This window comes from Urocampus carinirostris, chromosome 2 (genome assembly GCF_059441175.1).
Source record: "Urocampus carinirostris isolate Australia breed hairy pipefish chromosome 2, RoL_Ucar_1.0, whole genome shotgun sequence".
In the NCBI taxonomy this organism is placed as follows: domain Eukaryota; kingdom Metazoa; phylum Chordata; class Actinopteri; order Syngnathiformes; family Syngnathidae; genus Urocampus; species Urocampus carinirostris.
The window spans coordinates 59,791,129-59,862,333 of record NC_142350.1 but is presented as its reverse complement, the minus strand read 5'-3'; the positions used below and the strand labels follow the sequence as shown (position 1 = coordinate 59,862,333).

Below are 71,205 nucleotides of genomic sequence, written 5' to 3'. Positions count from 1 at the left end.
CTACCGAGTAATAACTTTCTGCTTGGCGTGGAACAAGCGGTCAAGTCAAGAATTTGGATGTGTCAGGCCGACCCCAACGAGTTTCTTGGAAATTGTGTAACTTTGGAGAATCGAAAGAGGACGAAAACATTCTATAAAAACATTGTCAATTCTCAGAAAGCATGCACATTGAGGAAAATACAAGTGTGTCATCGCGAGGGGACGAGCTAAGTAACATCAGATATTGTCTGAGGGTATAAAAAAGCTGATTGTCTCTTAGACGAATGAGAACTCTGTTTCAGACTCTGACGAAGATAGATAAACGTCTCTCCCTCTCCCGCCAAGATCTCCCTGCATCTTGTTTTTATGTTTTGGGGCGAGGCAATAAGGTCTGCTCCGAAACCAATTTGATCCCCGCTGTAACCAATGTTATGCATCAGTGAATCATTTTCGAGTGATCAATCCATGCGCGATTATGGTACTTTTTCTATTGTTTTTGGCAAACCTAGCCCTTACTGTAGTTTTAATTCAATGTACCATATAGTCTGGCGCACGTTATAAATGAAAAGAATAACCCAAAGGACTGATTTTGCCTTATCGCAACTTATTTGTGCCTTATCGTGCGCAAAATACAGTAGACATGGGCATTTAGAATAGGGTCAAACTTTTTAGAACACCCTGTAGTTCTTATTTAAGGCACGTATGTGAAAGTCTACTCACATCCTAGGTGGGTTTCCCCGTGTTCTTTGCATTGATGAAAGCCATGCCGTGAGTCCGGAGGTGCGTGTTGAGGTCCGAGGCCTTGTCGAAGCGTTTGCCGCACACTTTGCAGTTCAGGGCGTCTTCGTCTTCCTGAGACGAGGGTGACGCCGGGCAGCCGAAAGAATTGTCTTCTAGCTTCTTGCCGTTCACAGGGGAGATTTCCTCGCTTTGGGTTTGGTTAGTGAGGGCATCACGGACCTTGTGTGTGATGAAGAGGTGTCTTGTAAGCGCCTTTGTGGATTTGAAGCAGGCTCCGCACTGTGTGCACTGCTGCCCTCCGTTATCTGCGGCTCCTCGGTGCTGGCTAATGTGAGCCTGGAAAGCGTCGTGCTCTTCTGTGGTGAACCCGCAGGGGGCGCACCGGAATCCAGACTCAGGGGGAGAATAAGGAGCGGGCGCTGAAGACGATTTGGACTTTTTGGTTGGAACGTGCTCGTCGTTGGGTTCGGTCTTGATGGCTGGTCGGCACCTTCGACGAGTTGGTGGAGCACCGTCACGTTCCGAGGAGCTATCGGCCTCGTCTGTGACTCCCTGTCGAAAACAAATTCATTTACCAAGAAGAAAAACTGACAGCTACCTTAAAGGTGAATTGAAAAAGTTGCCACTTTTTTTCTTCCTTTTTACCCCCCACTGCCTCCTCTGGACAGAACCATGACTGCAGTCTCTTTTGGCAGTTACCTTCGTTTTAATTCTTCATAGCACGATTTGCTGTTGGTAAATAGGTGCCGCGTTGCGTTTGTAGGTGTATTATTGCTTAAAAAGGGGAATAACAACCAAGGGTGTAGTTTTGGCATGGATCCTCGCCAATATCAAGCAATTATACTTTTGTCTCCACCAATATCATGTGATCATTTAAAAAGAGCTATGTACCCACCAATGCCAAAATTGGAGCTACACCCTTGATAACAATTATAAATAAAGGGAGTAATTGACTAAGGTTGACAGAAATGGCATTCAAAATAGAGATTTTCAAATTTGTTTTAGTTTACGAAGATGAGCACAAATTTACCACTGCGCCGAAATAAAACGTGAATGAGGGCTGGTTCGCGCAAAATGCGAGGCCTGTTTGACAGTGCCGGTGCTGTTGTCATTGGTGGTTGCCACGGTAACAGATCAAATTGCCTTCTCTTGACATCGTTGCTCAAGAATGAAATGAAATGATCTGCATTTATATAGCGCTTTTCAAGTCAACGACTTCCCAAAGCGCTTTACATTGTGCTTCACATTTCCCAATAGCGGCCGTGATCTGTGCAGCCATGTAAGGCACTAACCTGCTTATTGGGGGTATTGGGGATTCAGTGTCTTACCCAAGGACACTTCGACATGTAACACGGACAAGCCGGGATTCGAACTGGGATCCCTTAATCCTAAAACGATCGCTCTACCTTCTGAGCTACTGCCGCCCCAGAATGAAAGAAAACTCCGCACAAAGACGTCAGCGCCATGTGGTATATTATATATATCAAAGAGCATAATCAGTGTCTGAAATTCATGCCAAAAAGTTAGCGGACTACAGGGCAGACAACTCTGAAAAGTTGCCTGCCCAGCCATAAAGTTGCCTTCCCCATTTTTCACAACTTGAAACACAATGAGACAACTTATCGCAAAAAAAACATTGTTGCAAAGTATTAGGGATTGATAATCAGAATATATAACAGAACAACTTTTTAAATTTAAGTTTATTATATATCTACTTATAACATTCATTGCATGTATATGACCGCTGTTATCCATCTGCCATCAGTATGTACCTGTATTTATCTTCAGTCAAGCAATGTTTGCGTTGCGTCGTCTGCTAAAAGCCACGTGAACTCCTCTTTCCACGCTTTTAATGTACGTTTACGTTTTGTAGCGTCAAAAATTTTGCTAACTTCTTTTGAATCTTTCTCTGGGGCTGAGGTTTTGGCTTGATTCCTCACCACGTATCCATTTTTATTGTGTTCTCTGTGCGTCTACTTTGGAAAATCATATACAAATGAGCGACCTTATAAAGTTTGGGAAAGTCCGGAAGCACAGTTATTCGATGCAGGCTTCTGATTGGCTGCCGAGTATGCAAATCGTCAAACAAACCGAAATCCTGAAATTTCCAAACCGGACGAACATTTCGAAATCGGAATTAAGCAAACGTTTGTTTTGAAAACAAATCTTTCTGGGGTTTTTTTTTTTTTGTTTCCTTGAAAAAGTTGTCAGCCACCCGGGCGGAGACATCTTGTAAGTTGTACCCCGGACGTAAAAGATGCACGCTCTGGGCGTCCGGGCAGACGTTATTTCAAACACTGGCATAATTTCTGGAAAAAGAAAGCGCACATGATCAAATGTGATTAAAACTCGACGCCAGTTCAAACGCTACTCAGGTGGTTGTAGGGTGTCAGCCGGCGCCATGTTGGAGACCCCTGTTCTAAAGTTAAATACTTTTTAAAAAAAATGTTTTTGGGAGATCTCAAACAAACCAAGATATATCTGGAATTCATTTAGTCAGCAGTGTCCTGGCCTACCTCCTGGCTAACAACCTCTGTGCTGTGTAGAAGGTGGATGTGTTTGTCCAACATTGCCCTGCTGCTAAATGTCTTCTTGCTGCCCGTACAGAACCTAAATGCCAGAAAAATATTGGATTAATAGTGGCAACATGAATAGCTCATTATAATATGAAATGTGCTCTTAGAATATTTGAATGAAAGTGTGGAAAATTCATATAGAGATGTGAGCACACATTGACTTATAAAATTAAGCTTTTGCATTGGCATGAGTGTAGCACCACTCACTGGCAGCAGAAGCGACTGGCGACTTTGTGTTTGTCGCGGCTGTGCCGTCTCAGACTGGATGCCGAGGAGAAGGAGCTCTCACATTTGTTACATGGGAAGTTCTTCAGAATCTAAAACACAAGAGGTTATTGCGCTGTCTAACTGCAGCGCACAAAAAAAGCCCAATAGTCGCCTTAGCTTGACAACCTTGCGATGCTGCTTCGCCATATGGCTGATGAATCCTTCCGAGTCCGTGTAGCTTTCGTGGCAGTGAACGCACTTCCACCCCGCGGTGGTGGTGCTCGTTGTCTCTGCGTCGTCCTCGTTTTCTTCTCCGTCTGAACTCTCTAACTTGACCGCAGGCTGGGTTAACAAAGAAGCGGAATCTTGCTTGGATGACTTGTGGCTCTGCAGAATGAGAAGAAATGGTTCAGAGTGAAAGATTTTATACATTAAACAAAAAAGGATTTTATATGATTGAATACAAGTTACATTTATTGAGTTTAATGCTGTAGTCATTTACTGACTGTGCCTTTATTCAATGAACAGTGAAAGTTCAGGGCAGGCATGAGTGGTAGAAGATGTTGTTTACAGAATGGGACGTACTGCTGATAAGATAATCAGCACATTCAGATGGAGGACGGCAGGTGTTGTTTTGAGAACAAGGCCCTGATGACGTAGAAACGCTGTGTTGTTTTGAGTGTTCCAGACATCTCGGCGCTCTTCTTTGAGATGGTGAAGCCCAGAGGGCTTCATTGGCACGCCCATGGGAGGAGCCATTGTGTGGGGGGGGGAGAAGAGAGCTAAAGGACTTCAGACGAGGGCTTCTCACGGACTCTGGCGTCACTAATTCGTCCGTTTTCGATGGAGTACACTTAGTTTAATTGTTAAAAAAATTAGATCTGCCCCCGTGTGAAAATGTCGGCTTTCTTGTTCATCTTTTCCATCAAGAAACGAGCGCGCATAAATTGTTGGGTGAATGTAGGTTGTGTTTGGTTAATGGAGTCAGATAACTAATTCGAACAATTTAGTAAACGGTACATTTTGATATTTAATTCCCAACAAGAGTTAAAGTAAGGACTTACTACAGAAAACAGCATCAACAGACCTTGAAATGTTCCAGTAGGACACGTCTCTGGGAAAACATCTTGGTGCAGTCTGGACATTTATACACGTGAACCTTTTGACTGCCTAAATGAGTGTCAAAGTGAACGTACAGCAAGGACTTGTGTGTGAATACGGTATCGCACATCACACATTTGTAGATCAGCCTGTGAGAAACGAGAAGTGGTGAAAATGGAGGCGAACCCCGTCTGTAAACCGTGCGAGTCATACATGGCCTGGCCGTTGGTGGTTGAGGGATGTTGTGTGCTGACGTGGCTTTGCACGCCTGCTGCCGATTTGAACGCCATGGGACAGGTGGCGCACTTATGGAAAACGTCACAGTGGGCTTGTTGGATATGAGCCTTCACCGAATTCAGCCCTCCAAACACCACCTGGCAACTGGAGCACCTGCAGAGAAAAAAGCAAAATGTCTTAATCCATTTAGGATCCACCAATAGGGGCGGCATTAGCTCAGGAGGTAGAGCGCTCGTCTTGGGATCAAGAGATCGCAAGTTCGAAGTGTCCTTGGGCAAGACACTGAATCCCTAATTCCCCCGATAAGCAGGTCGGCGCCTTGCATGGCTGCATGGCCGCTATTGGTGTGTGAGTGTGTGTGTGAATGGGTAAGTGCGAAGCACATTGTAAAGCGCTTTGGGAGGTCTTCATTGACTTGAAAAGTGCTATATAAATGCAGACCGTTCAATAGCCTCGGGGGCACAAAGGGGCATTACTATTTAGGCTGAACCAAAATGGAAAATAATTGATGATATTTTTCACAATATATTGAATTTTAATATTATAAATGATTTTTTTTCAATCAAGCTGTTCATTCCAATAAAGTATACCAGATGTATTTACTACAGAATATAAGAGCAGCAGAAGGAAAAATTCATACATAGAATAATCAACCAACCCCAGAAAATCACAGGCCACCTTTGCCCAGTCTAGAGGACATTGCTGGCTTGCAATACGCAGTAGAGAAATTAGGACCAAGTAGAGGTATGATCGTGCCTTAATAATCCAGCCCGACTCGACCCGTGGGTGTTAAAGCCAAGCCCGACTAATTTGAGGGGCAGAGCATGAGGCAAACCGGAATTGTTTTATTTGTGAGAAACCATAAGGAGTAGCGATGTTTTTGGCTGACTCCATCCTACCCTACTCAAATTTCGGGTCGGGCTAGGGCCTAAGATCTAAGACTATGGCTAGGTTCACATTGCATAGCTCAATGCTCGATCTTTTGGGGCAAAATAAGATGTTTTTGTGAGATCGTTCACATTTCCAACTAAATGCGACTTGTATACGACCTGATCTACTGTGTGAACACAAGTGTCCTGCATGCGCAGAAGAGGACACGTGACGTCCCAAGCAATGCATCCATTGTTATTCTGACACCGTAGCGTATCTAACAAGTTATTATGCTTTCAGAAGCTCAACAGAGTTGTCACGCCAAATGTCACTCGAATCTGAAAGCTCACTTTCCCTCTATCGAATGCTTTGCCTGTTTTCATCCACCATGGTGTGTTGATTTCTACGCTTTATGGGCGAACATGAAAACTGAGCAGCCGCAAGAGAACAGAATATTAATTAATAGTTTGCAAGTGGAGGAAGCTGAGAAACGAACTCAAACAAGTTTTTATCTGTGTTTCACTTTGTAATCAATACTTAAATAAACCTCAACCAAACTCAGTTTTACTCCTGCAATATTTCCGAATATGCATACTTGTATGCTTGTCTGTGTTGTTTCAAGGCAGCTGCAGCAGAGTGTGCACTGTTTATGTTTTAAATACAGAAAGAAAACCAGCTGACTGCGCCTTTTAACACAGTGCGCCCTATGGTCATGAAATACAGTAAGCCTACCTGTCCTTCACCACATTCACCATGAAAGGCTTTGTGCACAACGCTAAATGCAATGTACACTGATGACCAGGGTTGGGTAAGGTTACTTCAACTTGATTACTTTCAATTACTCTTGGATTACTCAAATACCAAATACAGTGGAACCTCGGTTCTCTACCATAATCCGTTCCGGAACCCTGTTCGAAAACCGATTTGGTCGATCACGGAGAATCGTTTTTCCCATTAAAAGTAATGTAAAATCGTTTTAATCCGTTCCAACACCCTGAATGTTTACAATGAACATAAACATGAAGCTAACCCAGGCCAATCGTACGTTCGCGTTAGCGTAATCTTCCGTACGAAAGATTACGCTAACATGAACGTGTATAAACAAAAAAAATGATTATGAATAGGATTTCTTACCTTTGTGGTGGACGGTGGGGAAAGAAAAATCATCAAAAGTTTTTCAACCTCTTCCAAAACTTGCGGCAGTTGCTCGCTTATGGCGCTAACTTCCTTAGCCGCATCACTTTATTTTCACAGCCTCCTTATTCTTTACTATCGTACTGATAGTAGATTTAGCCATGCTGTATTCACTAGCAAGATCGGAAATTGGTACACCTCTTACATATTTAGCTATTATGTCTTGGACGAACAACTTTTTTTTTTTTTTCACCTGTCCTGCGTGCACCGACCTTCTTCGGAGGCATAATTAGGGGCTAAAACACACGTACGCCGCTCAGCATCGCACCCTAGGGTACGCACTCACGCATTACCGGCGTTCGAACTCCGATTTTTTGACCCAACAGCGAAGCAAGAATTTTTGGTCGAACACCGATTTGTCGGAACTGAGAGGCGTTCGAAAACCGAGGTTCCACTGTATGAATAAAATGATGACTCACAACACGTGGTAAGCTATCTCTCCTGGCTTTGATCTCTTTGATCTCCGGCAAAACGAATATAAAATGCGACAGAAACAAAATGAAAATAAATCCAAACAGCTTGCCGACATCATTTTTGCCATTCCATGTATTCCGTTACTCCCCAAGCCTGCACAAAATATTGTCATTTTATTCATATTTAGTTTCTTTTGTCTTTTATTCATATTTGGTATTGGAGTAATCCAAAAGTAATTGAAAGTAATCAAGTTAAAGTAACCCTACCCAACCCTGCTGATGACGTACCTGTACCCGATACGTCGTGAAAAATGCAAACAAGTGTGATCAAGATGAGACCGGAGGACATCTTGCTTGGCTGTTCCGCCGCACTCGGGGCAAACATAAGGCGCGCTCCCTTGATGGATGCGCAGGTGAGCCGCCACGCAGCAGGTATTAGACAGGAGCATTGGAGGGGAGCATTCCGTGCAAGGCTGGAGAGAATATTAACAATGTCAGAATATAGAATAGAATAGAATAGAATAGAATAGAATATACCTTTATTGTCATTGTTACAAAATGGGTTAACATATTGTGACAACCGAATTGGGCATGACACTCCAGTTTTACACATTCACAGTGAGGTAAAGAAACCAAGAAGAAGGAACAGAGAAGATAAGGTTATAAAACAAGAGGGATAAGGTTATAGTTATAATTTACACAATATTTACACAAAAAAATGACGGCAAGTAGGATGTTACATACAGTTGGTATCGTAAGGGTTTTTACAATATGCATTTGGTGCAAAAATAGTCAACATAGTGCAAAAAAATAGTCAACATTGTGCAAGGTGAGCAGTAAACATAGTGCAGTCAACATTGTGCAAGAAACATAGACATGAGTACCATTTTACATTCGTATATGTAAAGATTTAGGAGGAAACTAATACACAAATGACTTACAGTGTTTTCAGGTGGATTGATTTCTTGGAAATGCTGAATCAGCTCATTTTTGCTGCTGAACTGAGTTTGACATTCGGGACATTTATTTCCAACATGCTGCACTGCATCCGATTTGTTGTTTGGGGACGCTTGATGAGGCTGCACAATAGCCTGAACTGTAGACTGCCCTGAAAAGATGACATGAAAGATAAATCAATTCAGAAATGTGAAATCTTAACAGCATTTAAAGTCACATGTCCCGGGACTAGGGGTGGGCGACACTGGGAGTTTTGATATCCATCCGATCGAAGTAAATACAGAATAGTATCGATGATACTAATGATCATTAAATAATACAACCCTTCTTCCTTGAGTTTGTTATTACAATAAACACAGAACAAACACTGTAGGAAATAAAAATATTAATATTTATTTATTAACTAAAACTAATATTAAAATAATTATTTCTATTACCGGTACAGAATAAAAGCAGAGAGTTAAATTAAAAAAACAGCACAGTAACAAAAATGCCAACTAAAATATCTTTCATTGACCAATATTTTTCGAAAATTAATTCGTAAGAAGCCCTTTTGGTTCTGTTGCCGTGTTTTTGTTCCAAAACCAAGCAAGGTGGCAGGAAGGAGGGCGCAGTTATCTAGCCCAGATTAAAGACATTTCAACAAAATTTCACAGTCTCGGAATTTGTGGAAAAGAATGACCCGGAAAAAGTGTTGAAAATGGGGCTATTGCTTATGATGATGTCTGCCTTGCGCATTTCCAACAGATTGTCAAAAGCCTCCAGAAGCAGACGTCATTGGATCAGTTTTTCGAGAAACGCCAGACAAAAAAGGTAAATGAAGATTTTTATGATTTCCTTTATTATTTGTTTTTTATGTTTATTGTGCAGTTATCAAATTTTAACATGTATATGTCTAATATTTTCATGCTCTTTTATGATGTATACAAAAATATATACCACAACGTACTTTTGCAAGGCTTGGAACAGATTACCACCAAATATTTGCTTTCTACCTAAAAAATACCTGCCAACAAATGAGTTTTTTGTGTTATTTTCCTTTTTTGAAGTCGTTGTTGCATGTTTTACTCTGGAGTGTCATGCCTAATCTTGTTGCATACAATGTTTCGCAACGTTGATATCAATGGCGATAAAGATAATTCTAACTCTAATATCGATATTCGGATGGATCCACCCACGCTTACCCAAAACATCGTGAAAAATCAAACATGAGGCTCTTTAACTCCACCCGGGGGAGTAAAAGCCCACATTAAACCACACCCCCACATTGCATATTACCCTATTTTTATTACAGTGTGTATTTTATATAGCACTATAGTGGAACCTCAGTTTTCGAACGCCACTCAGTTCGGACAAATCGGTGTTCGACCCAAAATTTTGAGAAATTCTTGCTTCGCTGTTGGGTCAAAAAATTGTAGTTCCAACGCCGGTACGCTAGGGTGCGATGCTGAGCGGCGTACGGGTGTTTTAGCCCCTAATTATGCCTCCGAAGAAGGTCGGTGCACGCAGGACAGGTGAAAAAAAAAACCAAGTTGTTCGTCCAACTATTGCCTTTAAGAAAGACATAATAGCTAAATATGAAAGAGGTGTACGAATTTCTGATCTTGCTAGTGAATACAGCATGGCTAAATCTACTATCAGTACGATAGTAAAGAATAAGGAGGCTGTGAAATCGAGTGATGCGGCTAAGGAAGTTAGCGCTATAAGCGAGCAACTGCTGCAAGTTTTGGAAGAGGTTGAAAAACTTTTGATGATTTTCCTCTCCCCACCGTCCACCACAAAGGTAAGAAATCCTATTCATAATCCTTTTTTTATTTTTACACGTTCATGTTAGCGTAATCTTTCGTACGGAAGATTACGATAACGCGAACGTACGATTAGCCTGGGTTAGCTTTGTTTACGTAAAACATTCAGGGTGTTGGAACGGATTAAAATGATTTTACATTACTTTTAATGGGAAAAACGATTTTCGGTGATTGACCAAATCGGTTTTCGAACAGGGTTCTGGAACGGATTATGGTCGAGAACCGAGGTTCCACTGTATTTGAATACTCTATATCAACACGTTACATTGGGTATTCATGTATTCTATTCCTTTATTATTGTTTTATTTTCAACACAAGGATACTGCTGGAAGTGTGAATTTCCCTTCAGGGATGAATAAAGTATCTATCTATCTATGTCACGAAAACAAACAGTTGAAGAATGCAAGCCACTGACCGTTGAGCTTACTCTGGCTTATCATCTGCTCCAAGGACACAGGTTTCATGACCAAGTGCGAGCACTGCATGATCAGGCCTCGCTCTTTGTGCTCTCTGGCATGTAAAAGAAGGCTGCACTTGTTGTAGAAGGCCAGCCGCTTGGCGCAGTGGTTGCAAGTCACCTCGATGCGCAGCGAGCGCCGGTCGTAATGACGGGCAAGACTCTGCTCCAGGGCAAAGGCGTCGCCGCACTCCAAACAGCGGTAACCCTGGAAAACCAACATGTTGCAACATCAGAGGTGCGGTTCATATTAGGTCAGGGAAAATATGGGATCCATTTTTAATCGTGCTTGTGCATTTATCAAGACATGATTTTTGTATCTTGAGTAAATCGCGAGTATATTTGTAGATCTTAACAATACCTGTGTAAATAAAAGTGAAACAAATCCCTCCCTATTTAGGTGTGTAAAATGACATTAAAATGTGGCTTCTAATGTCAGTCGCAGGTAGTTCTTATAATAATTTTCCACTAGGAAACAGGACCATAATTTCTGGCATACACCGAAATAAATGACCATAATTGAGAAATAATCATTACACGAATACACATTTGATAGTGCCCTGTTTAAGCGTAGCATGCACCTATTAGGAGCAAACATGTCTGCTAAGACAATGCCTTACAAACTAATGCCAGCTGCTGTTAATCACGAGGGAAGAAGAAAGTGTCGGAGTCATTTTAAGCAGACTTGTTGTGAAACATGGTGGCAAGTTCAAGCATTTACAATCACCCAAAATTCAAGCACTTTTAAATTATTAAACATTAAAATTCAAGCATTTTCAAGGATTTCAAGCACGCGTACAAACCCTGAATGTTATAAAAGGTCAAAGAAGACCTAGGGTGTCATCAAGGTGGTTTTGTTTTTTGGGATTCCCTCCATATCTTATATTCAGAAAATGTTTTCATTTAAAGCCCCATGTAACAATAAAATTATACTTAAACCTAAGATATTGTGGTTAGTCACATTGCACTGCTAGTATTTTGAACAGCACTGTATATAATACAGAAAGTGGAAGCAAGGACTTGCTCCTTCAAATCTTTCGGATTTAATTTCCCCCTATGTTCCGGTCCGGATCCTTTGCTCTGAAAACCCTGGTCTACTAGTGATCCCAAGAGCCAACAAGAGATCCGCAGGTTCGAGAGCCTTCTCCATTCAAGCCCTGGTGCTGTGGAATGATCTTCCCCCTGAGATTCGATCTGCAACCTCAGTGGAAATGTTTAAATCTAAGCTTAAAACACACTTCTATTCCATAGCATATGAATAACCTATAATTTGAAATTAGTGTATTATTTGCCCTCATGTAGGTTTAAGATGAGGGGATGGTGTCATAATAGTCTGTAGTTTGCAATAGTCTGCGATCTGTGCAGCCCTATAAGACTCTTTGTGATTAAGGGCTGTACAAATAAACATGACTTGACTTGAAAATTGAGCATTCACACACACGTCTCTGGCTATTATGAACTCCAGATATGTTAAGGTAACAAGAAGACGAATAAAAAACACAATTATCAAAATGAGAAGTAAATACAATATAAACAGAATGCATTGATGCATTAGTTACCTGAGCAGGCAAAGGTAGCCCCCACTCTGCTGGAGGTGGGGTGCTCAGGTCAGGCTTATAGCTAGGTAACAAGTTCTTATTTGTGAGAATCCTGTTGAAGCTTTCCACCAGGTTGGTCTGGCTCTTGGATATGATGGCTCCGCTACTGTTGACAATAGAAGCGGGCCGGCTACTGCCCTGAGGGGAACTCTGAAGTGTTTTCTGACCCAAACAGCGCAGGTTGACGCCACCGGATGCAGTCGACGCGGTGATGGAAGGCAGAGGCGTGGTTTTTCCGCCGCTGACGACAGCGGTTGAAGATTTTGCTTTGATGGCTGCTGAATGTTTTTCTTTGGAGGTCATTTCTGGAAGCCCTGCACGAGACCGCTGAGAAGACCCCTTTTTAGGTCTAGGATTGCGAGCTTTTGCTGAAGATTTGGAAGGATTTGTACTTTTGGAATTGGCTCGTGGACCTCTTTTAAGTGGCTTTTTGGTTAAACTCGCCGCAGGCACTTTGATTTTAACTTTGAGTGGCAACAATTCAGACGGTGCTGTTTTGGCAGACAGAGTGTCAGAAGATGACTCCTCATTTTCAGTTTGCGCATCTCCTGTGGTTTTTACGCTATCGATTGATGGCTCCTCTAGCCTTGGTTCACTGTCCATAAGCTCCTTTTGGTTATCCAACTCTGAGCTTCCATTTGGAAACGGGAGGCCCGTCTCACTGGGCGGCGGACTCTCAGGCGATTCCCTCTCATCGATCACATGCTCCGAGGATTTCTCTTCTTGCAATGGTGCCAAGTGGCAGTTCTGTGTGCTTGCTTGAGACTGCGGAGCAGCTGAAGGAATAAGCTTTTCCTCATGTTCGTTAGTTTCAGGAGATGTGTCTCTTGAAGAATGTGTAAGTGTGTTTAAGGTGGCCTCGGGGGAGACGCAGAGCTCAGGTTGGTGTCTGACACTGTGTTTTAATTTTGGAGGTGATGGCATGACAAATTCTGGGCTTTCATGAATCACAAGTGGACTTCCTAAGTCTGGTTCTGACTCGGAGTCATCTTCTAAGTTAGAAGAGTTCTTTTTAGAAAACCACCCTTTGTATGATAACGGTGAAGATGGCGCATCAGGGAAGACGTTTGTTTCGTCCTTCTGAGGAAGTGCAGACTGTGGCGAAGGTACGGATAAAGGTGGCTGTGTCTTTAAACTGATCACATCTTCAATCATGTTTCTGACAGGACCAACCTTCAGAGCAAGCTCTTCATTGTCCTCATTCGACTTCAAAAGTGAGTGTTGCTGCTGTGGTGCCCCATTTGATCCTTCCTGGTCACTCGGAACAGACATATTAAATCCATTGGAAATCAGGGCAGCAGTGTCACTCATCTGGACATTAGACTGTAAATGGGCGCCCCCAGGGGTGTCTGTTTTTCCTTCATCATTTTCACAGGGTCGCACAGTGTTCATCACTATAACACTGACCGAAGGGGGTTCAGATTGAGAGGAAGGCGAGCTTGGGAGAGATGGGCTTTTTCTTTCTTTTTTAGACACATCCTCTTCTGGACTTGACTGGATGGCATCGATGTCTGGAATATCAAACGCTGCCAACAAGTCATCAAAGTCTGGGGTCTTCACGTCCCCCATTGTCCAGGTGCAGCTTAAAATCTGCCGAGAAAAAAATAGTTAAGTCAAAGGTGGAGGTATTTTTCAATTTATTAATAATTTTAGATGTACACGATTGTAAAAACCCACGCTCTCACGTTCTTTACAATTTGAAACTGCGATCAAGCTTTTGCTTTCACCGTTTTGAGATGCAACACCGGCAAGTGTACATTTCTGCGGAAATCCGCAATGATGACGCATTTGTAAAGTGTGAAATTGCGTGTAGTTTGATACACCTAGAAAAAAAAATCTAATGAACTATTTCCTTTGCACCAAAATGCCACAACAGAACAAATACGACCTGAGCAGCATACGAAAATTAACATAACGCGCTGTTAACTCTGCAGCTCGCAGCGATATTTAAGTGGGTTTGATGAAGTCGAATAGCGGGAAAAACTAAAGCAAATGTCCACCAGCTTGATTTAGATCAACGAATTGCAACCTCTCTGGCTTATTTCATAGACTTTGCGTTCTAAGTGAGGACTCAACAAGTGCTTCCTTTTGGCTAAGAGCTCAACTTTAGCACGTCACTGTTGGCCACATTAGCATCCACAACCTCCCCAAAAAAGACAAAACGGTACTTATAATACAGGCACAGCGAATGCATAATTTCGTTGTGGTTAATGTGTGTTATAAAGGTATTTGTTGAGTGTATATTCTGTGAAATATTATTTTTGACATGGGGTTACCTACAGCCGATGAAGTTGATCCAGACTATCCGCTGCGTCGCACAACTATGACGTCACCAAATGCGCCACACTCGTAATGGATGATAGGTAAATAAAAAAGTTGTTTAGTGTAAAATCACTTTGCAAAAAATGTTTTCTATTTAGAGTAATATTTCCTAAATTGTTTGTTTGGTGTTAGGAAGTAACTTAAAGGATAGAAATTCTTGGGCTACCATTCACCTGCGGTGATGTGCTGTGTGAATGAGTGATATCCAATACCGGAGTGACTAATCGGGAAGAACGGGAGATTTCCTGCAAGTCAAAGTGGAGTTTTGGCTAGCTGAATCAGAAATAATTTTAACATGTATCTGTCACTTGCACTATCAAAATCTTACTCAATTCCTATTTAAACTTTTTTCTACAACAAACATACATTAAAGCAAAAATGATGATGCATATGGATAACCCTTTTTTTTTGCTTTTATTTTAAATTCTAACTACTTTTTGAGGTTCAATATTGTCTAATATGTGTTCTGTCCCCATGCGAGCAGCCCTTTCCTGCCCTGTTTTAAGAAGACTGATAAACAAGGTTAAATTTCACTCAAAAATAGCTGCTTAATTCCTATTTTAAACTTTTTTCCAGTACAAAAAGACATTAAAGCAAAATGACGATGCATATGGAAAAACCTTTTTTTTTTGCTTTTATTTTAAATTCTAACTACTTTTTGCGGTTGAATATTGTCTAATGTGTATTCTGTCCCCATGCGAGCAGCCCTTTCCTGTCCTGTTTTAACAAGATTGATAAACAAGGTTAAATTTCACTCAAAAATAGCAGCTAACAAATATATGTCATCCTCTTGTGTATTAAAATAAGAGTCATTATGAAATCACAAAAATAAAAAGTCAATTTACTGCATTGATAACATTACAGAGGTCATTTTTGAACATCCATACGTACTTTGTACTGTGTGAGCGGACTGTTGCCCAATTTTAAAACTTCCCCCATTTTTGTTTACTCTAAGAGTACAAAATCCTTATTACATAAACAAGACTACATTTAAATACTGCAAAAGGGGAGCAGACCTGGCTACTCAAAGCTGAAAAGTCAAGACAAGGTAAGATCTGTTCTTCACAAAAGAGAAGTTGTTGGCTCCGGATATTGCTTTATTTTTTTGTAAATGTAGAAATCATTTCATATGGCTTTCTGATTTCATTACAGATGGAGAAACTCTTTGTTCTCATGGTGATGGTTGCATCATGCTACTCGGAGACCAAAGGTAGGAATCTGTATACGGTGAAAAGGAAAAGAAAAAAAACAAGCGTTTATCATTGCATATTTTTCATGTGCACAGATCTTTCTGGCAAAGTATTTGTCTTCCCGAGGGAGACAAACAGAGATCACGTGAAACTGCTTACGACCAAAACATCCTTCAGTGCAGCGTCTGTCTGTCTCAGGTATCACGGAATAATACTGTAGATAGATAGATAGATAGATAGATAGATAGATAGATAGATAGATAGATAGATAGATAGATAGATAGATAGATAGATAGATAGATAGATAGATAGATAGATAGATAGATAGATAGATAGATAGATACTTTATTCATCCCCGCAGGGAAATTCACACTCCAGCAGTCTACCCTGTTGTTTATTAACAGATTAACATGATGCCCTAGGGGTGTTCGTAGCGGAGTGGATGACGTCGCACGCTAGTCCAAAAGTTCGACATCCCTGCGGCAGATGGAAATATTTTCTTTGTGTCCAGGGATACACCACCTCGTGTTAGCGAGCCCGCCTCGTCTCCGATTCCCGCAGGCCTTGTGTCTCTGTATAGCGGCGCTGAAGCCTTATAGCTCCGGGTAGCTCCGGGTGGCTACACGTTAGCGTCCGGGGTGCTAAACGTGAGCCACGTTTCCGCAAAACACAGCAACTGCGCTCCCTGTGCGCTTCGATGTTTTTCACCAGCACTCGATGATCTTATTTGGTAGTGAGTTCACATTTACCATGATTACGGACGGTACCGAAGACTTATAACGCCGCTAGCCGCTTAGCTAGCTCCGGCTCTTCTTCCACGATAGGCCCCTCATCACGCCGGCACGAGAATTCTTCAGGGCAAGGAGTTGAATCCTCGAATAACTGCATTTTTGTGCGCTAAAACCCATGTCCATAGGATAGAAAGTAATCTAAATGTTTAGTTGTCAAACGGGAAGAAAAACACAGAAGATAGAAGCAGACAATAAAACAATAAATCACAAAAAGTGAGAGATAACAGGGGGAGCAGCTGGAAAGGCAGCCGCTCAGTGGCGGCGCCGCTTTGATCATATTATAGTGTAAACATAAAATGTGTATGTCACTAGCGGTGTTGGGCCTGATACTGAAAAAAAACTAGTTGTTACAGTTGCTCAATTCAATGATTACTGACACCCTGTCACGACCAGAACGGAATCAGGACCCAAATGCGTAGCGTTAACCACAAGTTTATTGAATAAAAAGAGGAAGGGCTGCGCCCGCGATCCGGTGCTCGCTGTACAAGGGAAGCAAGTCACTCTCGCAATTGGATCGTGATCCGAATACGGAAGTGGATCTTCGTTGGGCGGGAGATGCCGGTGTGAGGGATGGAAAAACAGGTCGATAGCAGGGACAGGAGAGCAAAAACGTGGTTGGTATAAAAAACGGGTCGTAAGCCAAGGACAAACGGGGAGATCAGGAATGGACAGGTGGAAAAACGGATGGAAAACGGGACAGGGGGAGTCAGTGTCAAAAATGCTTGCCTTGTAACAAGAGAGGTTCGCTGACGGACTGACAACCGGAGAGTGATAGGACTGGGCTTAAAAAGGACAGAAAACCAATCAGGCGCCAAATGAGCGGGCACAGGTGATCCAAATCAGTAATCACGACACACCCAAAAGTAGCGTATTACTCTGAAAGTAACTAGTTACAAATCACTGTACATACCAGTACTCACATAGAAGCCTACCCCTTAAACGGGGTTATAATAGTAACACAATAAAATAAATAGAACTAAACATTAACACCATCTTGAGGAATCAGTAAACCTTTCACATTTCTTGGTCTGTGCAGTCTTGAGAGATTGCTAACAAACACTGAGCTGAAACACTCCATGTCTCAATATTTCAAAACTGTGCTTTGTATTTCCTTGGTTTGTCTCTACATACCTGTCAAGCTCCAGGGCTCCATGCCCTTACAAACTGTCGTATTTTCCTTTACAAAATAATCTTACACCATATTTTTTCATACGTGTTTATTTATGTAGTTTAACATGTTATATTGTACATGTGTTTCGTTATATCATATATATTGTTACTTAACATTTTGTTGTGAGATACTGAGTAATTCGACATGAATGAGGTTGATCATAAAAAAAAGTTCAAAAATGAAGTAGCTTGGACGTTCACTGTAGAAGGAAAAAATACATGCAAATATAATTAAGTGGAATAATACATTTTCTTATTCAAATTTCTGCATTAAATTATTGTTGGTAAGGGATAACCACAAACCTGTCTTTTTTATTTTTCTCCTTTATACTTCCTTTTTTTTCTTAACTTCATTTTACGAAATTATAATTCGTAACATAATGCGTCAAAGCAAGTGCGCCGTTTGAGAGCCGGCTCTCTTTAATGAGTTGAGCCAAAAGAGCCGGTTCTCTAAAAAGAGACAGACTTCCTTTCACTACACAACTCGAACTCGTTAGACTTGATTGATTTGCCATTTCGTGATAGTCGGTGTTTATCGGTTGGTACCCATAATTGACAAATTTGCGTTTTTCCCTACAGATTTTCCTGTACGTCGTACACGTCTTAAAATGCATAATTTACGTACTTTGTACGGATAAACGTACAGGTTGACAGGTATGTCTCTGTGATATTAAAACTGGTTTGATGATCTGAAACCTTTTTGAGTGGAAAATACACAGAAATCAAAAAGCAGGTAAATAATTTTTCACAGCACTGAATGAGCATGGCGTGGTTAGCATGTGTGCGGCACAGTTCTAAGGTGGGAACCTCCTGTGTGGGTTCAAATCCAGCTACCGGACTTCCTGTGCGGAGTTTGTATGTTCTCCCCGTGTTTGCGTGGGTTTCCTCCGGGCACTCCGGTTTCCTCCCACATTCCAAAAACATGCATTTCAGGTGGATGTCTCTGTCTCTCTCTCTGTCTCTCTCTCTCTCTCTCTTCCCCCCTCCCCCCTTATTTCCCTCTAATCTACTAGTTCTATCGCGTGGTCCCCGAGTTCAAATGAGTTTAACATCCCTGCTCTAGACATATTCTGCAATATGATTTTTGTAGTATTCCTGCGATAGCATTTTTGTAGTATTTTGGTAGTATTTCTCTAGCAGTGTTTATGTATTATAGTGTTACTGTAGCAACTTTACGCGCCATACTGGCAAGTCGGAGTGGAGTAATATTTTAAAGGGACACTGTGTAATATTTGCCCATTAGATGTCACTGTCCCTGTCCCTGTGAGTGAGCGAGTTGTCTGTCCCTGTGTACCCTGCGATTGGCTGGCAACCAGTTCAGGGTGTCCCCTGCCCACTGCCCGATGATTGCCGGGATGGGCTCCAGCACCCCCGCGACCCTACTGAGGATAAGCGGTGCAGCTAATGAGATGAGATGAGCACTGAATGAAGTCACAATTTCCCAGTAATAATCTGTTTTTGCTTGTCTGTTCAGATTCATTACAGATCTTAAAAGGAACTACGGTCTCTTCTCTTTGTCTACGCCGGCCATCAGTAATGACTTAGTGCTGTTCAAGAAAAACAATGATGATGTCATGGACATGCACGCTCGGGACAGCAGTACGAGTTTCCTGGCTCTGTCTTTCCCACCCAACGAATGGCACACCATCTGCTCCACCTGGAACTCTCAAGACGGCATCGCGCAGATGTGGCTGGACGGCAAGCCCACCATCAAGAGGTTTATCCACTCAGGGCAGCCTATAACCGGAAAACCTATTACAATCCTGGGCCAGGAACAGGACTCTTACGGAGGAGGTTTTGACGCCACGCAGTCCTTCATCGGGATGATCTCTCGACTTCATATGTGGGACTACGTGATCTCTGCAAGTGAGGTGCGGCGATACCACGACAACACAAACTTCACCCCTGGGAATGTGTACAGCTGGAGATCATTGGACTTTGAAATAGTCGGCAACATTTTGGTGGAAAATGAGGAGGAAGCTTGAAATCACTTATGGAGTGGATGCCCTGCCAGAACACCACTTAAACTTGGATGCTATTAATAGATAGATGTCTAGATAGATGTCTAGATAGATGTTTAGATAGATGTTTAGATAGGTGTCTAGATACATAGATGTCTAGATAGATGTCTAGATAGATGTCTAGATAGATAGATAGATGTCTAGATAGATGTCCAGATAGATGTCTAGATAGATGTCTAGATAGATAGATGTCTAGATAGATAGATAGAGATAGATAGATGTCTAGATAGATAGATAGATGTCTAGATAAATGTCTAGATAGATGTCTAGATAGATGTTTAGATAGATGTCTAGATAGATGTCTAGATAGATAGATAGATGTCTAGATAGATGTCTAGATAGATAGATAGATGTCTAGATAGATGTCCAGATAGATCTCTGGATAGATGTCTAGATAGATGTCTAGATGTCTAGATAGATGTCTAGATAGATAGATGTCTAGATAGATAGATGTCTAGATAGATAGATAGATGTCTAGATAAATGTCTAGCTAGATGTCTAGACAGATGTCTAGATAGATAGATAGATGGATGTCTAGATAAATGTCTAGCTAGATGTCTAGATAGATAGATAGATGTCTAGATAAATGTCTAGATAGATGTCTAGATAGATGTCTAGATAGAAAGATAGATGTCTAGATAGATGTCCAGATAGATCTCTGGATAGATGTCTAGATAGATGTCTAGATAGATGTCTAGATAGATAGATGTCTAGATAGATAGATGTCTAGATAGATAGATAGATAGATAGATGTCTAGATAAATGTCTAGCTAGATGTCTAGACAGATGTCTAGATAGATAGATAGATGGATGTCTAGATAAATGTTTAGCTAGATGTCTAGATAGATGTCTAGATAGATAGATAGATGTCTAAATAAATGTCTAGATAGATGTCTAGATAGATGTCTAGATAGATAGATAGATGTCTAGATAGATGTCCAGATAGATCTCTGGATAGATGTCTAGATAGATGTCTAGATGTCTAGATAGATGTCTAGATAGATAGATGTCTAGATAGATAGATGTCTAGATAGATAGATGTCTAGATAGATAGATAGAGATAGATAGATGTCTAGACAGATGTCTAGATAAATGTCTAGCTAGATGTCTAGACAGATGTCTAGATAGATAGATGTCTAGATAAATGTCTAGCTAGATGTCTAGATAGATGTCTAAATAGATAGATAGATGTCTAGATAAATGTCTAGATAGTTGTCTAGATAGATAGATAGATGTCTAGATAGATAGATATCTAGATAGATGTCTAGATAGATAGATAGATGTCTAGAAAGATAGATAGATAGATGTCTAAATAGATGTCTAGATAGATAGATGAATAGATACTTCATTTATCCCCATAGAGAAATTGACACTTCCAGCAGTATCATTGTGTTGAAAATAAAACAATAATAAAGTAAAAGGAATACAATACATAAATACCCAATGTAACGTGTTGATATAGAGTATTTAGATAGTGCTACATAAAATACACACTGTAATAAAAATATGGTAATATGCAATGTGGGGGTGTGGTTTAATGTGGGCTATTACTCCCCCGGGTGGAGTTAAAGAGCCTCATGGCATGAGGAAGAAATGATCTCCTCAGTCTGTCCGTGGAACAAGACTATGACAGCAGTCTATCACTAAAGCTGCTCTTCCGTTTAATATAAAAAGCGTAGGTTGCTAGTAAGAAAATAAATTTAAAATACTATAGCCAAGTTATTTCCCTAGAGCTAGAACAAAATTGATAAGATTATTATGAGTAATCAGGATGGAATACATTTAAAGTTGATTCCTGAAAAATTTGATTTCCTTTGAATATTACCATTATTATACATTAGTCAAGTCATGTTTATTTGTATAGTCCTTAATCACAAGGAGTCTCAAAGGGCTGCACAGACCACAGATTATTGCAAACTACAGACCAGCAACTCCAATGGACCACCTTGAGTAAACATCACACCATAGGTAAATAAAATGTGTTAAAGGGAGAAGCAAATGAATGATAACCAAGGAAACGAAGCTTGCGATTATCAACAAATACAAAAGAGGTACACAAATGTTTACTTGTGATAGAGAAAATGGTCGTCACCAACGTCCGCTTGGGATGATATAAAAACGAGGAGGCGATTAAAGAAAGGCGATCTAAGGACTTGACAATCCTTGTTAGTAGAATTTTTAAAGCAGTTTCAATTTTAATCTACTGCCTTCTTCTTTCACCTCTGCATCGACCCGCCACTCCACTGTACCAGTTCAAGTCACATCATATCAAAGGTTAATAAAATTTAATTTTATCATCTGAATGTACATTCATTTATAATGTTACTTAATCATATGATCATATATTACACACTAGTAGTACTTACTGTAGACTATTTTGTTATTTTGAAAATTTCATCTGTGGTAGCAGGGGTTTCGAAGGCATTATCTACGCATTCCCATAGGTTTCTATCCCCCACTATACAGCAATTTCCCCTTGAGATCTCCACCTCAGAATAGATCCATGTTGTATCCCGGGGTCTACTTGTTCTTTTTACTTTACAGTCTTGATGGTTCATACACCTTTTTCATAGCAAGCACTTTCAAGGCTAATTTTTATTTTTTTTTCAGTTCCTCCAAAGGAAGAAATCGAGCGCTGATCAAAGGAATATAAATGTAATTCCCTGTACTGACTCACAAGCAGATAATTGGTACATTAAAAAAACTAATCTGCTGGAGACTGTTACCCAAGATATTTTTCTGTCAAGACCAGAACAGAAACAGGACCCACTCGCGTAACGTTTCTAACAGTTTTATTGGGAAGAAGGGAAAGGATTGCACAAATGATCCAGTGATCGCTGGTCGTGGGGAGCAGGTCGCTCTGAAGGCAGAAGTGGCACTTCTGTGTGTTGTGGAAAATAGACTTGCTATTGTAGAATAGAGTTGCATGCATTTAGAAATGTAGAAAGACTTGCTTACAGTTGTGAGGGAATGTTGACATCATTTCGAGAAGGTGCTTGGCAAGACAGTTGAGTTTCCCTAAAAGGGCATGGGACCTGCAAGGTCCCTCTGAGCAAACTGAGGCGAACAACATGTCCTAATAAGGGTACGACAGCATCTTCTTTGTTGTTACGTGAGATCTCCGCCGCCTTTTGGGTTGTACTCAAACTGAAGCTATAAAAGCGTTGTTATGTCTGGAGTTCTCTGAGTTCTTTGGGATGACGAAATAAAGAGCTCCCCCTCATGGCAAGCCTCCGTGTACTTGATTAAATCACATAAGAGAAGACTTAAAAGATTATCGAACCTGCATTTTCCCCTACACGTGGCGAGCTATGGCGGTGTTGGCAGGGGAAAAAAATAGGTCAGTAACCGGGATAGGAGAGCAAAAACGTGGTCGGGATTGGAAACAAGTTGAAAGCCAGGAGAGGAGAGTAGACGTGGTCGAGATCAAAACAGGTTGTAATTCGGGACGGGAGAGCAAACGTGGGCTTGCCGTGTAAAAACAGAGATTCGCAGACGGACCGACAAAAGGGGACTGATAGGACAGAGTTTAAATACTGACAGGGAGCCAATCCGTCAACAAGCTCCAGCTAGCGCCACACGGGCGGGGCCATTTGGGCGTCATGGCAACCGTGACAGTTTCAGCATGTTTGGCAGGAGCTGGATTACTGACTTAACGCATGCCATGTCTCAGGCAGTGCACATTTTGGACACTTGTGAAATTGTTCACGTAATCCACATGCTTTTGAATTTCTCATTTAGATCTAGAAAAATAAATGTCATGATCTTCAACATTAATACTTTTCAATCTCTTCTCTTGCCTTAATCACAAACTTTGTTATATTTACGCCTTAAGGGCTAATTTTTTTTTGTTTAACTTTGCTTGTACATAATCAAATGGCATTCGAGGAGCCCCCCTGAGCCCCCTGAACTTTAGGGGAATGGAGTTATCTTTAATACATTTATTTTTTTCGTTGTGTCGTTACTTCAAAGGGAAAATTGTATATTAATTAACACCTCATCGTCATCAAAAATGTCATTATTCAATTCCTTATTGTTTTAATTAACAAAGATACATAAACAATCATGTGCATATTTTATACATACTCATATTCAGAAAAATTTATATATATTTTACATTTAGAGCAGTGAGATAGCGCTCAATTTTAAAAAGCCTATGATAAACTAAAATTAACAAGTTACAATCAGGGTTCCCGTGGATCCTTGAAGTCTTAAAAGGCATTGAATTCTCATCTCATCTCATCAGCTGCACCGCTTATCCTCAGTAGGGTCGCGGGGGTGCTGGAGCCCATCCCAGCAATCATCGGGCAGTGGGCAGTGGACACCCTGAACTGGTTGCCAGCCAATCGCAGGGCACACGGGGACGGACAACTCACTCGCTCATTCACACCTAGGGGCAATTTGGACCGGCCAATCCACCTGAAATGCATGTCTTTGGAATGTGGGAGGAAACCAGAGTGCCCGGAGGAAACCCACGCAAGCACGGGGAGAACATACAAACTCCGCACAGTAAGGCCGCGAGCTGGATTTGAACCCACGCAGGAGGTTCCCACGACCTCAGAACTGTGCCGCACACGCGCTAACCACTGCGCCGCCGTGCTGCCCGGCATTGAATTCATTATTCAAAAAAATAAGGCCTTGATTGGCATTAAATCGTCTCCAATTCAATTTGCAAAAGTCTTAAAAACATGAACTTGTTCATAAATGGTCTGCATTTATATAGCGCTTTTCAAGTCAATGAAGACCTCCTAGAGCGCTTTACAATATGCTTCACACCTACCCATTCACACACAAACACTCACACACCGATAGGGAGTCAGCCATGCAAGGTGCCTACCTGCTTATTGGGGGCATTAGGGATTCAGTGTCTTGCCCAATGACACTTCGACATATAACACGGAGGAGCCGGGAATTGAACCTACGACCTCTTGAGCTAATGCCGCCCTAATAAGATTTGTATTTGTTCAAACTAAAAGGATTTAGTAAGATCAATTGTTTTTTTAAAGAATTCACCAATTCATGGCGATACCACAATACCGTAAGAATCAAAACGGTGATGTGGTTTCAGTCGGACGCATGTCCTAAATCTACCCACAATACTCGTAGCAACTTCGGAAAGAGACAATTGGGATCAAGAGGTCGCAGATTTGATACCTGGTTCCTCTGTGTTCTATGTCGAAGTATCCTTGGGCAAGACACTGACACTAATGCCCCCGGTAGTTGCCTTGCATTGGTATCGGGGTGAGTGAATGGGCACATTGTAAAGCACTTTGGGAGGCCTTCATTGACTTGAAAAGCTCTATAAAAATGAAGCGAATTTACAATTACATGACGCTCCCCTAGCTTCCTGAAGAAAGATGACATGATTGTCCCCCGACTTGCTGCTTAGGCCCTTTTGGGGGTATTAACCCTCCCCAAACCAAAAACCTTGGGAATGAATAGCTTAAAAGTAAGAAAAATGGAGCACTTTGGTCACTTTGAGTCTCTGCCGTTTGTATTTTTCCTTCTGCTTTTTAGCACTTGTTTTCGGTTGCACTACACAGTACAGTGACACCTAGTGGTCAAATATTAGTGTTCCTTTATAACACTCACAGCCATGACGGCTGTAGCAGTTCATGGCAGGGAACTAAGATATAAACAGGGTTGGGTAGGGTTACTTTAACTGGATTACTTTCAATGACTTATGGATTACTCCAATACCAAATATGCGAATAAAAGACAAAAGAAACTAAATATGAATAAAATTATGACTCACAACACGTGGTAAGCTTTCTCTCCTGGCTTTGATCTCCGGCAAAACGAACATAAAATGCGACAGAAACAAAATGAAAATTAATCCAAATGATTGGCAACATCATTTTTGCCGTTCCATGTATTCCATTGCTCCCCAAGCCTGCACAAAATGTAGTCATTTTATTCATAATTAGTTTCTTCTGTCTTTTATTAGCATCTCTTCCACAGTAGTCTAGAAGCCTACTAGAACATTTTACAGGGTTCCTACAGCTTAAGGGAAGTTAAATTCAACACTTTTTAAGGACGTTCGAAATCAAATTTAAGACCAAGTCGACGTAAAAAGAAACACACGAGTAAAACAAACAAAACTCAAATATTTCTTGCACACAATACACCGTGGCTAGTTAGTATTACCTGGCACAGCTTTTAAATAGTCTAAATGTAAATGGTTTGAATTGTTATAGAGCTTTTCAAGTCAATGAAGACCTCCCAGAGCACTTTACAATGTGCTTTACACTCACCCAATAACATACCCCGAAAGCAGCGTCAGCCTTGCAAGGCAACTACCTGCTTATCAGGGGCATTAGGGATTCAGTGTCTTGCCCAAGGACACTTTGACATAGTCGTCTGCAAAAGTTTGGGTACCCCTGATCATATAAGATTTTACTTTATAAAGCCTGAGCACGACCGTATAACACAAAGGAACCGGGAATCGAACCTGCAATCTCTTGATCCCAAGACAAGCGCTTTTCCTCCTGAGTTACTGCCACCACAAAGCCATCGCAAATAAACCTTCGTCAGATATCCAGTTCTCATTAAATTTATACTTATGATCCAAAGCAAACATCTGTTTCTGAAGTCGCTACAAGTATTGTGGGTAGACTTAAAACATGCGTCCGACTGAAACCACATCACCGTTCTGATTGCTACATTATTGTGGTCATGCGATGAATTGATTTTTAAAAAAACAATTGATGTTACTAAATCCATTTTGTTCAAACAAATAAAATTTTTATTAACAGGTTCACGTTTATAAGACTTTCGAAAATTGGATTGTAGACATTTTAATGCCAATCAAAGGCATATTTTTGGAATAATTAATTCAATGCCTTTCAATACTTTTCAAGGATCCAAAAGGACCCCGATTTTAACATGTGAATTTTGGTATATCATAGGCTTTTTAAAATTAAGCTCTGTCTCACAATTCGGGGGAGGCAGTAGCTCAGGAGGTAGAGCGCTCGTTTTGGGATCAAGGGATCCCAGTTCGAATCCCGGCTCGTCCGTGTTACATGTCGAAGTGTCCTTGGGTAAGACACTGAACCCCTAATACCCCCAATAAGCAGGTTAGCGCCTTACATGGCTGCAAGGCCGCTATTGGGAAATGTGGAGCACATTGTAAAGCGCTTTGGGAAGTCATTGACTTAAAAAGCGCTATATAAAAGCAGATCATTTCATTTCATCAAAACACAGTCAACCATCATCAAGCTCACCGACATAAGAGTAAAGCATAAGACGGACCAAATAAAGATTTACAAAACTCGAGTTTAATCCTTTGAATGCATGAAAACGTCACCACCACATAAATGAAACATGGCAGGTGGAACAGGCAGCACATGTTGCATGAAAAGGCATTTCAGTGACTTTATGTACATCATACACATTATTTGTACACAGATTTTGTAGAAATATAGTCGTTGAAGCATACTGGACAACCAGCAATATTGGCTCATGTAGAACATTCATGTATAAAGACAAAAAAAAAAGAAAAACGTCACAGGAGATAAACAGCCAAGATTTGTTTTGAAGCCAACGTTATTCTTTCATTTATTGTATCACAAAAAATTGTCGCGTACTATATCACTAAATAGATTGAGAAATCCTTCTGGAGCGTACAATCAGGCAACGACTTTCATGTTCAAGCCTCGACTTTAAATAAATAAAAATGTCTGTATAGTGAGTGGTGGCGGGTTGTGGTTTGTATTGCAATCACACTAGACAAAATATAGGTCGCCACGTTAAAGCACCGGAGAATATTTTCACTTGTGCAGCAGAGTCATGTAGAGAGAGATTGCATGCAGCCATCACACAGAATCAAAACAACGCAACATAATAAAACCTGTGAGCTTTGCAAACTTTCGAGGGGTATTGTCCCACTCTTGCTAATTAGCGGGGTGAAAATCTCAGCAACACCAAAGCTAACTAAAAGACGGCTGTACACATTACCACAAATGTTATACTCGAATGTCACAGGAATGCGCGATCTAACCATCTCCAGGCTCTACACTAACTTGAAAAACAAGTCACTAGATATGCGTCAGATACAGCTTATATCAGACATGTAACTATTTAACAAAAAAAAAAAAACAGTTTTCGAAACACTAACAGTTTCAATCAGTGTTAATTTGAACCTCTGCAAAACTATCCGTTTCTCTCTTTGGTGCCCGTGTAACTAACTTTCTTTTTTTTAGTCTGATATCATTACTCAATCTCCCTTTTCTAGCACACAGGCGGCAAGTCGCAAAATGGACAAAGAGATGCGATCTTGCCATATTTTGAGCGAATAAAAATTGCCGCTGCTGTGAGTGACCCTGTCTTTTACGTGAATGTGTTGCTTTAAAGTGAAAGTCAACCCTAAAGGTGTCTGACCAGTACTGTCCCCCTCTAACCTAAACACTGCATTTTATCAATATTGTCTTTCCTGAAAGAAAGGTTTTTATCATCTATAAGGGCTTACATTTTGAGAGTTTGTGTTGATGATGTTGCACAGGGTCACGCTAACAACCGACAACCATGCTTGTGATCGGTCATTGTCTGATGCTTTAAAGTTTGTGATGACATCATCCCAAACACCAACTCCCAAAATGGTATACCGAAAGAGATGGATACAAATAGTGTGGTTATTGTTTATATCGCATTCCAGAATATTGTGAGGAAATCCTTTCAGTTCGACCTTAGATTTTGAATCGCAAGCACAAACCCTAAAAGCCAACAAAATACGTTTTAAGAATACTACATCCATACAATAAAATACACCAAAAACTCGCTATACACACATTTTTGGTCCAGGAGTGATTCAGGCATATTGTCATTTCTGTAACCAGCAGAAATGATCACCAACAGATATTAATCTGTTGCTTGAGTGTAGGGGCATTACAGTTTATCAAATAACCAAAGCGGCATAAGAAGTGGTCCGCATCAGCAGTTCTTTAAGTTTCCGATACTCCAAAAACAGTTTGCCAAAATATGGACCTTAGTCCTTGAAATTCTTTTAAACACCACAAGAATCAGATGTATATTTAGGGCTACACGAATAAGCATTAAAAAGTGAGAACAGCTGTAATATGAAACATAAATGTGTGAAGTGATTTTTTTATCGGACTTATTCTTTAAAAAAAGCATGATACAAAAACTACATTCAAGTGAATTCGAAGTTCGGATTAACTTTACGAAAAGTGTCGCTTTTACAAATGCTCTTTGATGAGGGGAGGGAATCATTGTATTATCATTATGGTCAGTCTTAAAATAAAGAAATTAATTAGGTTGCAAAGAAGTCTGTAATTTTATAAAAACAATTCACAAATTCAAGACACCAAACTAATTCCTAAGCTTAATTGAATTTGAACAGTGAAATTGAGAAATTTGAGAAAAAAACTGGTAATCTTACAAAGTAAGAGATTGTTGCAAGGAAAAAAGTCATTTTTACAATAGTCCTAATTTCAAGAGAAATAGGATTGTGGTTTATTGACGTCAGACGTTTCCCTCAAGGGAATTTCGACAATCTCATCTTATGAATAAATTTACTATTATTTGTCCATCTCATTTGAAATTTCATGACAGTAAAGCAACCAATTTATAAAAAAGGTTGATTTCTTTACAAAAATATACAAGTATAATTTGTCCTAGAGGCATGCAAATTTTAGTTACATTTTTTATTTATTTTTTTAAATTGTAATCGTACTTGAGCAAAGCATGTTTCATCAAAAAAGTTGTCAATATTTATTTGTAAAAAAAACCTACAATCCCCAAATAATGCTTGATTTTTCGCATTCTAAAGTAAGTCCGTGTCTTTTAATCAACCATTTAAATAGCATCATCAAAGACGGCCAACCGATTCCCGTAAATATTTCATAAAACAGGCATTTGTGTTCTGGCAAATGGAACCGATTTTTTAAAAAACATTTTAAATGACCAAAACGTGACGCAGCATGCTGCCGGCTGACGCCACGGACAGGTAGATGTGGGAATTGATGAGTCAACTTCTCTCAAAAAGAATATTCAGTCATTAGTGATTTACAGGGAATCAAGCCAACCACTTATTGTATGCTGCTGGTCTTGCTGTTGTGTTCAAGTCTGTGCAATTTTTGTTAAATTCATTCATTGATTGAACTTCAGATCAACACAATAACAAGAACCCAGTTGCAGAGTTACAACTTTTACGGATTACCTTCGACGACTGGGAAAAAACTAAGGCAATCACTGTTGCGGAATGTGGATGATAACTAATGATAAGTTTATAGGCATCTGGTAAAGGTCGTGGGATGACGTTGTTGTCAGGGCGGGCGACCTTCACGAGATATCTTAAATTCATTTGAGAACACTATAAAAGCCAATGTAATGAAATTAAATGATCTGCATTTATATAGCGCTTTTCAAGTCAATGACTTCCCAAAGCGCTTTACAATGTGCTCCACATTTCCCAATAGCAGCCTTCTATTGCAGCCATGTAAGACGCTAACCTGCTTATTGGGGGTATTAGGGCTTCAGTGTCTTACCCAAGGACACTTCGACATGTAACACGGACAAGCCGGGATTCGAACTGGGATCCCTTGATCCCAAGACGAGCGCTCTACCTCCTGAGCTACGGCCGCTCAGTAATGTTGAACGTCTGGAACTTTGAACGTGTCCCGAATGCAATAAAGCGTGTTCCCTTTTTGTCATATCTCTTCTCTGCGTATTTTTGGGGCGACACCCAACGACGGTCTCTCGAAAATAAGTGGAGGTCGTCCGCCCCGGCAACAACTTCATCCCACGACCTTTACCAGATGCCTACCTACTTATCATTAGTTAATATCCACATCCCACAACAGTACTGGTTAAAATGACATCATGGTTCCTTTAATGCTCCCCCCCACAAAAAAAAAAAAAAATACACCCAATGCGGGATTATTTTACCCTCTAAAAAAATGTTTGAAGAAAAAGCTGTTCTACTCATGACACTCAATGCACTGCAATGATAAGGCAAATTTGTGTTCACTGTTAAAATCTGTTGTGCATTCAATACATGGTGGATGACACAAAAAAAGGCACGGACATGACAGACAAACTAACCACATCTGGAAAACGGTTGTTGTGGTTGAAATAATACTTTGTTGTAAATGTACTGGCTGCCAACAACACTTCTCGCTATTTAGATAAAACTATTTAGCACATATGGTTGTCCGAGAGAGGGAGAAGTCCGATAGGTTCTTCCGTTTTCATAAGACACATTTTACGAATGGGAGGGGATGACGTATACATTCAGCATGACCTCAACCGGTTCCAGCACAAGTCATTAATATGAAAACCTGATTGCCAAACTAGCAATCGCTTCACTAGGTTAACAACAAGGTTTTAAGACAATGTGATTCCAGCGGGACAGCAGCGATTATTGAGGTGAAGCCGCTCATAAGTTTCTATAGCGCAAAAAAGAAAAAAAAAACATGGGTTTATGTGCCTGCGAGGAAGGTCCCGAGTGGAAGTGAATGTTCTGTAACGGGAAGACTAAAATAAATGGCGTCCCACAATTAAGATCCCACTCAGACTTACTTCAGTATGCACTGTTCTCTCCCGTCTGTGCCCACATGCACTCCACGCTATGTTTCAAACAAAGTGACTCATCACCGCTTCACCACTCTCAAGATCCACAGACAGGAAAAAAAAAAAAAAACACACACACAACTAATTCCATGATTCAAAAAAACAACTGTGGTCATAACCCTCATTCTAGTGTTTTAAGGGCATGTGTGACAGTGACGTGTGCTGGGAAAGACAACATACACGCACGCGGAGCCGTGCAGAGCTCGCCCATATCTGCGTTTCCTCCACCGGGCCGCTTCCTCCAGCGTTTCAAACGAACGTTCACTGGGGAAACGGAGGCAGGGTTTCTGATTCGGCTAGGCCGCTAACGCCATCTTTATTTTTCAGTCTGCCCGTCACGCATCTTTCAGGCATGTTTCCTCTTCAGATGGCACACGTGCTTTACTGCGAATAGAATGGATATCACATTATCTGTACAATGTCAGTGTGTTAGGGATTAGCAGGTCATACATACAAAATTGATGTTGGTTTCGGGGATGATGTCAGATAACGAAACCACGTCTTCACTTCCAGATAGGTGGACTGAATTATCTCCGCCGGCCTCGATATCAAAGCTGTAATTGGAATGAATCCAACAAATGATTAAAAAAGGAGCCAAATGAATATTTTCTGCTAAAAGTTTCTTGTTTGCACGTCGTTACCTCTGAAAAGCACCCTGTTCATTGTCTGCGTGAGGTGATTTGTGCACCTCCACCCCGACCGACCTAAGAGTGGCAGCAAAAAAGCATTAAAACCAGACATTCAACTACAACAGTAGTTCAAAAAAAAATGTTAATACTGGGCAAACTGTCACAAAAATTACATTGTCATTTCGGAATACACACAAAATACAGATTTGAATTGTAATGCCATCCCTTGTACCGTATTTTTTGCAAAAAATTATAAAGGAGCACCCCTAAAAATCGAATTTTGGCATATTTTTCATACGCAAGGCACACCGAGCTATATAAGGCACATGAAATTGAGACTACAGAGTTTCAGTACCATGCGATCGAGCATAACTGTTGGTCCATATACTTACAGTATATATTAATGCAAAGATTGATCGGTCAATAACTGTCCAATAGCAAAGACATTGTATACAATGGGAATTGAACATTTTGTGGAGGTGAGAGAGCCAACACTTTACCACTAAACCCCCAGTGGTACGAGTGACACACAAAAATTTAAGATCATCTCACCATTTTTAATCACAGTGCCAGAATCACTGATTTACATACAGACGCTGCCCGGCCTACGAACAAGTTGAATTTGTTTATAAGTTGCTTCAGTGCGATATTTTGTATGTTCATGGTTTATATAAGTATGTTTAAGGCTTGTATAAGTAACCTGTATTGTTTTGTACTAAAAAATAAACATTTCATAAAATAATATGCCCTATAAAAGATAAATAAAGTTGAGTTTATCTTACTAAATAGTTCTACTCCGTGGTAAAAAGTGGCCGAAAAAAGTGATCCAACCAATCTTCTCAACCGCATCAAGCTCTCTTATTCCGCTTTTATTTCAAATGAAACAGCTCACCTCTTCTTTACACGTTACACCAACCATATTGAATAGATGCGCGAGATATTAAACAATAAAACCGTCAAAGTTCTTAGCGCTAGTGATACAGTACACGTTATGATTACACACAAAACCAGGATGTAGAAACCGGATTTCTTCTTCGGGGTGGATGCTAAGTGACCTCTCACAGCGCAACACACCAGTAGCGGCGGAAAGAAGCACTACAGTACTGTCCTCAGATAAAGGTGAGCACAATACAAAATCTAACTTACAGCAATGTCCGGATGTTTTCGTTTCTACCGTTGTTCATAACTCGAATGTTCGAAAGTATGGGTGTGTCTGTATTGCATTCTGTTCACATATATGATTCGTTTAACAGTTTCTCCACTTCTTCACCTGTGTGTCAATAACGCTGCGTTTTAATATGTATATGTACATAAAAGAGCGTTTATAGTATGGTGGTGAAATAATTTTTGTTATCTCCATTCTTAAAGGTTTTTTTCTAGTGAAGAAGGGGAAACTCTGTTAAACCTATTCGGATGAACTATGAAAATCAGTGTTTCTAGCACCAGGAGTAAAAAATAATGTGATAATGAGATAAGTGTTAATACATTAGGGTACGTCACCTGTACCACTAATGGTCTAGTGCAGGGGTCGCGAACCTTTTTGACCCAAAGAGCCATGAAAGCAAAATAAATAAATAAAGTTAAAAAAAACAAACATATATATTTATTTCTTTTTTGTTTTTTTGGGGGGGAGAGAGCCACACAAAATACTTGGGATAAAAAAAAAAAAAAGCTAAACCTGCTCTCCAGACAAAAGCCAATTCTTCAGCGCATTCTATTTTACTGTGTGATGTTACGTGATTGGATAAAATCCATGAAAAATTAAGTATGCCAGAGTCTGTGTCCCATATTAATATAAGTATACCACTAAAAATGTGTCTCCATTCCGAAGTTACTTAACCCTTTACCATTCCAGTATAATTCGCCTAAAATTGTTGAGACTCTTTACCTAAGAAGAGGAGAGGACCCAAGTTCTAAACTGCCTACAGACGAAGTGGAGAGGTTGGCTTCGCGGTCAGCAGTGGTGTCATGCAGCGGTGGAGTCCTGGGAAGTAGATCTGGTCGGCCTGGCTGAACTACTAATAGCAAAATCGAAATTAGTCAACACAATTGGTGCCAATACCAACTTCAGCACTTCTCTCTCTACTTCAGTCCTTACCACTGTCTCCTTCTGACTCTGTGCTTTTAAAATGTGGGTGGTAAACCAGTCTGGGGTCCATGGCTGACTGTCCCGTTCCGTGAGAGAGTGGGGTGGGAGCGCCCAGAGTGGGAGCCCTCCGAAGACCCACTGTACCTCCACCACGGCTCTTCTTAGAAGGGGAAGGCTTCACTATTGAGGAAAGATTATGTGATGTTGAAAAGCACTGCATTTCCTGAGCTAATAAATCACCAAAATATTTTGAGAAGCTTAAAAAACAAAACTTACGTGGAATTTTCCTGAACACCGTGTTGCACATGAACTGTTGGAAGCGCTCTGCGTAAAAACCAGGTCGGTGAACTGAAACCGTGTCCTACAATGGAGCAACAATTATCATGTCTCAGTTGTGGAGCATTTAAAATATTTTTCTTTCAAACTTTAGAAACTTTCAGATGTGTTGATTGGCAGGAGTTTCCCAGAAAATTTGAATATTGCAATCAAGTTTTTTCCTGTAATCCATACCTGCCAACTTTTGAAAGTGAAAAAGCCTAGTAGCTAGGGTCCAGGGGCCGCAGGCCCTGGTCAGGTCCAGGACGATGTCCGGTGGGGGGTTCAGGGGGGTGAAGCCCCCCTGAAGTCAAAGGATTTTTAGCATTTTCAGGGCTTAAAATGCAGCTAAGAAGTAACAAATTTTACATTTTTTTCACAATCACAACCTCATGTTTACAGTCAATTTACCTAAACTGTACTGATGGAAATAATCAAAAGAAAGTTCTTTAAAGCTCAACAATGTATTTAATATAACAAAGTCATAGAAAACCCTCAGTTTTCTTTTCTTTTCAATATTTGATACAATAAGAAACAAAACATTTAATTTTTTATCATTGAAGTAATATTATTCAGTGTTGGTTCTTGGGTTGGTTTTCAGGTTTTTTTGGAAACTTGTTATTTGAGATATTCCAATATATTTGTGAGTGAATAATTATATAATTGATTTTGATCAGTTTTTATATAAATAAAATAACAACCAGGCCCAACACTGACTAATAGTTAAATTTTACATGCAATTTAACTATTGGAAGCAGTTGAAGATAAAACAAAATTTGGCAAACAATAATTAAACTAATTATCTAACTAAGAAAACATTTCACTGGCACATTTCCAAGTGTCACTGCACTGCATACAAGTGTATGTCCATTGAGGCAGTCACTTCTCATCTTAGAAATTCCCAATTTCACTTAACTGACTTCAGCACATATTTAAGCAATAAACAAACTAAAGGCTAAATCTATATATATCATGCAAACAATTTCACTGGCACATTTCTAAGTGTCACTGCTCCATTGAATCAGTCACTTCTCAAAGTGAAGCAAGGCACACCAGAGTCAATTGAACATGCGAGGCTGAAAGATTTTTATTCGCTGAAAAGCCATAAACATTCATGGGTTGATTCACTTCAGCAAAATTAATAATATCCAAATGTTCTCCATGTTATACAACTTTCTGCACTTCTCCGGTAGACTCCATGACCTCTATCCCCGCTGCCAATTAAACAATGGCGGTGCTCCAATTGAGCTAAAAAATAAACCTCGCGCATAAGCAGCCAGGACTGGCAGTGCTGATATAGCCGTTGTTTGAAATGGTACTTTGTCTCCATCTTGCGGTGGAAACCCGTAGTTTCTGTCATGGCACCGTATCACCGTAGTGGTTTAAAGAAAACCGTACTCATTACGGCAAAACCGTAGTACTTGGCAGGTATGGTAATCCATGAAAAAAATTTTTTTATCAACTGGAAGTCCTTAACTGTTTTAATGTTGCTTATTATGGCATAATATTAGAATACCATGAAAAAGTATCCTAGAATAGAATTGTCTTGATTTTCAATGATACTAGTATGCCCAAGTTCAGCAACCCGCGGCTCAGGAGAGCATGTATCTCTTTAGCGCTGGGGACGGGCTCCCTGGCACGTTTCGAAAAAGTATACAAATTGAAAAAGAAGGAGGAAGGTTATACATTTTTCTTTTAGTATGGTTTCTATGAGAGGATAATCATGACACAAAATCAGGTTTTACGATGCTGTAAAAATGTGTGAAATAAATATTACATTTAACTCCGGGTGTTACTACGTAACTATGAGACGAGACTGAAATCAGCTCCTTCGCTTGTATCCTCTCTCCTAGCTTTCCTGCTTGAGCTGAGCGAAGCGCAAACTCTGCCCCTTTTAAAGCAGCAGCGTCACAATTTAATGCTGCACTCCAAATTTCAACACATTAGTCACGTTAAAAAGGTAAGAGAACAATGCTGTCATAAGCACTTTTTTATTGGAACAAAGTAGACGTTTTTTGTAAATGATAGCCGATTTTTGTCGGTATCTTTTGAATTACACTACGGAAGATTATTTATGTTTTGTTGCTCAGGCCTGAGGGTGGCCGCTTTTGGTATCCAACGAGAGGGAGAGAAGATGCTGCAGCTGTGTTTTACCCATGCACTGACTTGTGAAATTTGCAAAGAAATAAAACTTAAACTGCAGTACTGTAATTTTATTTACCCAAATAAAAGGCTGCCGTTTTATTTTTATAAAAGAATGTTTAGTTTTATTGCACTCTTTTTGTTGCCCAGATATGGGCACATTATGCCGGTTCCATTTTGTTGCATTTTCAAATCCTTAATATAAAAATAACATCTAAAGTTGGATTTCTTTAATTGTATCAAATGAAACCACTATAATATACTGTAATTTATTTACCCCTCACCTAAAATCCCAATCCAAGACATACCCAAAGTAAATTGAATGTGCTCTTCAACCATTTGGAGAATATGTACGGTTTCGAGCTCTTTTGAAAGGTAACGCACTGAGGTTTAGTCCCAAACTGAAATAATCACTGCAAGTGCTACAAACACTGAGTTGGAACACACAGAAATATAAGGTTTTTCATTTTCCCCTGAATTTTTTTTTTTTTTGCAATCAACTGCCTGCAGCGTAGGCACACGAGCTGGAAATCATGCAAGACAATAGCTTAAAGCCTTACCTGGTACCATGTCAAATTTTGAAAAACTATACATTGTATTCTAGACATTTTTCTAAGGTTAGGTCTAGGCGTTTCCAAAAGTGGCCATTAGGATATGCTCAGTTTACAGTTATAAAACCTATTCTGTATTTTACTCAGGCCATATTTTTTATACATTCTCAAAGAGTTGTAAATGTTTGACTTTTCTTTCCAGAAGTCAATCAATGATTGTGCACACTTGCGCTTAGTGATAATGCGTTTAAAATAAATCCCGAGTGGCATAACGCACCTTTATTTTGGGGTCTAATTCGAATACCCTTCGAACATCTGCATATCGTTCTTTTGAGAATTTCATTGGCTAGCTAATGTGTCAATCATCATTTGAATCTGTTACTATTGGGTATAAATATTCGGCGCTAAAGGAGCTGATCACTTATATCAATACAGGCCCTTGTAGGCTAATGTGGGCTGTGGACCGTGAAAAAAAGCCTGCTATTGGCCGAGAGTGACGTCAATTAAAAGGTCAGAGGCTAAAAGCCATATTAGAAATAATTTTACGAGTTTATTTGGTGGTAAACAAAAATTACCTTGCGAAACAAACTGATTACAACATGGAACGTTGAACAATGCAGAAACGCTTTTAGGCAGGTATTTTTTTGGGTCGGAAATGTCCTGTATTTTGGAGTACATATTTTACAAGGTCGGTTTCACTGGACAGTCCTGGATGTAATGACTCCATGTTTGCAGAGATCATCATCTCAATTTTCCTATTACAAGAGGGATTTATTGGTGAGCTAACCCGGCTTTATATTTTTCAGGTATCATATTTTAGACTGATTGAGATGTTTTTGTTACGAGTACATTTTGAAATGGATAGCATATCTTGAAACCCAAGAGTTTAAGCTTTCCAATGATATGTAGCATGATTTATTTAAAAGACTGGTGACATCGTACAGACACGTAATTGTTTATCAACATTCCGACAACCCGCCGGCTTGAGGAGGTATCCTACAATAGAGTAGTCACGTGGTGCATCATTCTCCACAGGATGCGCTGCATTAAACTTGGTCACATTGATAGTAGGCTAACACTGTATAGCTATTCTACATACACAGCACTCGTTGCATTCATTAAAAGGCTTAAAGCTTTTAATTTTATGCGGCTGCAGGTAAATTTGTTTTTTGTCCAATAAGCCTCTTCCAACATGTTGGGTTGCGGACCCTTAGATTAGGCTATTCAACAATACTAAAACAATAAAAGGTGTGCAACTTTAGTTGATTCATAATGAAATCCCAATGTGTGACTTTTTTTTAAATTACACTACAGAAAAAAATTAACTTCATCACAATTTTAAAATTTTCTGAGACTGCTCTGTAGAATGTGTGGGCTCTTACCCCATCATGTACCAGTGCCTTCCAGGAGTGCTCCAACCGTTTAACAAATCTTAAGAGTGGGATGAAGAAACAGTTACACAAACACCATAAAAATAGCACACATGGGAGATTTTCTCTTGAGTCAGATACCTGTAGGACTGAAGGATATCTATAATTCCAATGTAGATGAGTAACCGCTCTCCTTTTCCATTTCGAGCTGGAATGCCTCCCATGCTGTTAAGTAAAAATGCCAGAGATGATTCAGAAATAGCACATTTCCCAGCGACGACATTTTGAGGTTCAGCAATTAAACTCACTGGTCTTCAGAGTCTAAAACGCCCTTTCCCCGAGCCTCCCCCTGTATGGACTCCATAGCTGTACAGTAAAGACTTTTTTGGGCTTGCGGCCGCCGCTGATCTGGTGTCACCGCTCCCTCTGACCCCCCGCTGTCTCCGGAATACCCCCCAACTCGCTCACGATTGGCCTGGTCCATGTTGTGAATGCCCATCAGCAGACTGTAATCCATGATCTTGAAACTCTGCAAGAGCTTTATAAAGAACAAAAACTATTTTTAAAGAAAACGTTTCAGTGTATCCTATACAAAGGATGATTCCGGCGGGCCGCCAGAATACATGGGTCTGCTCGAGTCTCATAAAATTGTAAAACTATAAAATACAAAAAATATTTGTGTATATAATTTTTACATATATATATACAGTGAAGAAAGCAAACACTCTAACTGACTTGGTTGAGCAGTGTTTGTCACGCCCCGCCCAGACTGTGATTAAACGGCCGGGTACAATTTTGACATTGGCACGCATCGCATTTTCCCAGAAAATTAAAGCTCATATCGGTGATTTGGTCTGTTAACTCCTTAATACAATGCCTAAAAATAATACAGCATAGGCACAACACTGGTTATGTTTAGTCCAAAATTTAGACTATAAATAGACAAGCAGATTTTGTATTAAACTCCAGTCTTTTTTTAACCATGGTTGTGGGTGTGACTTGTTTGCTCAGTCATTGCAATTCATAACTAGTGTATTTATGAAATCAATAGTTTACAGGGCACCAATTCATCATGTACCTAGCTTCTCGATTTTTCCCTTAAAATGCACCACATTGATGCACTTGAATTTAAAATGCATGAAATTTGCTTCAGAGGGAGCATGCCCCCAGACTCCTTTCGACTGTCCACCCACCAGCGTCACACAAGATTCTGTGGGAAACACTGCATTTCTTAACAACCTTTTCACCCCACATTTTTTTGTCACAGGAACGCCGTTAAACATAGACAATAGGTAAGGATCTTAAAAAGTATATACTGTATTCCTGGTTTGTACCTTTCCAATTTGTCCTATAATGCATATTGTTATAGTTGGTATCAATATGTAGTAGGACTATGTATAACAGGAAAAAAGCCCAAGGTACAATCATGTGGGAATACTACATATCTTAATATAGTTTTGAATGTTGGTCAAAGAATTTACGAGTTGCACAAGAGCATGCACAGCAGTGTAATAGTACAAGCCTTGCAAAAAGTATGGAATCACCACTCTTGGGCAAGCCCTCACCAGACATTTTATTCTGTAGAACGAACTCAGATAAAAAGCATTCATGCACCAACAGAATAGTTTATCAAGTTACCCGAGACAATCACATGACTGTGTTGTTTATGTGATCTATTTTGATGCATCAACTCCCGATAAGACATGCAAAATCATGGTAACTCAGCCGATGAATTTAATAACAGTAATCATTTCTAAAGCTCTTTGACAAAGTGAAATACATTGAAGAACTTCCATACTTTGAAAAGAGGGAGCAACTAGTAAGCAGTTTTGCTGCAGAACCAGTTGAAGGGATTTTAGCTTAATAGGAGTTCATATGCTGCATCGATAAGGAATATATAGCAACATTATAACAAATGAACTATTATACAGCTTAATGAAATTCAAAACACACAATTCAATAACTCACCAAACAATCTCTCTGTATTGTCTTGGAAAGGGCGTTGTAATTGTCTGCTTCCAGCTGAAGACCATCGGGCAAATCCTGGATAAAGTCTAGGTCCTTGTAAGTCGGATTGGCCTTCTCTCTCTCCTTAGGCGATGCCCGTCGCTTATAAGTTGATCCTTTCATGTCGTATTTGAGGTGCATGGGAATTATCCGAGGTAAAAGATTGTTCATGACAACTATGCGAATATTCTTGCCCCCGGCCTGAACGCAATAGAGTCCGTAGAACTTGGGCAGGAGTGTGCGCTTGTTTTGGTTTATGTTCTAGAGAAAAAATAAATTGAGTTGCGCTTTTTGAATCAAAGGCTTAAATATGCTACTTTAATGAAGCTTTAAACTTACCATAAAGTATCCAGGAAGTAGCTTTTGGAGAAACTCTGCCTCTTTGTGTTGAACAGTTTTAATGATGAACTCATCATCGCTAGAGACGTAAAAGACCGATCCACTGGCTCCAGAGTTTGAGAGCTCAATCAGTGGCTCGCTGCAAAGAGAATACTTGAAGCAAAAGATACATCTCTGTTAGTATTCAGTCCGAAAAAAAAATTCCTTCTTATTTTTTATATAAAAGAGATTTAAGCTCTGACAGAGACATCTGTTTTTGTTCTGAGTATTTTGTAAGGTACAAACCAGGTAGTCATCCGGCCGAATTCCAAACAGCTCTCTAAAATAACGGAAGGCAATGGGAGCGTAGGTCTTAAAACGAAAATCGCTATAGTGATGAGCTGGAGTCAGGTTACTGCCTTCACTGCAATGAATAAGAAAAAGCAAAGTGTGATGACAAGCCTTCAAAACAACACTATACACAACCTCCTATCTGCTACCAACCTGGGGAAAAAGATACTTTCAACAACCACAAAATCCTGCATGAGTACATCCCTCTCGGCCTTCTGACTCAGGCTGCCCACAGTGTGAGTAATGCCCAACTGAATGGCACCTTTGAGGGCAGAGGAAGTTGTCTGCAAAAATTAGAGAAGGGACATTAGGGAAAGTATAGCAAATTGTAATGAGCTTGGATGCTTGTCGATTGTGTCAACTAACCATTACCACTGACACATACACAAAGTACCAACCTTTTTGTAGGTGGTCTCACCGGTGGTAGTCTCGACACCCCGGTGCCCTATCGTCTTTTTCATACTCTGAGTGGTGCCTGAGGAGCCGGGCATCTGAGCATTTGAGGACAAAGCGTTTTCAAATAAGAGTGAAATTATGCTTTCGGGTCCATTGTCTTAGACTACCAATACGAATCAAAAGGATTGGCAAATACAATGCCTTCAAAAAAGTAGTGGGTCTATTACTGTTGCTTAGGTTACTAACTTTTACGTAAAAATAAAAAGCATCTTCTAACAATGACAAAACGTTGTCCAAAACTGCAATGGTTGATGGAGTGCTTTGCATTTAGTGGGAAAAGCAGATAGAAGTATAATCTTTTTTCCACAGATACAATCACGTACTTTAATTAGCAACCTTTAAAACTTTCCAGCCATGTGCACAAACTGGGTCCATTGTTTTTTATTCCACCACAGTGTCAGCATGCTGAGTGCTGCATCTGTTGTGGCTCATACACTCAGCAAGACCAGTCAAACAGGAAAAAAATGATTCTTGATATGATAGTGACCATGTGTGCTAATTGTTATCTGATGACTGATAAGTTACAACGGCCATTTGGAAAAACACATGAACAACAAAACAGGAGCTGTAAAGTATTCATGTGTAGTTCAATTTGCTTTTAAGAAATACTTTTGTTTTATTGACCTATCCACAAATACCCAGGATCCGATTTCACACCTAAAAATAACGCTGGATGCAAGTTGTCTGGGTGCAATAATTTTCAGTCTGATTATAATCGCAATAAAAACAAAATTCATGTCACCATCTGTAGTAATGTAATGTGACGGTGATATACAAAATCTGTCTTTCAAGAGTTTGTGGCCAGGACAATAGAGTGAGTTGGTTTCCTGGATGGTGCAAACAAGTGAGCAAATAACTGAAATACTAAAAAGATTGCATCAACATTGAGCAGTACATCTCTTGCAATAGACTAACAGGAAGAAACAGAACATTTCAAACTCAGCATGCAATATTTACTTCAGTTTGTACTATTATGACTGCACATTGACCCGTTTAACTACTTATCACCTGTAACCTTCATTCTTAACTGTTATAAGATAAATGTGATAGTTGTTTATTCACGATATGTGGCCAGACTGATGCACAAGAGGACTTGTTGAGAAGCCGGCACTCTCGTTTACTGACCTTAAATCCCTCACATGTTCAGGCCCTGCCTTTTAAAACCTCAAATAAATGAATTCATACATTTGACAAAAAATATTGCCTTTATGGATTGAACAAGATGCAATGGATTTGCTCATGGAACAAGATCCTGAGTCCAGTTGCGTACTGTACTTAAATCAAAGCTGTAAATTGTTTTTAACTTAAATAGGGTTTGTTTGGATCCCCTCTGGCTTCATCCACCATATATTTTCAATGCACCAGCCCAGAAATTGCATTATGTCTGGGGCGTATATTCCTTACCTCTGAGGAACCGCCTTTAAATACGCCACTGGTACCTAAAAAGGACAAAAACTTGCATTAACGTACATAACGTAAAACTCAGTTTAACGTTGGTCTGTGGTAAGGGAACATGTTAAATGGAAAGTTCGTTAATGAGCTAATTTTAGCATTTGCTGCTGTTCATGACAAATGAGGTCAATAATGAGCTCAGACCTAAATGTGACCGACTAACTGCTTCCGATAACAGCACATCCACACAAACTAGAACTACTTCTCCCGCAAGCTGACTGCTCCAGATTCAGGATGTCCCTGAGGTGCTTTCTGCAATTACCGCAGTCATTAAAAAAATACAGCTTTTACTGCAGACAAAGTTGGTACAATTTACTTGTAATGACTAATACTGGAGAGTTTTTAAATGTTTTTTTACCACCTATGACACCCTGTTCCTACAAAAAGCACCACGGTAATTGCAACACACAACAGCAGAACCACCTTTTCCATTACACCCGTCAGTCAGTTACAATTATAATACTCACAGAAAACATGTTGTTTTTTTTTTACAATTTGTATATTAACAAGTATTTGGAATGAAGTTCTTTCAACCTCAAACCAACGTCAACCTAATTGGCATGTAATTGCCAAAGAGACTAACACTACATACCAAAACGTTAAGAACAACAATGAACAGACTGAGAAAAATGTAGACAGTTTCTTGACTCCCCACAGGATTAAAAAAAAACTGATACTTTTAATATGTTCCCTGTAACATATTTGTAAACTCATTCCAGAAAAATTGCAGCAATGTTTGAGAAATTATGAAAAAAAAAAAAAAATTGGAAATCAAGACATCCGAAATATAAGAAAATATAACTACAAATGTTACCATTTATGTTAAAATAATATATTGGCTTACTGAAAAACTATAAAAATCCAAAACTCTCAAAGCAAAAGGTTCCCAGCAACGGCAAAGCTTTTGTTTTGAGAGGACCAGAGAAGAGCAACCCATGGTGCCAAAGAAAAAATATTGCCAAACACAATAGAAGAAGGAACAGAAATAGAAGCAGAAATAATAAATAGTTTGAAAACGGACAGAATACCAGACAGTCTGAGACATTGTGCATGTTAATTTATTTTTGTTTTGGGAGGAGTCCTAACAAGACTGAAAACGTGATAGTTTTTTTTTTTTAAAGAAAGTGTGTATTTAGTGGCCCTAAACACAATGCCTCATAATATACTCAGTGAAGCTACTTACCAAGTTTGAGAGTTATATGCAAAAATGGCAGAAGGTGAAGCCAACTATGTAAAGTATGGAGTGATGGAAACTTCAAAAACACATTTATTGAGTAGTCAACTACAAGCTTTAAATTTGGATGTGGAGAAGTATGTATTTTTCCCCCTAGTTGTGCAAAAAGGATTGTATAGGTCACAATTGTTGGCTTATATGACTTGCAAATTTTAAAAACTTTGTTCAACAATTTTTCCACTAACACTTCATTCAATATGACAGGACTTTCTCGCCCACTCAGAGTAACTCTCGCCTGTAACCAGTGGCAACAGCTACTTCAATGCAGCAATGCCGCAGGTCAAAGCTTGCAAAAGGATTCAGAGGAATATTACACCTGTAGGAACTCTCACAGCAGCATTCACAGTCAGAGCGGATACTCTAGGCAAACAGGACTGTTTAAAAACAGGGCAGTATTATCTTTGCTATTAGCATAGCCACACTGCTGTTTATTCCACTAGTAAATAACAGGCATCATGCTCTGCTAACCATTTTGTTACGTAAAGGAGCATCACTTGCCATGCAGTTTCTCTTCACGTGTCAAAAAAAAAAAATGTCGTGCAAGTACCTCGCTGCAAAGCTCTCCTCCAAAAATGAGTCCTAATATCTGGAAAGCAAAACTGACATTTGATAACATCCTCACAGGCTAAGAGGAAACAGTGGTGGAAAATTTGCCCCGAGGTTGTATCAGAGAATACACGGACAAAACCCAACCAGACATTTAAAAATAACACCATGACTGAGGTTATAGTTTGTGGTGTTCGGTAAGAAATGCCTGCCTGGAAATTGTTGTCTATAACAAAAACTCAGAAGATCGAGTGATTCGAAAATATTTGGTTGAATCTAAAAATAAGATTTTGATTTTTTTTAATCTAAAAATAAGATTTTGATTTTTAGATTCAGACAAACCTCTTTTCAGTTTTTCCCTCCGCTTAAACCTCAGAAGCCCCATGTTTTTTATATATTGTGATAAAAGAAACAGAAATCATGAGCCTTAAACATAGTTGAGCATTATAGGGGCAAAAAATCCCAAGTAATGTATCCCATAAACAGCCATTTGTTGATGGCATTAATCAGCATTCTCATAGTTTATACTGTATCCAATTAGGAACGTTTTTGCTTGTAGTCATCTTGTCTTTATATACGAATAACATACTGGAAATGTCTTTCATTTGCTGGAACATCCTTCAAAGTTTTCAGTGTGTACACCCAAATAAACACGCATGATTTTGCAAACCAGGGATATAGAAGAAGAAAAAAAACACTTAACCCAATTACAACCATTGACAATAGAAGAACCATCTGGTATTCTTCAGAGACATTGCTGGCAGCTTTCAGATATTGCCTGCAGCATTAACACGGAAATATAGGCCATATGAGTTCTCCAGTTTTCCTCTTGCAAGGAGAGACTACACCAGTTATTTCCCAGATTTAACAACTTATGTGGTATGGCAGAAGCTATCAATCCAGTATGTTAATATTTGTGTTCCCAGATTCTGTCTGACTGGCTATACGATACTGAGGGGAAAATGTCTCATCTTCAATGAGAAAATAAACATTTATTAAATCAAGCCGTAGGACATTTTCACTTTAAGGTGTGGAATAAGACATTTTTTCAGTCCCCATTTACAGCATTTTCCCACGATATGACGCCAACAACAAATTATTTGGCTAGCCAAAAATCGTAAAAACTTTACAGTAATGTGTATGTGCGTATGAATGTGCAAGTTACTTCTCCAAGATGTCTGTCTGCTATTCGTCGACGTCAGGTCATATAAAATGCGGGCCTGCTATTGGTTTGCTTTACCGCATCATGGAATTGTCAATATAGTATTGGATAAACTACCTCCCAAAATGCCTTTCGCTTTATTCAGATTTGAATCTAGTGTGCTTTGTGAAGACTTTCTGCTTAATGCATAACCATGGAGACAAAGCTTGTGGTTATCACAAAAATACAAAGAGGGCACACGACCAACTACCCTCGCTAGGTTGCATGGCTATAGCCAATCGACGATCGGGACTATGATTACATACAAGTAGATGATTGAAGCAAAGAATGTTTTTTAAAGTCATGGCAATCCTCGCAAGTGGAAGTTTTAAAAAAAGTTTAAATTTTCAATTCGCTATCCGTTTCCTTCCTCTCCTCTGCAACTCCACTCCACCAGCTCAATTCAAGTTACACAATAAGTAAATCAATTTCATTTTTACTTTAAGTGCATGTTTAGTTGAAATGTTATTTGTCCATATTTGTATATAGTACACGAAAGTATTACTTGTACACCATTTTGTTATTTTCAGGGATACCAGGGGTTCAGATCTCATGACCATAGGTTTTTATCGCCTGCTATGTACAATTTTACATTGCGCTTTCCACTAAGAATGGATTTATGTCTTATTCCACGGGTCTTCTGTATTCTTATGCTTGATTTATTCAAGGAACACATCTCTATGTTTTATTCATTTAAAATATCATTGAGAAAAAAAGTTTACAGTATCCCGTATGACAAAAAAACACCAAACCCAAGGAGAAGATAATCGGTTGATTTATTTTGAATATCATTGACACGATCCTTACTGTAAGCAATAGAACAGAGGAAAATCATAATAGTTAAAAGTTTGTATAATAGTTAGGTGTTATAGGTTTTTATTCTGTTTAAACTTGTGAGGAAACAGGAAAACGACTTACTAAAGAGGGTAATTTATAGCATATTCTTTATTAGCTGGATTGTGAATTGGACCTCGAAATTTAACATATTTAAGACATAATGACATAGGAGTTAATAAGCTCAATGTATGGAGATAATAAATGCAAACAAGTCTCGATTTTATAAGACGAAAGAAATGACCGGTTTGGCAACAATGTACAACAAATGGATATGTTTTGTCTACTTTTCATTTCGAATAAGAATATTTGAATATTTATTGTGAAACTGAGCTTTGGCAACGAACAACTTAGTGAGGATTTGAAAAACAACAACTGATAGAACACCGGTTCACTTACTTGCTCCGCTAGGTGCTAGCTTAGCAAATTAGCCTCGCCGAATTCAAAAGCACAGCATCCCCGCTGATGCTCATCTCAACCAATTAGTTAACGGATGACCATGGCAGGTTGGCTAATAACTGGTTAAGCATTAACGAGAGTGTGTGGGTTACCTGTCGAAGCAGTAGATCCCGGGTCTGCTGCTCCACCAGCGGTCGCCATTATCGTTGGTTAGTTCCACGGCTTCAACAGCCGTTCACATCTCAACCAGCCCGACACACAGTGTGAGTTTAATGGTCGACATCGGCACCATAGCGCCACCAGCGGACGGAAGTGGAAATGCTCAGTTTCCCGAGTTCAAGGATATGGTTTCAAAACTCGGCTTGAAATGTCAACTCCTGTGCTGTTGGCAGGGTTGGGTAAAGTTACTTTAACTGCATTACTCTCAATTACTTTTGGATTACTCCAATACCAAATATGCTAAGAAAAGACAAAAGAAAATAAATATGAATAAAATGACTAAATTTGGTGCAGGCTTGGGGAGTAACGGAATACATGGAACGGCAAAAATTATGTCGGCAAGCTGTTTGGATTTATTTCCATTTTGTTTCTGTGGCATTTTATGTTAGTTTTGCCGGAGATCGAAGAGATCAAAGCCAAGAGAGAAAGCTTACCACGTGTTGTGAGTCATCATTTTATTCATATTTATACCAGCTCAGTAGCCTAGATGGTAAGGCGCCCGCTTTGAGACTGGGAGGTCGGTGGTTCGCGCCCCGGCCGAGTCATTCCTAAGATTTAAAAAGTGGTCGGCGGCGCCCTCTGTTGGCTGCGGCTGCATCGGCTCGCTACAACGGGTCAGGTGCAATCGACATTTCGTTCTGTGTACATTGTTACACAGAATGACAATACAAGGAAATTATTATTATTATTATTATTAGTTTCTTTTGTCTTTTATTAGCATATTTGGAATTGGAGTAATCCAAAAGTAATTGAAAGTTATCCAGTTAAAGTAACCCTACCCAACCCTGGTAATACTCAAATGTGCATACCACTAACTCAATTGAGATCCATTAAAAACAGGGCTCACAAAATGTGGTGCCCGCGTAAGAACACCCAAGTGGCCTGCGGACCGGTTCTGAATGGGTCATTGTGATTACCTAGGATATTTCATTTCTAGCCCTGAGAAATTGACATGATTACATACCTGTCAAGCTCCAGGGCTCCATGCCCTTACAAACTGTCGTATTTTCCCCTTACAAAATAAAAAATAATCTTGCATCATATTTTTTTTCAAACGTGTTTATTTATGTAGTTTAACATGTTATATTGTACATGTGTTTCGTTATATCATATATATTGTTGATTAACATTTTGTTGTGAGATCCTGAGTTGCTCGACATGAATGAGGTTTATTATCAAAAAAGTTCAAAAATAAAATAGCTTGGACGTTCACTGTAGAAGGAAAAATACATGCCAGTATAATTAAGTAGAATAATACATTTTCTTATTCAAATTATAAATTCATTTTCTGCATTAAATTATTGTTGGTAATATAATGATTAAAGGGATAACCACAAACATGTCCTTTTTCATTTTCTCCTTTTACACTTCCTTCTTTTCTTAACTTCTTTATACAACATAATAATTCGTAATATAATGCATCAAAGCAAGTGAGCCGTTTGACAGCCGGCTCTCTTTAATGAGTTGAGCCGAAAAAGACGGTTCTCTAAAAAGAGACGGACTTCCGTTCACTACACAACTACCACCGAATGATGCATGATGGGTAATCCCCAGGCGGCAGACGCATGCGCACAGTAGCATCAAACCGCTCGCTTCGTTTGCAACGAAAAAAACGATACCGATATAGAGGCTACCGCGGCGAACTCGTTTGACTCGATTGATTTGCCGTTTCGTGATAGTCGGTGTATACCGGATGGTACCCATGATTGACAAATTTGCGTTTTTTCCGTACAGATTTTCTTGTACGTCGTACACGTCTTAAAATGCATAATAAACGTACTTTGTACGGCAAACACGTACTGGTTGACAGGTATGTGATCAGTATATCTAAAGGGAAAGTGTGTGTGTGTGTGTGTGTGTGTGTGTATTAGTTGACATTTAGATGTTGTTTTGTGTAACCAAAAACAAATGTAAAAAAAAAGCACAAGGAGGTATACAAACTACGGAAACTCAGAGTAACCAAACCGCACCATTTTCCTTCAAAATGGTTTTTGCCCATCCTTATGCAAGGTTTTTGTGGGGTTTTCTGTACCCATAGCAGCAGCATGGTGGACAGATAGGTCAACTCCCTCTAGGTAGGGTTGTATTGTCAAAAAATATTTTTTTACCACTAGGAAACTCTCAATCAGGCGTACCCAACCCTTTTCAGAGAGGTACTTTCTGTTACTAATTTCCCTTTGGGGATGAACAAAGTATCTATCTATCTATCTATCTATCTATCTATCTATCTATCTATCTATCTAATCAGCACCAATGGCTGGGTGCAATATGATGCATTTCTAAAATAACAATCTATCATGTAATCACTATGTTGTTACTATGTTATTATCAGGTTAATTGTTGGAGGTAAGGTTGAAAACTCAGTCAATGACTAAAAAAAACTTGTTTGACAAGAAAATCACAATGACTGGTGAGCTATTTTCATAACAGGTTAGCGGGCACCTCAGCTTTCCTTAGGGGGCACCACATGGGAGACCCCTGCTCTAAAGAACAAACACTGTCCCTTTGAATATCGATCGATTCTTCCAAAATACTTGTTAAATTAGTCCTTTAATTAGTGTATGTATGTAAATCAATCACGTGCATTTACATAAGGCATACTTTTTAGTGCTTGACTGAGCCTATTTCAACCCTGCTTATAATAATTATAACCTGGTAATAACCTCATAATAACATAGTAACAACATGTTAATGACATTTTTAGCAAAGCACTCGTGTCTCTTTGCGCTAATCGGTGACAAAAAAAAGTATCTCTTAGCAGTGTCTGAAACTCATGAGAAAAAGTTAGCGGACACCAGAGCAGACAACTCTGCAAAAGTTACCTGCCCGGCCATAAAGTTGCCTGCCCCATTTTTCACAACCTGAAACACAATAAGATGACTCAACGCAAAAAAACATTATTGCAAAGTATTAAGGATTGATCATCAGAATAAATAACAGAACAACACTTTAAATTTATTATAAATCTACTTATAACATTCATTGCATGTATATGACATCGCTGTTTTCCATTGTTGTGGAATGTGGATAATAACTAATGATTAGTATTTAGGCATCTGGTGAAGGTCGTGGGATGACGTTGTTGCAAAAGGTCACAAGCTCATATGCAGGGGCGGACGAACTTCACGAGATACATCAACTTTATTTGAGAACACTATAAAAGCCAATGTTGAACGTCTGGAACTTTGAACGTGTCCCGAATGCAATAGAGCGCGTTCCCTTTTCGCCATATCCCTTCTCTGCGTATTTTTTGGGGCGATGCCCAAAGACGTTCTCTCCAAAATAAGTGGCGCCCAACGCGGGGTATGTACCTGTATTTACTCATCTTCATTCATGCAATGTTTGCGTTGCATCGTCTGCTTCAAGCCACATGAACTCCCCTTTCCACGATGCTTTTAATGTACTTTTACTTTTAGTAGCGTCAATTTTTTTTTAGCTTCTTTTAAATATTTCTTCTAAGGCTGAGGTTTTGACTTGATTCCTAACCACTTATCCATTTTTCTTGTGTTCTCTGTATCTCTACTTTAGAAAATGATATGCAAATGCACGACCTTATAACGCTCGGGAAAGTCCGGAAGCACAAGGTTATTCGATGCAGGCTTCTGTTTGGCTGCTGAGTATGCAAATTGCCAAACAAACTGAAATTCCGGAATTTCCAAATCGAAAAGATTTCAAAATCGGAATAAAGCAAATGTTTGATTTGAAAAAAAATCTTTTGGGTTTTTTTTTCATTGAGAAAGTTGTCAGCCAACCGGGCGGCGACGTTTTCAAAAGTTGTACGCCCGATGTAAAAGATGCACGTCCCGGGCATCCGGGCAGATGTTATTTTTGCTCTTAGCTTCAAAAACATTGTTGAACCCAGCTCGGTAGCCTAGATGGTAGGGCGCTCGCTCCGAGACTGGGAGGTCGGTGGTTCAAGCCTCGGCCGACTTACAACTTTGGTACCCATTGCCTCCCTGCTTGGCGCTCGGCATTAAGGGTAGGAATTGGGGGGTTTGGTCACCTAATGACTCCCAACACAGCAGTTGGGTCTAAAATACCCGGCGACGAGTCACGTCGATAGCTTCGCGTGACAAAATGATTTCCGGTAGATATCATGTTGATGGTTGATACTGGCTGAATAATAATAAATAAATAAATGAACATTTATGGAGGCTTTATTTTAAACAAATTCTCACCGTTTAATGTATATCAGCCCTTGACATGTAGGAATTTTTTGCAACTTATGATAAAATAAAAAAATGACTTACAGTAAAATCTATAATTTGCATAAGACAGTCACATGCATTTCATGATAAAACAAATGAGTTCTATGTATAATACTAATTTCATTTTAGAAAACAAGAATTTATTTTAAAAAAAATTCCACTTGACAAGGAACCTAATCAAAAAAGATAAGTAAAAATAATCTTGTTAAAAGAAAAAAAAATGCACATCACTCGAAATCTAAACTGTTTTGAAAGCAGCCTTTAAAATATAGTGGTAGAGTGACACAAACAGACTTCAATTTCAAAGTAATCATTAGCCAACTTTAGAAATAGGGTTCTTCAGTGAGGCATTTAGGATAGAGAAGATTCACATGACCTTTAGATATAACAATACAAATAATACTGGCAGTAGATGAGGCACAAACTTGGTCCACGTGGTAAAAAGTGGCATTTGTGCAAGATACTTGTGTTCAGTGAGCGCATTTCACAGCTGCAGGAAGCGCGTCATCCATCAGGGGGGGGATTTTTTTGGTTTAAATAGGGCATCTTTTCTTCTTCTTTTGGTTGGAGACCTTGGTTGCCTTGGTGATGGCATCCATAACAAAGTTAGTGACGCACTTTGGTTGCTCCTGAGCAGCCATGCGGCAGCAGCGGCGCGCGACGGGAGGGGACGGTTTTCTTGACGTGCACATGTTGGCAGACGTTTCTTCAACCTATAACATAGATATAGTACGTACAGAATATAGAATTGAAATCAAAGAAATGTAGGGTAGATCATTATTTTAAAAATTATATCTAAAATCATAGATTTTTATGAACAGCTTCTATGCCAGGGTGCAAGCAAGTCCTAATTTAGTGCATTTGGTGCCAAAGCATGACTTGAAAGTTTGAGGTCCAAAGAAAAAGAAGCAGAACAATTCTCTAACACAAAAGACTGTCAGGACCAGAACGGAAAAAGGACCCAATGGCGTGACGTTTACCACAAGTTTTATTGAAAGAAAGAGGAAGGGATGCTCCCGTTGTTCGCTGGACGCGGGAAGCAAGTCGCTCTCAGGTACGGACTGTGATCCAAACACGGAAGTGGATCTTCCGTAGCGAGGGATGGCAGTGTCAGGGACAGAAAAACTGGTCGGGAACCGGGGCTGGGAGAGCAAAGCGTGGTCGGGGTCGGAAACAAGTCGTAAGCCAGAACGGGAGAGTGGACGTAGTCGGGGACAAAAAGAGGTCGTAAGCCGGGGCGGGAGAGCAGACGTGGTCAGGATCGAAACAGGTCTTAGACAGACAGGAGCAAAAACGGGACAGGTGGGAGTCAGGGTCAAAAAAGGCTTGCTGAGTATACACTGAGGTTCGCAGACAGACTGACAACAGGGGATTGACCAGACTGGGTTCAAATAGTGACAGGGAACCAATCAGAACCCGCGGGGGTTGGCGCCAAATGAGCGGGCACAGGTGAATCATAGTAATTATGACAAAGACAGTGGTAAATATTGTTATTAAATGAAAGTTTTTATGTTAACCAACACTTTGAGTTGCATTTTTTTGTAAAAAAAAAGTGCGATGGAAAAATACGTTTGAAGTAAATTGAGGAAAAAAAAAATCTATGTCTATGTTCATTTTTGTGTCGATTGCATCACTGGAGAGGTTACCTTTTGAAAAAAGCACGTGGCGTGATCTCCTGGTGGCCGGGCACAGCACTCATTCAAAATTTTCTTGGGATAAAAGTCTTTAGGCAACCTGAAAGACAGTTAAAATACAGTGATACTTCTACTTGAAAACATGTATCTAACTACCCATATGTAGTTTTTTCGTTTGATATTTTCAAAAATGATTTTAAAAAGTCAAACAATCGTTTTTCTTTTTGGGGAAAATTCGTATTGTTGTGTTTTTTTTCCCTGCCAGAACATGTCTCTAACATAGAAATCAGAAAAGTATAAAAGTATAAAACCCATTATGTTTTAGGAAGGGCGGCACGGCGGCTGAGTGGTTAGCGCACAGCCCCACGATGGGGAGGTTCTGGATTCAAGTCGAGCTACCGCAGCCTCCCCATGTGGAGTTTGCATGTTCTCCCCGTGCCTGCGTCTGTTTCCTCTCACATTCCCAAAAACATGCATGTCAGGTTAATTGGCCGGTCCAAATTGTCCTAGGTGTGAATGAGCGAGTGAGTTGTCTGTCCCTGTGTGCCCTGCGACTGGCTGGCAATCAGTTCAGGGTGTCCCCTGCCCACTGCCCGAAGATAGCTGGGATAGGCTCCAGCACCCCCGCGACCCTACTGAGGATAAGCAGTGCAGATGATGGATGGATCTTTAAGGAAATTTATGAAAAGATGGACTAGATCTATGTTTTATTCAAAATGTTCTTGGGATGAAAGTTGTTATGCAACCTGAAACAAAGTCAAAATAAAATGATATTTTTACTTAAAAAAGTGTATTTGTTTTTGATGGAAAAAAGGCTACTGTCATGTATATTTTTATTTAACACTTTGCAACCTACTGCCCGATGATTGCTGGGATGGGCTCCAGCACCCCCGCGACCCTACTGAGGATAAGCGGTGCAGCTGATTAGATGAGATGAGACTTTGCAACCTATTTTAAAATGTCGAGTTGTCATTTAAACCTTTATAGGTTGTATATCTACCAATGTTTCTTTATTGGGGAAAGCTTTTTGTTTCTTTCTTTAAACAAGTTTTTAAGTATACAAATTGAAAACATATTGGGAAATGTGGATTAAGTAGAGGGACATTTGCAAAATTTGGATTTTATATAAAGGTTTTTGTGGAATTTTATTGACGTACCGGTAATTACATTCACGGTAATTCTTAATCTTAAGTATTGACAGTATTGGCACTTTGGTTATAACTAAAGAATTGTTTATTGTAGAGTTATCAAACATCCTCACCTGTAATGTAACATAAGAGAGTCTTGTTGTAGTAAATGTTAAAGGGACAGTGTGTATCATTTTGTGGGGCCTACATTGATTTTTTTCATGAATTAAGTAAATAATAAGAACAAATATATGAATTATTATACAAACATTCATTTTTAAATATATTCACGGTTTGAGAAATTTGATTTTATTTTACATAAAGTGAGCATCAATCACCTAGACATAATTGTACGTCATCTTGCTGCTACGGGTACCCCAAAAGACAAAAACATTATCAGAGGCAGAGCAATGACCAAATGAGAGTGAGAAAATGGTGCGTTGTGGTCACTAAGTCTCCATAGTTTGGATATTTCCTTGTGCTTTTTAGTGGTCGCCTTCAGTTGAATTAAAAAAATACAGCGACATCTAGTGCTCAAATAATACAAACTGTCCCTTGTAAGGTTTAAATATTTTGCAAATAATTGTTGATTCTTCATGTTGGGCGAAATTCAGAGTAGGCCTTTGAGCAGAGGTCTCCAACATGGTGCCCACGATCACCAGGGTGCCCCCTAGGGACTGCTGAGGTGCCTGCAAACCTAGCTCACCAGTGCTGGGTCATTGTTATTTTCTAGTAAAATATTTTTTTTGTGGTTTATTAAATCTAACCCTTCTTCCAATAATTAATCTGGTAATTCATACAGTGACATAGTGACCAAGATACACAATTTTACCTCCCATTTTCTTGTGAAGCCTTTATGAGGTTATTATTTACCTTATGCAGCAAGGTGGCCTACAATTAACTCATGTTATGTAAAAGAAATGCAAATTTCTTGAGTATCTAAAGAATGCACGTTTATATCATAGTTGGATTATTTTTTGAATCAATTTGGTTCTTTTTATCAAATTATTTATCCCTTCCACTAGGGGGCGCTAAATAATACAACTTTCCCTTTAAACTTTTATATTGCGGTTCGGACGTCAAACCATACCCCAGAGACCCCTGCCCTACACTGTCCACCTACCAGGACAAAATATTATGGGAAACCCTTCTCACTATGATTAAGAATTCACAATAAACTGTCACGGTTGCCATGGCGCCCAATTGGCCCCGCCCATGTGGCGCCAGCTGCGGCTCATTGACAGATTGGCTTTCCATCTATTTAAGCTCAGTGCTCTCATTGTTCCTTTGTCGGTCCGTCAATGAACCTCTGCCTGCAAGATGTAGGTTTTGACTGGGTCCTGTTTCCTGTTGGTATTTTCTGTCCGGTATTGTTCCCGTTTATTTATGTCCTGTTTAATACCGGTTTCCAGTTTTGCTCCCGTCTATTTTTGTCCTGTTTATTATTCTTTCCAGTTTTCGTTCTCGTCTAGTTTGTCCTGTTTTATTTCGATATCCTGTTTAATTATCAAAGCTGTCTGTCCCGTCCTGTCCGGTATCGAACCCATCTGTCCGATATCTACTCGGGCAATTGGTATTGATCTCGTCGGCCTCTGGCTTCCTATCCTTTCACGCCAGACTGCTGCCTAACGTGCATGACTCCCCATTTCCCGTAAAATAAAAGGCTTGTGTGAGAAACGTCACGCGTTTGGGTCCTGATCCATTTCTGGATCATGGCATTAACAAAACTAGCACAGAAAATGCATCGAAGTTGCATTACTGGCATGAAAAATCGCAATTGTTTCTTTTTCCAGAATCGTCCAGCCCTACTGGGTGCCATTTGCGGTAACGAGTAACAAAAAGCAGCTCTCAGCTTAAAAAACAGGTTGTAGTCTCCTGCTTTAGAGGAATTTAAACACAATGCACAATCTATTATGATAGTGTGAAATCTAAAGGTATGCTAGGTCATGTGAAAGACAGCAATCAAACCATCTTGAATGAACGTACACTTTCTTGATGACCTTGCGGGACTGGCAGATTTTTGGAGGCAGTTCTTCCTGGGACAGCGTGACGTTGTAATAGGGGTCGGGAGTCTTGGACTGGAAACAGTCGAGCATATCGCTGGCCGTGGTGCCCGAACAACACTCGTAGTCAATTTTGCCGCTTTTCTTACTGGAGCAAAATCTGCCGAGTGCATCGCGCCACTGGAAAACACCAGCAGACCATTATTTGATATCTGAATTTAAAATCCACATCATATGAACTCCAAATACAGAGGTTTACCTTTTGCTCAGCACACACAAGCACATCCTGGTTCCTCTTGCAGCATTGTTTATATCCCTTCTCCACACGGTTGATGATCTTGGCCTGACGTGCCAGTACCTCGTAGCCGGTTTTCGGCAGGCATTTGACGCTATACAGGGGGCGCTGCTTTTGGTTGCGGCACAGCAACTCCACATTATGCAGGGTGGGGATACCCGGAGGGAAGTTCATTTGACTTTTCTCAGAACCAAACTGCTCTGCTCTTCTCTCATTGATGTCAGCTTCACTCACTGATGTCCTGTGAAGTGTAGCATAAAGATTTACTTGGGTATCAGGGCTAATGTGCAGGTTTCTTGAAAATGACAAGCAACCGAGGGCATAGTTTTGGCATGGACAGAGGGGACGTGTACCCACCAATGTCGAGCTTTGTTGTGTCCCCGATAATATTATGTGATCCATTAAAATAATGTGCCATGTCCCCACCAATCTGTAGTCTCAATAAACTGGCTAGGAAAGCGAGCTCTGTTGTGGGCAAAGAGCTGGACAGCCTAACAACAGTAGCTGAGAGACGAGCACTGAAAAAGCTGAGGTCAATCATGGACAATCCATCGCATCCACTACACAGCATTATCTCCAGACAGAAGAGCAGTTTCTGCGACAGACTGCTGTCACTGTCTTGTACTACGGACAGACTGAAGAGATCTTTTCTTCCTCATGCCATGAGGCTCTTTAACTCCACCCGGCAGAGTAAAGGCCCACATTAAACCACACCACCTACATTGGATATTACCGAATCTTACTGCAATATGTATTCTGTGTAGCACTATTTAGTTACTCTATATAACACGCTACAGTGGGCATTTGCACGTCACACTGGGTATTTGTATATTGTATTCTTTTGGCTTTATTATTGTACTGTTCTCAGCTCAGGGATGCTGCTGGAAATGTGAATTTCCCTTCGGGGATGAATAAAGTATCTATCTATCTATCTATCTATCTATCTATCTATCTATCAATGGCAAGACCAAACCTACACCCTTACATGGTTGGCATGATTTATAATATTTAAATTCGTTTTTGTATTGTCATTAAATAAGCTTGGACACACATTCCTGTGACATAAAGCTTAAAAAATGTACGAGAAACCAATTTCAGGTTTTCTGTAAATGGTGCAGGCCACAAAATAATGGATAATTGGCCAAAAATGGTCCATAGTTAAAATAACAGATTTAACATATATTTAACATGGCACACTGTCCAGTACTATACACTACATGGCCTTAAAATTATTTGCCTTCCGAAGAAATAACAAGGGGACTTTGATAATATTATACAATTTAAAAAGTGTTACTATTTTTTGTGTAAACTTTTAGATAAAAGTGTTTAAATTGACAATGAAACGCTAATACCGAAAATAACATTCAACAACATCACTTTTGCAAATTTTGTTTTTATTATCATAGTTAACAAATTATAACAATACTGGAAAAACAACATAGCGAAACTATTATCAGGGTTTGTTTACTTTTTCATGTCCAAATTCAAGCACTTTTTAAGGACTCTTAAAGCCAATTTTCCAATATCTTCAGTACCATCCATCCATCCATTATCTGCACCGCTTATCCTCAGTAGGGTCACGGGGGTGCTGGAGCCCATCCCAGCTGTCTTCGGGCAGTAGGCAGGGGACACCCTAGATTGGCCAATTAACCTGACAAGCATGTTTTGAGAATGTGGGGGGAAACCGGAGTGCCAGGAGGAAACCCGCGCAAGCACGGGGAGAACATACAAACTCCACACAGAAAGGTTCGATCTCATGACCTCAGAACCGTGCCGCACACGCACTAACCACTGCACCACCGTGCTGCCCTTCTTCAGTACCATTGAAAGAAAAAAATCTGGCATGAAGCATGTATTTTGCAGACCCACAAATATATCTGCAATCTTGTATGTGCATTCATCAGATATGTGATTTTTAGATTTTGAGTAAATCGCTAATATATTTGTGGATCTGGACAATACATGTGTAAATATATTTTAAACAAATCTCTTCCCATATAGGTCTTGGGTAAAATTGACAGTAATATGTAATTTACATTTTCAGTTGTAGGAAGTTCTTTCCATTACAATTTATCATTGCGAAACGCTACCTTACATTTTTCCATGTTCCATGATAAATGTCCATAATTGATTTGTAATCCTTGCACTAATATACATCTTCATTATAAAGCCAGACTGCCTATAAACATGGCAACAACTTCAAGCATTTACAAGCGCTTCTTCCAAATTAGAGTACTTTACCAACCTTGAAAACACAACATTCAAATTCAAATATTTTCAAGGATTTCAAGCACGCATACGAACCCTGTGTTATGAACCAAATCATCCTCTCCCCTCCCCTCCGTCCCAAAAATAATACAAAATATTAAGAACATACTCCATACTTTTTAACCTGGCTCCATACCTTGGACAAGTGTTTTTGTCAAAACTGAAATTAACCGTAGCAGGAACCGGGTCCACTGGTAAAGCCTCGGTCGGCTCGTAGCGCGGGTTCGGAGCGTCGTTGTGAAAGCATTCAAGTCTCTGGCGGCCGGCCTTTCTGCAGCAGTGATAAAGTCGATCCTTGACGGAGGAATCCTCTTCGCAGAACATTTCCACGGATAGCTCCCACTAAGCAGCAGAGGTCGTGTAAAACACATAATTGAAAGTCAGGATGTGTGCATAGCTGAGGTCGCGAGCTGAGTGAAGGAACGCATCTGCGCGGTCTAAAAATGCACTTTATTAAAAGCAGTGGTGAAAGGGAAATTTGTTTGCCCTCTGGCTGCTTTACTACGGTGAGCATGCCAAAGCCTGTGTGCTATGTTTGTGTAGGCCTTTGGATAATAGGATTATCAACACAAAGCCTTTCAATTTTACTGAAAACATGCAAGATTTATCCACAATGTTGAGTTTGCCATTTTTATAACTAAAGAAGATCTACAACACTGTGACATCCAAAGATGTTGCCTTTACATTACAAAAATACTTGTTACCTGAATCAATTTGATTTCATTTTTTCTGGAATTAATTTCACAAGCAATTTTGATATAACAAAATAGTTATCTTTCATCAGGGATATACAAAACAAATCAAATTACTGTGGAAAGTGTTATTAAACAGTACTTTCAGTATTGTACTTCCATAATTAGAAAAATATGTATACATTGAAAAATGTATGAATCGGCTTATCATCTAATAGGTAAGTACTTTAACATTCCTTCTTTAAAAAATGGCAAACTATATTAAAACATGCCATTTTTCATAAACTTACTAGAAATATATACATATATACATACATACACACATACATACATACATAGATACATACATACATGCATACATACATGAATTAAATAATTTATTTTTAAAACCCAGACCATACAACTACAATGTCACTATCTGTTTTAACCGACTGTCACAAAAATATTTTAAAAAACGTGCATGTACCTTCATTTACAGTGATCTCCTTTACTTGAACAAAACAGGCCTAGCCAAAATTTTGGAACGAAAACAATTATTCCCCAGTGATTTTGAATCTAGTATCAGTCAGTAATGTCACAGTGACAACAAGACTAGATGATGAAGGTGTTGCATCTGAGTGAGATCAGGTTGCTTCATCTGTTACTGATAACCATGGAAACCAATACTATCTTTGCGTCATTAAAGCACTTGTAGAAAAGAATGTCCATGAGTGATGGTCGTGCCTCCCACTCCTCAGTACTCCACGTAACACAACTTAAGATTTCTTCTGTACAACAACTGCATGAAAACCCTATGGTGGCTACGTACATTAACTGATTCAATGTCAGTCTCAAATGGGAAGTGCGGGTGACGGCCACTTTTTGCCATTTTGACTCATTTTTGAAGGTGTACAGAAAATATAGTTCTGTAGCTAAATAGGCATCGGACCAATGTTCCCTCTAATCTTCCACGGGTCTGAGCGTTCACACAAAGTCGGTAAGCAACGCTTGAAACAACAGTGAGCAACCGCAATCCCAAGTGTGGCAACTAAATCATTATCAAACATGTCCAAAACTTGACATCAAGCTACATTTTGTTGAGTTTCCAGCAATGCAAAATTATGTTTCACTTTTGAATAAATTGACTAATGTACTATTGCAAAGGTTGCAGGGCCGACAAACTTCATTTGTTTTTACAATTCTTTCACAAGATTTCCATTTCTTTTTTTTCCCAGGTATCTTTCGTCGCATAATACTAACATTTTAGGGGGCTTATTTAGTCAGTTGCACGATACAGAACTGTATTTAATCACATTTTTTTAGTGGAAGTACAATGTTGGCAACAAGATTGAGTTGATATAATTGGAAATTATTTGAATGCAACACAAACCTTTTCTTATTTTTCCCTGTTTTTTTTTCTACTTTTTTTTCCTAGCTGTTACTTTTCTTTTTGTTCTCTATTTACTTTTTTTCCTTGGTTTCTTTCTTTTCTTTTTTTCTGACTTTTTTTCTGAAATATTCCTTCTTTTTTTCCCTCTTCCTTTTGTTTCTTTATTTCTCAGCTTTTCAATACTTTTTCATTTTGGTATTTTTTTCTTTTTTGTTCTATTCCCCCCTTCCTTTAAGTCATTTTGTGCATATTTTTTCTTAATACTTGGTCATGTTGGGATTAAAGAAACAAAAACAACCTGAAGAGCCGTTAGGACTCGAAAGAGCCGGTTCCTTTTAGTGAGCCGAGCCAAAGAAGCCGGTTCACAAAAAAACTCCACTGACTTTACTCAACATCGTTTTACTTCGACATTGACTTTATTATATTGAACCCGTGTATTTTTACCTTCATGCACTGTAACTTTGACTTAATTCGCTTTTTAATTAGCAATTTCGAGCCCTGATTTTTGTGAGCTGGCTAGATTTTCTTGTGCGCGGAAAAGCTCTGGGTAGTGCGCAATTGCGCACACACGCAGCTTAGAGGGAACATTGCATAGTACATATCTAACGAAAGCCTCAACCCATCTTTCATTAGAAAAAGAGTATGTCTCTAGCTTTACCATTTATGTTACCGTGTTTATTAAACAATAGTTGAACAATCCTAGTAAACTTCTGAAAAAACCCTGCTTTACTTGAAAGCATGGATTTCAAGCAGAACTATCACGTCGGTGTTTGTTTTTTTTTAAAAATTTGTGATACATCTACTTTGTAAACAATGCTTTCCAGTGACAAAAGGGCACTTTTCTTGAAAAATAACATTTTATTGGCAGAACACTGAACTTATGCATGAACCAACCATGAACGATTCATTAAGTTTGCAAGAACTTATCAGCGCCCGATTTTTCCAGTGAAGCGGTCACATGATTTCGATCACCATTGCGATTGCATCATCCCTCTCTGACGAGGCAATGACGATGGAACTTTGTCATCTTTTTTGAAAGAAAAAAGCGCCTTTGAAGTTCTGTTGCCTGTTTGTTTAAATCTAAGCTTAAAACTCACTTCTACTCTATAGCATATTAATAACCTAAACTTCTTATATGTAATAACCCGTGAAGCCCTTTGAGACTCTTTGTGATTAAGGGCTATACAAATAAAAATGACTTGACTTGACTATGTCTCACCACGCTGCTTCGGTATGCCTACTCACATTGTGGGGCCGCCTACACACACACAGGCATTTGCTGGAAAAAGGAAGTGGGGGCTCAAAGATCTGATCGAAGTCACTCCTGCCATCTAATGGTGATTCATCATATTAAAATGATTCCCAGAGGCTTGATACTCACTGATGAGCAGTGCAAAAGCCTTTATAATAGTTTTTTTTTTAAACAAAACAAAGGAAAACGTATTTTTACCTTTCGGCACTCAGGGAAAATGATACTAAAAACGTTTTTCTAAGTTATGGCACTGAATGAGTTAAAGATCTAGATATTTTATAGCGATGCAACATGTTGAATGTGGCAAATTAGATAATAAAAACAAAACAAGTGTGAAGCCTTACCGCCTGTGTAGCACAGCAAAGCGTGACCTCCGTTCCCCACGTTTGGTTGCCCGCGCAGCAAACGCTCAACCACGATTCGGCTTTATTAACAGCGCTCGCCCTCCGCCGGAGTTGTCCGAACCCCGAGGGAGGAAAGTAGGAGTCGGGGTAGCGAGGACGAAGGTCTCCGTGGAGACAGATAGCCTGGAGATTGTCTGAGCTGGGTCTCCCCAGTGGGAACTTCACCGGATAGTTCAGTGATGGGATGTCGGCATGAAATGCGACACTCGGACGACCTTGGGGAGAATAAAATAATTATAACAAGGTTTTCTGTGACTTGAGGTCAGAGCTGGGCAAACTTTTGGAAAAATAAAACATTTCAGGCTGTGTGTTGTTTATACACTTATACAACCCCTAGAAAAAAAATATAGAATCACCAGTCTTGGGCAATCCCACACTCAGACATTTTATTCTGTAGAAAAAACTCAAACATGAAACAATCATAAGGTCAACATATTGGCATTCAAAAACACTATAAGAAATTAAGAAAAACACCTTGTGGTGGTCAGTAAAGGCTAACTTTTTAGACCAAGCACAGGGAAAAAAATATGGAATCGCTTCATTCTGAGGAAAAAAACATCGAATCATGAACAACAGACAAAGAAATAACTATCAAAACATATCACTAGTATTTAGTCGCACCACCTTTGGCTTTTATGTCTCTGAGGGATGGACTTGATGAGTAACAAACAGTATTATTATCTATCTGGTGCCAACTCTCTTCGATTGCAGTTGCCAGATCATTTTTGCAGGTTGGAGCCTTGCTGCGGACAATTCTTTTAAATTTCCACCACAGGTTTTCAATTGGGTTGAGATCTGTGCTATTTGCAGGCCGTGACATTGACTGGATGCGTCTTTTGCCAAGGAATGCTTTCACTGTTTTTGCTCTTGTACAGTCTTGATCTTTTGTGTTTAAGCGTCGGTGATGGTATCCTTTAAGCTTTCCTATTAAAAAATCCCATTTCCTTTAGGCGATTTTGCACAATTCGGTTACATACATTGACTCCAACTTCCTCCAGTTTCCTCTTCATTTGTCTTGTTATGCATTTTCTGTTTTTAAGACATATGGCCTTTAGTCGTTTGTCTTGATGCCTATATGTCTTCCTTGTCCTACCAGTATCCTTGACTTACTTGGTCCAAATCTTCAATACTGCTGACTGTTAACAACCCACATCTTTGGCAACCATGCGGGTAGTTAGCTTCTTCAAGAAGTTTGACAATCTTATCTTTGGTCTCAAGAGACTTCTCTCTTGTTGGAGCCATGATTCTTGCTAATCCACTTAGTCTAGTAGAAGCCCTTCACAGTGTGGGAACTGCATTGTTTATAACTGCTGACTAACGAGCAGATTTAATCTAAGACAGGTGCCCAAATAAGGAAAGGAAATTGACTGGGTCTGTCCTTATTTTCTACTCAAAATGCACTGATTCCATATTTTTTCCTCAGAATTGAGTGATTCCATATTTATTTCCCCGCACTCGCTCTATAAAAGTAAAATTTACTGACCATTGCAACGTTTTTTCTTAATCTCTTTTAGTGTTTCTGAATGCCAATATGTTGACCTTATGATTGTTTCATGTTTGTGATGGGATTTTTTTTCTACAGAATAAAATGTCTGAGTGTGGGCTTGCCCAAGACTGATGATTCCATACTTTTGGCTAAGGGTTGTATAATACGTAGTTAAGAATGTAAACATGTTATGGCACTGTATTTAAGGTTAAACATTTTATTATGGTAACAAGGTTACCAAGAAATAAATATGTTTTGTTACCTTTACAGTAATTTCATAAAACCAATTCAGATGATCAACTGGAGTTGAAAAGAAAAATAGGTTTTAAACAAACAAAAAAATAAAAACTCTTACGTCCTCTAGGAGAAAAGGCTGCTGGTCTGGAACCTGCACAAACAAAATTATATGACTAAAATATTTATTTCGATAAAACTATTATATAATATAAATAACACACCTCTTCTTTTTGGAGTGTCCAATATTTCTGGCACTGCAAAGTCTAAAACAAACAAACATGATACGTCCATTTATAAGGCATGGATTGATTATTAGAGTAGTTCTATATACGTTCTATGTTACAGTATTATATGAATGATTCACAAAATTTTAATTTTCAATAAACTGTGCTACGAAAAGACCGTACCTTCAGTATCAAGCAGATCGGACAAGTCTGCCTCTTGTTGCAACCCAAAAGATTCTGGTAATTGTCTCTCTGGGAAGAAAATAATTGTTATTGTCAGAAACTATCAATAAGCTTTGTCAAAATAGACAAGAGAGCTGGCAGGGGAAGCAAAGTATTTTGACATTTTGCTTTCCGAATCACGAGAGAATTCCAAAACTTGAAATAAAAGCGGCAATCTAACGAGAATACAAATAGGCAGACGTGAGAGCCTCTACACAGTCTGCTGCATAAAAACAAAATATGCAATAAAAACATCATCATGTAATCAATTCTAATACCCCAAAACAGTCGTAAGCATAAATTCCGTCTCGACAAAAGTCCCATGCACTCCCTAATTGTCCCTGGCCTACATTCTGCACTCTCATGTAAAATAAACCTCACCTTGCATGATGGCGCCAAGGTCAAAGGTGACCTCGCGCTGCTCCATGTTGCGCTCATCTGGAAAATTGGAATCACAAAAAGAGAGAGAGAAAGTGGGAGAGAGAGAGAATGGGAGCAAAAAGTCAGACGGTTATGTAACAGCAATGTTTTGTTTTGTAGTCAAAATATGACAAGGGGCCAGACGGCCAAGAGGTTTTCAAATGTCTTACAAAACAGACTGTCAAGTCAAGTCTAGTCATGTTTATTTGTGACGCCCTTAATCACAAAGAGTCTCAAAGGGCTGCACAGATTATTGCAAACCACAGACTATTATGACACCATCACCTGTTTTAAAACCTACACGAGGGCAAATAATACACAGATATTGTCAACATAAAATATAGGTTATTCTTATGCTATAGAAGAGAAGTGTGTTTTAAGCTTAGATTTAAACATTTCCACTGAGGTTGCAGATCGAATATCAGGAGGAAGAGCATTCCATAGCACCGGGGCCCGAATGGAGAACGCTCTCGAACCTGCGGATCTCTTCTTGGCTCTTCGATCACTAGTAGACCAGCATTTTCAGAGCGAAGGCTCCGGACCGCAACATAGAGAGTCTTTTTGGTGTCCTTGGACCTTCAGTTTTAAATATTATAAACATATCACTCTCCTCAGGTGTAGTTCAAGCGGATTTTAAGTCCGCTGTCATTAAACCTACACTGAAACGACCCAACCTTGATCCAGAAAGCTTATGTAATTATAGACCTGTGTCAAACCTACCGTTTCTTTCTAAAGTACTTGAAAAAGTTGTGGCACAGCAGCTGAATGATTTTATATCCGAGAACAATCTTTTTGAATCTATGCAATCAGGATTCAGGGCTAACCACTCTACTGTGACAGCCCTGATTACGGTAACCAATGATTTTCTACTGGCAATGGACTCCGGCGCTTCATCACTCTTGCTGCTGACACTGTGGACCATACTATCTCACTAGAACGGTTGGAAAAATGGATTGGTCTCTCAGGAACAGTCTGTGAAAAGTTAATTATTTTTGGGGTAGCAAAAAGGTTTTAATAGCAGTGATTGATTAGTATGGCGTTTTATCATTAAAAATACCATAACAAGTCACATGATGTGACATTAGAAAAAGAAAGGATTACGGCAACCTATAAACTCTCAAAGTTGGTTTATGTATCATTGAAGGCTGAAGCAAAAATAAACAATTAAAGTCGTCCGCCTCTGAGAATCTGATGCGGCAATGTTTATAGTGAACCATTTATAATAATAATAATAATAATAATTTCCTTGTATTGTCATTCTGTGTAACAATGTACACAGAACGAAATGTCGATTGCATCTGACCCGATGCAGCCGCAGCCAAGAGAGGGCGCCGCCGACCACTTTTTAAGTCTTAGGAATGACTCGGCCGGGGCGCGAACCCGAACCTCCCAGTCTCAAAGCGGGCGCCTTACCATCTAGGCTACTGAGCTGGTATTTAAAGGGCTTCTTATCACAAATAAGATTATGTTGTTCTTTTTGGCTTTTCTTCTGTTTATTTGCCTTCCAGTCTACTAAAAGCTTTAAGCTTGTTTGCGAAAATTGACTCGTTTTCGGAACTCGCCATGATTTCTTCTTCCTTGATGCTAAAATGTGTAGACTAAAGGACCAATTTGGCCCATTCCAACCTTAGCTCCCAACAAAGTCATCACAGCATTGAAAAGATACCTATTCAAATCTTTTGATATTTAGTGGGTTGACACTTTTTCTTCCCATTGAGCAAAAAACAAAGACAAAGTATTTTTTTTTTTTTGGTAAGACAACGCTCTGGCCTTTTTTGCATAAAGCTTTATTAATACTGAATACAGACGCTGCCCTACCTACTAACGAGATAGATTCCGGACAATTGTTCGTAAGCTGAATTTCTTCGTAAGTTGCTTCAGGGCTCTATTTTGTATGTTTAAGGTTTATATAAGTATGTTTAAGGCCTGTATAAGTAACCTGTATTGTTTTGTACTAAAAAAATAAACATTTCATAAAATAATATGCTCTATAAGGATAAATAAAGTTGAGTTTAACTTACTTTTGGAAGACGCGCTTCAAGATGTCCCACTCCGTGGTAAAAAGTGGCCGAAAAAAAGCGTTCCGACTATTTTCTCAACCGCATCAAGCTTTCTTATTCCACTTTCATTTCAAAAGTAACGGCTCGCCTCTTCTTTACACTTTACACTAACCATATTGAATGCATGCTCGAGATATTAAACAATAAAAATGTCAAACTTCTTAGCGCGTTAGATACAGTACACGTAGTACTGTATATTTACACACGAACTAGGAAGTAGTAGCCGGATTTCTTCTTCGGGGTGGATGCTGGTTGACCTCTCACAGCGCCACCACACGGTGGAGAGAAGCACTACAGTAATGTCCTGTCCTCGGAAAAAGGTGCACACAATACAAAATCTTAAATGACAGCAATGTCCGGATATTTTTCGACATCCTGAAAAAAATGTTCGTTTTACGTATGTCGAATGGTCGTTAGTAGAGGAGCGTATGTACGTTCAAAAGATTTGAGGCAACAATTCATTAAGGAGTTCGTTAAGTGTGTGTCTATTTTTTCTATTGTCAAAATGATAAAACCTTATACATTTTTTTCATGTTGCTTTTATAGTGATATTGAGTTGGGGAAAAAACGAATGGCCATTTTTGGTAATATTTAGGGGGGGTGCTGTTTGGAATCTGAAACTTTGTTACTCTCTCCTGCCATCTCATGCTTAGTCATGATTGCAGCCTCAGTCAGCTCATTTATGATGCATGTGTAAGCACATGCATTTCTCAGACGTGGTCGAATAAACTCTTGTTTTCCGTCCATCTTTATGGGGGTTTGGGTTGGTGTTTGGACTGTATTTGAAACAAACCTTTTCCTACTTTTACCAGTTTCATGCTAGACCAACAAAGACCTGACAAGCATAAAGTCAGACTTTAACCTTTCCACCCTCTGCCCCGTTTCCTTCTCCCTAATGTGTTACGCGTCCCGAACAACGTAGCTAAAAGCAGGATAAAAACATAGCAGAGCGGTGAAAAAATATAAAGGCTCTATGAACTCAGTTGGGCATTATTAACACATACTTAATAGAGAAAATATTCTACTTTCAACACTTCAAATGATTCAATCAATCTTTAAATATATTTAACTGTAGAATGGACTTGCTAACCAGTCATCCACTGTGCCACCTGTCTGATTGCCAAACTCAAGACACCTGGGGCAATCGTTTGGTGTGCAGGAGCGCACTCTCTGATTGGCTGGCACTCCCCTCTTAAGCTGTCAGCCCCTAGAGGGGAGTGTCAGACCGTACTTGTGTCTCTCTGTGTGTTTCGCCAGATTACCAGTAACAAAGACTTCTCCTTCTTGATTCCTGCCTGCCTCCTGTTTCGACCTGTTTCTGTCCCACGTTTACGATCTACTCTCCTGCCCTGGCCACCGACCTGCCCGCTAAGCTGTATCGATTCTGCCTACCTGTCACGGAACTGCCATTCCATCCAACGCTGCTAGCGACTGACAACCATCGGCTTCCAAAGCAGGCTCTGTCAGCTCAATCCAATAAATGGGTCCGAGATTCCATTCTGGTTCGTGACACCACCCATTGTTTTAATTGATATACTGTATTATACTGGGCGGCACTGCAGCTGAGTGGTTAGCGCATCCGCGGCACAGTTCTCAGGTCATGGGTTCGAATCCAAATACCACCCTTCCTGTGCAGAGTTTGTGTGTTCTACCCGTGCCTGCGTGGGTTTCCTCCGGGCACTCCGGTTTCCTCCCACATTCCAAAAACATGCATGTCAGGTTAATTGGCTGGTCCAAATTGTCCCTAGGTGTGAATGAGCTAGTGAGTTGTATTTCTCTGTGCGCTCTGTGACTGGCTTGCAACCAGTTCAGGGTGTCCCCTTCCCACTGCCTGAAGATAACTGGGATGGGCTCCAGCACCCACGCAACCCTACTGAGGACAAGCGGTGCAGATAATGGACCATTGTGTGCAGGTAAGTATTTGGCTGTCTTTGGTTTGTTGTGCATGGTTTTATACTGCAGTTTGAGTTGCATTTGTTGTCTGAAAAGAGCTATTCATATAAATACTGAATTGAAAGTGAAGCTCCTCAACTCAGTTAAATGGCACTTATGGCACCATTAGACCGCGCAAAAGCAAATTTCCAACGACACACAAAAATAGTCTATCTGTTTGTGTCAGTTGGTGTAATTACTGAATATTGCTATCTTTTCAAATGTCTACATTTTGATGACCATTTTGTCCGAAATATTAAGAGTGTAACATGTTTGCCTTGACTTAGCTGTTTAGTACATAAAATGTTTATTTTAATGTTTGCTGTAGGCCAGTGTTTTTCAACCTTTTTAGACACAAGGCACACTTATTTTCATGAAAGAAATTTGAGGCACACCGTCCGTAGAAAATGTTTAAAGATGAAATGCCAGTACCAGTTTCATGTTGTTGTTTTTTTTCTTAAATGTGGTGGATGCGGCTTATAATCAGGTGCGCTCTATAGTCCAAAATTTACGGTATTTTTAATACATAAGTTGCATGAAATTGAGACTACAGTAAGATGTTTATTGGTGAATAACCATGCCAATAATCACAAAACATAATAATCAAACCCAAGTCGTGGCGGTGAGGGGGCCGACACATTAACAGCAGACTACCAGTACTACAGATAACATCTGAAAGGGCATTGGATCTTATCTAAATATTAGGCCGTTGTAAACACAGTGCCAGAAACACTAATTTGCATAGTGCACTTTGTTCTGCATTCTGACAGGTTCAACAGTCTCTCCATTTCTTCACCTGCGTGTCGATAACATTGCAGTTTAATATGTATATGCAGGGTTGGGTAGGGTTACTTTAACTTGATTACTTTCAAGTACTTTTGGATTACTCCAATACCAAATATGCTAATAAAAGACAAAAGAAACTAAATATAAATAAAATTATGACTCACAACACGTGGTAAGCTTTCTCTCCTGGCTTTGATCTCTTTGATCTCCGGCAAAACGAACATAAAATGCGACAGAAACAAAAGGAAAATAAATCCAAACAGCTTGCCAACATCATTTTTGCCGTTCCATCTATTCCGTTACTCCCCAAGCCTGCACAAAATTTAGTGATTTTATTCATATTTAGTTTATTTTGTCTTCTATTAGCATATTTGGTATTGGAGTGATCCGAAAGTAATTGAAAGTAATCAAGTTAAAGTAACCCTACCCAAACCTGTAAACAGGTACCAATCGAACTCTAGTTCAAAGGTCATTTGATCTAAAATGGAGTCTTGTCATCATCCAGGAAGAAACAACAACTTCAACAAGATTCATTTACCGTATTGGGCCGAACTCAAGAGAACCAAAAGAGCCCCAAGAGCAGCGTGAAACACAAGCCAAGACGAGCTCATGGTCGCTGGTGTTCGTCTTGCGGGAGCTGACTTGGCGGGCGAGATGGCGCACTCGGAGCCGGTATTTGCTTTCCCTTCCCGGTCACGTCTGTGTTTGAGCTTGGCCAGCACCGGATACGATGATATACATGTTTGGGTTTTGGTTTTGTAGGAGGGAGTTTGGGAGTCTGGAGGCGGAGAGGGAAAGTGGGACGGTCAGGGTGGGAGGGAAAAAGTTTTTCAACATGACTCATTCCGAGTGATCAAATCGCTGCTGGTATGTAAACTGCTCAAGTGGACTCAAGTTGTTATCTCCGAGCAACATGCATGGACGTGACTCCTTTCTACTCAATTATTTAGCCACTTTGGCAAAACTCTAATTATTATGATGGAACTGTGTGAAAATAATTTCCAAGTAGTATTAAACTGAGTTAATAACCTTGTTATTATTATTAGAATTATTGTCCCATCTCATCTCATCAGCCGTACCGCTTATCCTCATTAGGGTCGCGGGGGGGCTGGAGTCCATCTCAGCCATCTCCGGACAGTGGGCAGGGGACACCCTGAACTGGTTGTCAGCCAATCGCAGGGCACACAGGGACAGACAACTCATTCGCTCATTTACACCTAGGGACAATTTGGAACGGCCAATTCACCTGAAATGC

At 39.7% G+C, this 71,205-nt stretch overlaps 4 protein-coding genes across 9 annotated transcripts in view; 1 reads left to right on the top strand and 3 right to left on the bottom strand.

Moving 5' to 3' along the window:
* Window positions 1-14,486, bottom strand: part of znf687a (zinc finger protein 687a) — a 20,952-nt gene extending 6,466 nt beyond the window's left edge. The window contains exons 1-11 of one of the 4 annotated variants that reach the window (XM_088327350.1): window positions 14,416-14,486; window positions 12,097-13,725; window positions 10,496-10,745; window positions 8,260-8,426; window positions 7,607-7,791; window positions 4,818-4,994; window positions 4,591-4,753; window positions 3,690-3,890; window positions 3,504-3,613; window positions 3,237-3,330; window positions 1-1,272 (exon numbers count right to left, since the gene is read on the bottom strand). The exon at window positions 1-1,272 is cut by the window's left edge and continues 4,848 nt beyond it. In XM_088327350.1, the coding sequence (XP_088183476.1) occupies window positions 703-1,272; window positions 3,237-3,330; window positions 3,504-3,613; window positions 3,690-3,890; window positions 4,591-4,753; window positions 4,818-4,994; window positions 7,607-7,791; window positions 8,260-8,426; window positions 10,496-10,745; window positions 12,097-13,704 (3,525 nt within the window). In that variant the 5' untranslated portion in view covers window positions 13,705-13,725; window positions 14,416-14,486 and the 3' untranslated portion in view covers window positions 1-702. Of the gene's footprint in view, window positions 1,273-3,236; window positions 3,331-3,503; window positions 3,614-3,689; window positions 3,891-4,590; window positions 4,754-4,817; window positions 4,995-7,606; window positions 7,792-8,259; window positions 8,427-10,495; window positions 10,746-12,096; window positions 13,726-14,411 lie in introns of all 4 variants that reach the window. The other 3 variants (XM_088327351.1, XM_088327349.1, XM_088327352.1) reach the window with 3 other exon arrangements.
* A 928-nt stretch (window positions 14,487-15,414) lies between these two features.
* Window positions 15,415-22,852, top strand: LOC148372775 (serum amyloid P-component-like). Its single transcript, XM_088327360.1, has 4 exons — window positions 15,415-15,505; window positions 15,610-15,667; window positions 15,743-15,845; window positions 19,083-22,852. Exons 2-4 carry the CDS (start codon window positions 15,610-15,612, stop codon window positions 19,591-19,593), a joined length of 672 nt encoding a protein of 223 aa, XP_088183486.1. The 5' UTR covers window positions 15,415-15,505; the 3' UTR covers window positions 19,594-22,852.
* A 4,034-nt stretch (window positions 22,853-26,886) lies between these two features.
* Window positions 26,887-47,365, bottom strand: LOC148372774 (phosphatidylinositol 4-phosphate 5-kinase type-1 alpha-like). 3 transcript variants are annotated; one of them, XR_015849563.1, is made up of 17 exons: window positions 47,265-47,365; window positions 42,851-42,885; window positions 41,389-41,481; window positions 41,144-41,274; window positions 40,946-41,063; window positions 40,661-40,813; window positions 40,283-40,582; window positions 38,623-38,852; window positions 38,456-38,539; window positions 38,327-38,375; window positions 34,213-34,297; window positions 33,946-34,116; window positions 33,736-33,865; window positions 31,860-31,922; window positions 31,673-31,772; window positions 30,448-31,602; window positions 26,887-30,395 (listed from the first exon to the last, which is right to left on the bottom strand). XR_015849563.1 is itself a non-coding variant. In XM_088327346.1 (16 exons), the coding sequence occupies exons 1-16, from the start codon at window positions 47,311-47,313 to the stop codon at window positions 31,600-31,602; spliced, it is 1,794 nt and encodes a 597-aa protein (XP_088183472.1). In that variant the 5' UTR covers window positions 47,314-47,365; the 3' UTR covers window positions 26,887-31,599. The 3 variants fall into 3 exon arrangements, 2 of the variants coding, with proteins under 2 accessions (XP_088183472.1, XP_088183474.1); XM_088327346.1 differs by having other exon boundaries at window positions 26,887-31,602; XM_088327348.1 differs by having other exon boundaries at window positions 26,887-31,602; window positions 33,736-33,862.
* Window positions 47,366-51,472: 4,107 nt separating this feature from the next.
* LOC148372773 (extracellular matrix protein 1-like) lies at window positions 51,473-70,696 on the bottom strand. The gene is made up of 11 exons (XM_088327345.1): window positions 70,489-70,696; window positions 65,134-65,190; window positions 64,714-64,782; window positions 64,528-64,569; window positions 64,425-64,457; window positions 62,524-62,798; window positions 59,003-59,208; window positions 56,563-56,839; window positions 56,287-56,483; window positions 53,186-53,273; window positions 51,473-52,252 (listed from the first exon to the last, which is right to left on the bottom strand). The coding sequence occupies exons 1-11, from the start codon at window positions 70,559-70,561 to the stop codon at window positions 52,073-52,075; spliced, it is 1,497 nt and encodes a 498-aa protein (XP_088183471.1). The 5' UTR covers window positions 70,562-70,696; the 3' UTR covers window positions 51,473-52,072.
* Between the last annotated feature and the right edge of the window lie 509 nt (window positions 70,697-71,205).

Bases quoted from the DNA above. Each gene is read 5' to 3' on its own strand.
- LOC148372775 (XM_088327360.1), top strand. From the start codon at position 15,610: ATGGAGAAACTCTTTGTTCTCATGGTGATGGTTGCATCATGCTACTCG. The intron at 15,668-15,742 runs GTAGGAATCTGT...TCATGTGCACAG, and splicing joins ATGCTACTCGGAGACCAAAG to ATCTTTCTGGCAAAGTATTT. The intron at 15,846-19,082 runs GTATCACGGAAT...TTGTCTGTTCAG, and splicing joins GCAGCGTCTGTCTGTCTCAG to ATTCATTACAGATCTTAAAA.
- LOC148372774 (XM_088327346.1), bottom strand. From the start codon at position 47,313: ATGGCGACCGCTGGTGGAGCAGCAGACCCGGGATCTACTGCTTCGACA. The intron at 38,853-40,282 runs GTGAGTTATTGA...TTCTTTATAAAG, and splicing joins CAATACAGAGAGATTGTTTG to CTCTTGCAGAGTTTCAAGAT. The intron at 34,117-34,212 runs GTAAGTTTTGTT...TTTCCTCAATAG, and splicing joins GGTGTTCAGGAAAATTCCAC to TGAAGCCTTCCCCTTCTAAG.
- LOC148372773 (XM_088327345.1), bottom strand. From the start codon at position 70,561: ATGAGCTCGTCTTGGCTTGTGTTTCACGCTGCTCTTGGGGCTCTTTTG. The intron at 64,783-65,133 runs GTGAGGTTTATT...TTTTCTTCCCAG, and splicing joins CCTTGGCGCCATCATGCAAG to AGAGACAATTACCAGAATCT. The intron at 64,570-64,713 runs GTACGGTCTTTT...TGTTTGTTTTAG, and splicing joins CGATCTGCTTGATACTGAAG to ACTTTGCAGTGCCAGAAATA.